Raw genomic sequence first — 70,855 nt, forward strand, 5'->3', positions numbered from 1 at the left:
GCCCTGTGGGAAAGCTTCGTGTGAAAGCCTCGAGGGAAAGACTCGAGGGAAAACCATAGATCCTTTGATCCACGCGGCGGACTGCGTGACACTGCTGCTACCGCTCTGGAGGAAAGCGCAAGTGCATGCCCGCATTCGAGACGAGGACGACTCCCCTTGGGAGACTCCAGAAGTACCCCAAGATCCATGTCAGCACTGGAGAGGAATCCTCAGGTTCCAGCCCCGACTCCACACAAGGTCTTAGGCCCCGGCATCGACGGGAGAGGAATCCCGAGAGGCCCCCGAGGAACTCGCATGGGGACTGGCCTTTCCTGAGGCCACAAGAGCGGGTCCCTGAGGTCCCCGTCGTAAGTCGAGAGCACCTGCCGCAACTCGAGAAAATCCAGGAGGTTTTGCCCTCCAGGCGAGATGAGGCCCATTTCCGCTGAGGCTTCTCGAGGCTAATCACGTCTAACCACTGGAACTTCCAAAGGGTCATTCACACCCTTGCTGCAACTCAAGAAGTTCCCCGACATACCCGTCTCCCCTGGAGAGGAAACACGTGGGTCCCGCACACATCCAGGGGAGCCCCGTTTCCGCCTCCTAGCTCGAGATGAGGGATCCTTTCCCTGTTTCGTAGGGAAAGAATTCCCGGCGATCCCGTCGCATCTCAAGAGGAGGCGCTCTCCACAGGAATGGCGAGAGGAACTCCAGGGTCGTGCCACCATTCCAAGAGTCCCCCAGATGTGTCAGTCCATTCCAGAGGAACCTGTTTTCCCTGCACTGCCTTGACGTTGAAGCCGAGGATCGACTCCCACCACGTGTGCACGTGGGACAGCCCTGTGGGAAAGCCTCGTGGAAAGCCTCGTGGGAAAGACTCGAGGGAAAAACATAGATCCTTTGATCCACGCGGCGGACTGCGTGACACTGCTGCTACCGCTCTGGAGGAAAGCGCAAGTGCATGCCCGCATTCGAGACGAGGACTGACTCCCCTGGGGAGACTCCAGAAGTACCCCAAGATCCATGTCAACACTGGAGAGGAATCCTCAGGTTCCGGCCCCGACTCCACACAAGGTCTTAGGCCCCGGCATCGAAGGGAGAGGAATCCCGAGAGGCCCCCGTGGAACTCGCATGGGGACTGGCCTTTCCTGAGGCCACCAGAGCGGGTCCCTGAGGTCCCCGTCGTAAGTCGAGAGCACCTGCCGCAACTCGAGAAAATCCAGGAGCTTTTGCCCTCCAGGCGAGATGAGGCCCATTTCCGCTGAGGCTTCTCGAGGCCAATCACATCTAACCACTGGAACTTCCAAATGGTCCTTCACACCCTTGCTGCAACTCAAGAAGTTCCCCGACATACCGTCTCCACTCGAGACGAAGCACGTGGGTCCCCACACATCCAGGGGAGCCCCGTTTCCGCCTCCTAGCTCGAGATGAGTGATCCTTTCCCTGTTTCGTAGGGAACGAATTCCCGGCGTTCCCGTCGCATCTCAAGAGGAGGCGCTCTCCACAGGAAATTCGAGAGGAACTCCAGGGTCGTGCCACCATTCCAAGAGTCCCCCAGATGTGTCAGTCCATTCCAGAGGAACCTGTTTTCCCTGCACTGCCTTGACGTTCAAGCCGAGGATCGACTCCCACCACGTGTGCACGTGGGACAGCCCTGTGGGAAAGCCTCGTGGGAAACCCTCGTGGGAAAGACTCGAGGGAAAACCATAGATCCTTTGATCCACGCGGCGGACTGCGTGACACTGCTGCTACCGCTCTGGAGGAAAGCACAAGTGCATGCCCGCATTCGAGACGAGGACTGACTCCCCTGGGGAGACTCCAGAAGTACCCCAAGATCCATGTCAGCACTGGAGAGGAATCCTCAGGTTCCGGCCCCGACTCCACACATGGTCTTAGGCCCCGGCATCGACGGGAGAGGAATGCCGACAGGCCCCGGAGGAACTAGCATGGGGACTGGCCTTTCCTGAGGCCACCAGAGCGGGTCCCTGAGGTCCCCGTCGTAAGTCGAGAGCACCTGCCGCAACTCGAGAAAATCCAGGAGGTTTTGCCCTCCAGGCGAGATGAGGACCATTTCCGCTGAGGCTTCTCGAGGCTAATCACATCTAACCATTGGAACTTCCAAAGGGTCCTTCACACCCTTGCTGCAACTCAAGAAGTTCCCCGACATACCCGTCTCCACTCGAGAGGAAGCACGTGGTGTCCCGCACACATCCAGGGGAGACCCGTTTCCGCCTCCTAGCTCGAGATGAGGGATCCTTTCCCTGTTTCGTAGGGAAAGAATTCCCGGCGTTCCCGTCGCATCTCAAGAGGAGGCACTCTCCACAGGAAAGGCGAGAGGAACTCCAGGGTCGTGCCACCATTCCAAGAGTCCCCCAGATGTGTCAGTCCATTCCAGAGGAACCTGTTTTCCCTGCACTGCCTAGACGTTCAAGCCGAGGATCGACTCCCACCACGTGTGCACGTGGGACAGCCCTGTGGGAAAGCCTCGTGGGAAAGCCTCGTGGGAAAGACTCGAGGGAAAACCATAGATCCTTTGATCCACGCGGAGGACTGCGTGACTCTGCTGCTACCGCTCTGGAGGAAAGCGCAAGTGCATGCCCGCATTCGAGACGAGGACTGACTCCCCTGGGGAGACTCCAGAAGTACCCCAAGATCCATGTCAGCACTGGAGAGGAATCCTCAGGTTCCGGCCCCGACTCCACACAAGGTCTTAGGCCCCGGCAACGACGGGAGTGGAATCCTGAGAGGCCCCCGAGGAACTCGCATGGGGACTGGCCTTTCCTGAGGCCACCAGAGCGGGTCCCTGAGGTCCCCGTCGTAAGTCGAGAGCACCTGCCGCAACTCGAGAAAATCCAGGAGGTTTTGCCCTCCAGGCGAGATGAGGCCCATTTCCGCTGAGGCTTCTCGAGGCCAATCACATCTAACCACTGGAACTTCCAAAGGGTCCTTCACACCCTTGCTGCAACTCAAGAAGTTCCCCGACATACCGTCTCCACTCGAGAGGAAGCACGTGGGGTCCCGCACACATCCAGGGGAGCTCCGTTTCCGCCCCCTGGCTCGAGTGAGGGATCCTTTCCCTGTTTCGTAGGGAAAGAATTCCCGGCGTTCCCGTCGCATATCAAGAGGAGACGCTCTCCACAGGAAAGGCGAGAGGAACTCCAGGGTCGTGCCACCATTCCAAGAGTCCCCCAGATGTGTCAGTCCATTCCAGAGGAACCTGTTTTCCCTGCACTGCCTTGACGTTCAAGCCGAGGATCGACTCCCACCACGTGTGCACGTGGGACAGCCCTGTGGGAAAGCCTCGTGGGAAAGCCTCGTGGGAAAGACTCGAGGGAAAACCATAGATCCTTTGATCCACGGGGAGGACTGCGTGACACTGCTGCTACCGCTCTGGAGGAAAGCGCAAGTGCATGCCCGCATTCGAGACGAGGACTGACTTCCCTGGGGAGACTCCAGAAGTACCCCAAGATCCATGTCAGCACTGGAGAGGAATCCTCAGGTTCCAGCCCCGACTCCACACAAGGTCTTAGGCCCCGGCATGGACGGGAGAGGAATCCCGAGAGGCCCCCGAGGAACTCGCATGGGGACTGGCCTTTCCTGAGGCCACCAGAGCGGGTCCCTGAGGTCCCCATCGTAAGCCGAGAGCACCTGCCGCAACTCGAGAAAATCCAGGAGGTTTTGCCCTCCAGGCGAGATGAGGCCCATTTCCGCTGAGGCTTCTCGAGGCCAATCACATCTAACCACTGGAACTTCCAAAGGGTCCTTCACACCCTTGCTGCAACTCAAGAAGTTCCCCGACATACCGTCTCCACTCGAGAGGAAGCACGTGGGGTCCCGCACACATCCAGGGGAGCTCCGTTTCCGCCCCCTGGCTCGAGTGAGGGATCCTTTCCCTGTTTCGTAGGGAAAGAATTCCCGGCGTTCCCGTCGCATCTCAAGAGGAGACGCTCTCCACAGGAAAGGCGAGAGGAACTCCAGGGTCGTGCCACCATTCCAAGAGTCCCCCAGATGTGTCAGTCCATTCCAGAGGAACCTGTTTTCCCTGCACTGCCTTGACGTTCAAGCCGAGGATCGACTCCCACCACGTGTGCACGTGGGACAGCCCTGTGGGAAAGCCTCGTGGGAAAGCCTCGTGGGAAAGACTCGAGGGAAAACCATAGATCCTTTGATCCACGGGGAGGACTGCGTGACACTGCTGCTACCGCTCTGGAGGAAAGCGCAAGTGCATGCCCGCATTCGAGACGAGGACTGACTCCCCTGGGGAGACTCCAGAAGTACCCCAAGATCCATGTCAGCACTGGAGAGGAATCCTCAGGTTCCGGCCCCGACTCCACACAAGGTCTTAGGCACCGGCATCGACGGGAGAGGAATCCCGAGAGGCCCCCGAGGGACTCGCATGGGTACTGGCCTTTCCTGAGGCCACCAGAGCGGGTCCCTGAGGTCCCCGTCGTAAGTCGAGAGCACCTGCCGCAACTCGAGAAAATCCAGGAGGTTTTGCCCTCCAGGCGAGATGAGGCCCATTTCCGCTGAGGCTTCTCGAGGCCAATCACATCTAACCACTGGAACTTCCAAAGGGTCCTTCACACCCTTGCTGCAACTCAAGAAGTTCCCCGACAAACCCGTCTGCACTCGAGAGGAAGCACGTGGGGTCCCGCACACATCCAGGGGAGCCCCGTTTCCGCCTCCTAGCTCGAGATGAGGGATCCTTTCCCTGTTTGGTAGGGAAAGAATTCCCGGCGTTCCCGTCGCATCTCAAGAGGAGGCGCTCTCCACAGGAAAGGCGAGAGGAACTCCAGGGACATGCCACCATTTCAAGAATCCCCCAGATGTGTCAGTCCATTCCAGAGGAACCTGTTTTCCCTGCACTGCCTTGACGTTCAAGCCGAGGATCGACTCCCACTACGTGTGCACGTGGGACAGCCCTGTGGGAAAGCCTCGTGGGAAAGCCTCGTGGGAAAGACTCGAGGGAAAACCATAGATCCTTTGATCCACGCGGCGGACTGCGTGACACTGCTGCTACCGCTCTGGAGGAAAGCGCAAGTGCATGACCGCATTCGAGACGAGGACTGACTCCCCTGGGGAGACTCCAGAAGTACCCCAAGATCCATGTCAGCACTGGAGAGGAATCCTCAGGTTCCGGCCCCGACTCCACACAAGGTCTTAGGCCCCGGCACCGACGGGAGAGGAATCCCGAGAGGCCCCCGAAGAACTCGCTTGGGGACTGGCCTTTCCTGAGGCCACCAGAGCGGGTCCCTGAGGTCCCCGTCGTAAGTCGAGAGCACCTGCCGCAACTCGAGAAAATCCAGGATGTTTTGCCCTCCAGGCGAGATGAGGCCCATTTCCACTGAGGTTTCTCGAGGCCAATCACGTCTAACCACTGGAACTTCCAAAGGGTCATTCACACCCTTGCTGCAACTCAAGAAGTTCCCCGACATACCCATCTCCACTCGAGAGGAAGCACGTGGTGTCCCGCACACATCCAGGGGAGCCCCGTTTCCGCCTCCTAGCTCGAGATGAGGGATCCTTTCCCTGTTTCATAGGGAAAGAATTCCCGGCGTTCCAGTCGCATCTCAAGAGGAGGCGCTCTCCACAGGAAAGGCGAGAGGAACTCCAGGGTCGTGCCACCATTCCAAGAGTCCCCCAGATGTGTCAGTCCATTCCAGAGGAACCTGTTTTCCCTGCACTGCCTTGACGTTTAAGCCGAGGATCGACTCCCACCACGTGTGCACGTGGGACAGCCCTGTGGGAAAGCCTCGTGGGAAAGACTCGTGGGAAAGACTCGAAGGAAAACCATAGATCCTTTGATCCACGCGGCGGACTGCGTGACACTGCTGCTACCGCTCTGGAGGAAAGCGCAAGTGCATGCCCGTATTCGAGAGGAGGACTGACTCCCCTGGGGAGACTCCAGAAGTACCCCAAGATCCATGTCAGCACTGGAGAGGAATCCTCAGGTTCCGGCTCCGACTCCCCACAAGGTCTTAGGCCCCGGCATCGACGGGAGAGGAATCCCGAGAGGCCCCCGAGGAACTCGCATGGGGACTGGCCTTTCCTGAGGCCACCAGAGCGGGTCCCTGAGGTCCCCGTCGTAAGTCGAGAGCACCTGCCGCAACTCGAGAAAATCCAGGAGGTTTTGCCCTCCAGACGAGATGAGGCCCATTTCCGATGAGGCTTCTCGAGGCTAATCACGTCTAACCACTGGAACTTCCAAAGGGTCATTCACACCCTTGCTGCAACTCAAGAAGTTCCCCGACATACACGTCTCCACTCGAGAGGAAGCACGTGGGGTCCCGCACACATCCAGGGGAGCCCCGTTCCCGCCTCCTAGCTCGAGATGAGGGATCCTTTCCCTGTTTCGTAGGGAAAGAATTCCCGGGGTTCCCGTCGCATCTCAAGAGGAGGCGCTCTCCACAGGAAAGGCGAGAGGAACTCCAGGGTCGTGCCACCATTCCAAGAGTCCCCCAGATGTGTCAGTCCATTCCAGAGGAATCTGTTTTCCCTGCACTGCGTTGACGTTCAAGCCGAGGATCGACTCCCACCACGTGTGCACGTGGGACAGCCCTGTGGGAAAGCCTCGTGGGAAAGCCTCGTGGGAAAGACTCGAGGGAAAACCATAGATCCTTTGATCCACGCGGCGGACTGCGTGACACTGCTGCTACCGCTCTGGAGGAAAGCGCAAGTGCATGCCCGCATTCGAGACGAGGACTGACTCCCCTGGGGAGACTCCAGAAGTACCCCAAGATCCATGTCAGCACTGGAGAGGAATCCTCAAGTTCCGGCCCCGACTCCACACAAGGTCTTAGGCCCCGGCATCAACGGGAGAGGAATCCCGAGAGGCCCCCGAGGAACTCGCATGGGGACTGGCCTTTCCTGAGGCCACCAGAGCGGGTCCCTGAGGTCCCCGTCGTAAGTCGAGAGCACCTGCCGCAACTCGAGAAAATCCAGGAGGTTTTCACCTCCAGGCGAGATGAGGCCCATTTCCGCTGAGGCTTCTCGAGGCCAATCACATCTAACCACTGGAACTTCCAAAGGGTCCTTCACACCCTTGCTGCAACTCAAGAAGTTCCCCGACATACCCGTCTGCACTCGAGAGGAAGCACGTGGTGTCCCGCACACATCCAGGGTAGCCCCGTTTCCGCCTCCTAGCTCGAGATGAGGGATCCTTTCCCTGTTTCGTAGGGAAAGAATTCCCGGCGTTCCCGTCGCATCTCAAGAGGAGGGGCTCTCCACAGGTAAGGCGAGAGGAACTCCAGGGTCATGCCACCATTCCAAGAGTCCCCCAGATGTGTCAGTCCATTCCAGAGGAACCTGTTTTCCCTGCACTGCCTTGACGTTCAAGCCGAGGATCGACTCCCACCACGTGTGCACGTGGGACAGCCCTGTGGGAAAGCCTCGTGGGAAAGCCTCTTGGGAAAGACTCGAGGGAAAACCATAGATCCTTTGATCCACGCGGCGGACTGCGTGACACTGCTGCTACCGCTCTGGAGGAAAGCTCAAGTGCATGCCCGCATTCGACACGAGGACTGACTCCCCTGGGGAGACTCCAGAAGTACCCCAAGATCCATGTCAGCACTGGAGAGGAATCCTCAGGTTCCGGCCCCGACTCCACACAAGGTCTTAGGCCCCGGCATCGACGGGAGAGGAATCCCGAGAGGCCCCCGAGGAACTCGCATGGGGACTGGCCTTTCCTGAGGCCACCAGAGCGGGCCCCTGAGGTCCCCGTCGTAAGTCGAGAGCACCTGCCGCAACTCGAGAAAATCCAGGAGGTTTTGCCCTCCAGACGAGATGAGGCCCATTTCCGCTGAGGCTTCTCGAGGCTAATCATGTCTAACCACTGGAACTTCCAAAGGGTCATTCACACCCTTGCTGCAACTCAAGAAGTTCCCCGACATACACGTCTCCATTCGAGAGGAAGCACGTGGGGTCCCGCACACATCCAGGGGAGCCCCGTTCCCGCCTCCTAGCTCGAGATGAGGGATCCTTTCCCTGTTTCGTAGGGAAAGAATTCCCGGCGTTCCCGTCGCATCTCAAGAGGAGGCGCTCTCCACAGGAAAGGCGAGAGGAACTCCAGGGTCGTGCCACCATTCCAAGAGTCCCCCAGATGTGTCAGTCCATTCCAGAGGAATCTGTTTTCCCTGCACTGCCTTGACGTTCAAGCCGAGGATCGACTCCCACCACGTGTGCACGTGGGACAGCCCTGTGGGAAAGCCTCGTGGGAAAGCCTCGTGGGAAAGACTCGAGGGAAAACCATAGATCCTTTGATCCACGCGGCGGACTGCGTGACACTGCTGCTACCGCTCTGGAGGAAAGCGCAAGTGCATGCCCGCATTCGAGACGAGGACTGACTCCCCTGGGGAGACTCCAGAAGTACCCCAAGATCCATGTCAGCACTGGAGAGGAATCCTCAAGTTCCGGCCCCGACTCCACACAAGGTCTTAGGCCCCGGCATCGACGGGAGAGGAATCCCGAGAGGCCCCCGAGGAACTCGCATGGGGACTGGCCTTTCCTGAGGCCACCAGAGCGGGTCCCTGAGGTCCCCGTCGTAAGTCGAGAGCACCTGCCGCAACTCGAGAAAATCCAGGAGGTTTTGCCCTCCAGGCGAGATGAGGCCCATTTCCGCTGAGGCTTCTCGAGGCCAATCACATCTAACCACTGGAACTTCCAAAGGGTCCTTCACACCCTTGCTGCAACTCAAGAAGTTCCCCGACATACCCGTCTGCACTCGAGAGGAAGCACGTGGTGTCCCGCACACATCCAGGGGAGCCCCGTTTCCGCCTCCTAGCTCGAGATGAGGGATCCTTTCCCTGTTTCGTAGGGAAAGAATTCCCGGCGTTCCCGTCGCATCTCAAGAGGAGGGGCTCTCCACAGGTAAGGCGAGAGGAACTCCAGGGTCATGCCACCATTCCAAGAGTCCCCCAGATGTGTCAGTCCATTCCAGAGGAACCTGTTTTCCCTGCACTGCCTTGACGTTCAAGCCGAGGATCGACTCCCACCACCTGTGCACGTGGGACAGCCCTGTGGGAAAGCCTCGTGGGAAAGCCTCGTGAGAAAGACTCGAGGGAAAACCATAGATCCTTTGATCCACGCGGCGGACTGCGTGACACTGCTGCTACCGCTCTGGAGGAAAGCGCAAGTGCATGCCCACATTCGAGACGAGGACTGACTCCCCTGGGGAGACTCCAGAAGTACCCCAAGATCCATGTCAGCACTGGAGAGGAATCCTCAGGTTCCGGCCCCGACTCCACACAAGGTCTTAGGCCCCGGCATCGACGGGAGAGGAATCCCGAGAGGCTCCCGAAGAACTCGCTTGGGGACTGGCCTTTCCTGAGGCCACCAGAGCGGGTCCCTGAGGTCCCCGTCGTAAGTCGAGAGCACCTGCCGCAACTCGAGAATATCCAGGATGTTTTGCCCTCCAGGTGAGATGAGGCCCATTTCCGCTGAGGCTTCTCCAGGCTAATCACGTCTAACCACTGAACTTCCAAAGGGTCATTCACACCCTTGCTGCAACTCAAGAAGTTCCCCGACATACCGTCTCCACTCGAGACGAAGCACGTGGGTCCCGCACACATCCAGGGGAGCCCCGTTTCCGCCTCCTAGCTCGAGATGAGGGATCCTTTCCCTGTTTGGTAGGGAAAGAATTCCCGGCGTTCCCGTCGCATCTCAAGAGGAGGCGCTCTCCACAGGAAAGGCGAGAGGAACTCCAGGGTCGTGCCACCATTCCAAGAGTCCCCCAGATGTGTCAGTCCATTCCCGAGGAACCTGTTTTCCCTGCACTGCCTTGACGTTCAAGCCGAGGATCGACTCCCACCACGTGTGCACGTTGGACAGCCCTGTGGGAAAGCCTCGTGGGAAAGCCTCGTGGGAAAGACTCGAGGGAAAACCATAGATCCTTTGATCCACGCGGCGGACTGCGTGACACTGCTGCTACCGCTCTGGAGGAAAGCGCAAGTGCATGCCCGCATTCGAGACGAGGACTGACTCCCCTGGGGAGACTCCAGAAGTACCCCAAGATCCATGTCAGCACTGGAGAGGAATCCTCAGGTTCCGGCCCCGACTCCACACAAGGTCTTAGGCCCCGGCCTCGACGGGAGAGGAATTCCGAGAGGCCCCCGTGGAACTCGCATGGGGACTGGCCTTTCCTGAGGCCACCAGAGCGGGTCCCTGAGGTCCCCGTCGTAAGTCGAGAGCACCTGCCGCAACTCGAGAAAATCCAGGAGGTTTTGCCCTCCAGGCGAGATGAGGCCCATTTCCGCTGAGGCTTCTCGAGGCCAATCACGTCTAACCACTGGAACTTCCAAAGGGTCCTTCACACCCTTGCTGCAACTCAAGAAGTTCCCCGACATACCCGTCTCCACTCGAGAGGAAGCACGTGGTGTCCCGCACACATCCAGGGGAGCCCCGTTTCCGCCTCCTAGCTCGAGATGAGGGATCCTTTCCCTGTTTCGTAGGGAAAGAATTCCCGGCGTTCCCGTCGCATCTCAAGAGGAGGCGCTCTCCACAGGAAAGGCGAGAGGAACTCCAGGGTCGTGACACCATTCCAAGAGTCCCCCAGATGTGTCAGTCCATTCCAGAGGAACCTGTTTTCCCTGCACTGCCTTGACGTTCAAGCCGAGGATCGACTCCCACCACGTGTGCACGTGGGACAGCCCTGTGGGAAAGCCTCGTGGGAAAGCCTCGTGGGAAAGACTCGAGGGAAAACAATAGATCCTTTGATCCACGCGGCGGACTGCGTGACACTGCTGCTACCGCTCTGGAGGAAAGCGCAAGTGCATGCCCGCATTCGAGACGAGGACTGACTCCCCTGGGGAGACTCCAGAAGTACCCCAAGATCCATGTCAGCACTGGAGAGGAATCCTCAGGTTCCAGCCCCGACTCCACACAAGGTCTTAGGCCCCGGCATGGACGGGAGAGGAATCCCGAGAGGCCCCCGAGGAACTCGCATGGGGACTGGCCTTTCCTGAGGCCACCAGAGCGGGTCCCTGAGGTCCCCATCTTAAGTCGAGAGCACCTGCCGCAACTCGAGAAAATCCAGGAGGTTTTGCCCTCCAGGCGAGATGAGGCCCATTTCCGCTGAGGCTTCTCGAGGCCAATCACATCTAACCACTGGAACTTCCAAAGGGTCCTTCAAACCCTTGCTGCAACTCAAGAAGTTCCCCGACATACCCGTCTCCACTCGAGAGGAAGCACGTGGTGTCCCGCACACATCCAGGGGAGCCCCGTTTCCGCCTCCTAGCTCGAGATGAGGGATCCTTTCCCTGTTTCGTAGGGAAAGAATTCCCGGCGTTCCCGTCGCATCTCAAGAGGAGGCGCTCTCCACAGGAAAGGCGAGAGGAACTCCAGGGTCGTGCCACCATTCCAAGAGTCCCCCAGATGTGTCAGTCCATTCCAGAGGAACCTGTTTTCCCTGCACTGCCTTGACGTTCAAGCCGAGGATCGACTCCCACCACGTGTGCACGTGGGACAGCCCTGTGGGAAAGCCTCGTGGGAAAGCCTCGTGGGAAAGACTCGAGGGAAAACCATAGATCCTTTGATCCACGCGGCGGACTGCGTGACACTGCTGCTACCGCTCTGGAGGAAAGCGCAAGTGCATGCCCGCATTCGAGACGAGGACTGACTCCCCTGGGGAGACTCCAGAAGTACCCCAAGATCCATGTCAGCACTGGAGAGGAATCCTCAGGTTCCGGCCCCGACTCCACACAAGGTCTTAGGCCCCGGCATCGACGGGAGAGGAATTCCCAGAGGAACTCGCATGGGGACTGGCCTTTCCTGAGGCCACCAAAGCGGGTCCCTGAGGTCCTCGTCGTAAGTCGAGAGCACATGCCGCAACTCGAGAAAATCTCGGAGGTTTTGCCCTCCAGGCGAGATGAGGCCCATTTCCGCTGACGCTTCTCGAGGCCAATCACATCTAACCACTGGAACTTCCAAAGGGTCCTTCACACCCTTGCTGCAACTCAAGAAGGTCACCGACATACCCGTCTCCACTCGAGAGGAAGCACGTGGGGTCCCGCACACATCCAGGGGAGCCCCGTTTCCGCCTCCTAGCTCGAGATGAGGGATCCTTTCCCTGTTTCGTAGGGAAAGAATTCCCGGCGTTCCCGTCGCATCTCAAGAGGAGGCGCTCTCCACAGGAAAGGCGAGAGGAACTCCAGGGTCGTGCCACCATTCCAAGAGTCCCCCAGATGTGTCAGTCCATTCCAGAGGAACCTGTTTTCCCTGCACTGCCTTGACGTTCAAGCCGAGGATCGACTCCCACCACGTGTGCACGTGGGACAGCCCTGTGGGAAAGCCTCGTGGGAAAGCCTCGTGGGAAAGACTCGAGGGAAAACCACAGATCCTTTGATCCACGCGGCGGACTGCGTGACACTGCTGCTACCGCTCTGGAGGAAAGCGCAAGTGCATGCCCGCATTCGAGACGAGGACTGACTCCCCTGGAGAGACTCCAGAAGTACCCCAAGATCCATGTCAGCACTGGAGAGGAATCCTCAGGTTCCGGCCCCGACTCCACACAAGGTCTTAGGCCCCGGCATCGACGGGAGTGGAATCCTGAGAGGCCCCCGAGGAACTCGCATGGGGACTGGCCTTTCCTGACGCCACCAGAGCGGGTCCCTGAGGTCCCCGTCGTAAGTCGAGAGCACCTGCCGCAACTCGAGAAAATCCAGGAGGTTTTGCCCTCCAGGCGAGATGAGGCCCATTTCCGCTGAGGCTTCTCGAGGCCAATCACATCTAACCACTGGAACTTCCAAAGGGTCCTTCACACCCTTGCTGCAACTCAAGAAGTTCCCCGACATACCCGTCTCCACTCGAGAGGAAGCACGTGGTGTCCCGCACACATCCAGGGGAGCCCCGTTTCCGCCTCCTAGCTCGAGATGAGGGATCCTTTCCCTGTTTGGTAGGGAAAGAATTCCCGGCGTTCCCGTCGCATCTCAAGAGGAGGCGCTCTCCACAGGAAAGGCGAGAGGAACTCCAGGGTCGTGCCACCATTCCAAGAGTCCCCCAGATGTGTCAGTCCATTCCAGAGGAACCTGTTTTCCCTGCACTGCCTTGACGTTCAGGCCGAGGATTGACTCCCACCACGTGTGCACGTGGGACAGCCCTGTGGGAAAGCCTCGTGGGAAAGCCTCGTGGGAAAGGCTCTAGGGAAAACCATAGATCCTTTGATCCACGCGGAGGACTGCGTGACACTGCTGCTACCGCTCTGGAGGAAAGCGCAAGTGCATGCCCGCATTCGAGACGAGGACTGACTCCCCTGGGGAGACTCCAGAAGTACCCCAAGATCCATGTCAGCACTGGAGAGGAATCCTCAGGTTCCGGCCCCGACTCCACACAAGGTCTTAGGCCCCGGCATCGACGGGAGTGGAATCCTGAGAGGCCCCCGAAGAACTCGCATCGGGACTGGCCTTTCCTGATGCCACCAGAGCGGGTCCCTGAGGTCCCCGTCGTAAGTCGAGAGCACCTGCCGCAACTCGAGAAAATCCAGGAGGTTTTGCCCTCCAGGCGAGATGAGGCCCATTTCCGCTGAGGCTTCTCGTGGCTAACCATGTCTAACCACTGGAACTTCCAAAGGGTCCTTGACACCCTTGCTGCAACTCAAGAAGTTCCCCGACATACCCGTCTCCACTCGTGAGGAAGCACGTGGGTCCCGCACACATCCAGGGGAGCCCCGTTTCCGCCTCCTAGCTCGAGATGAGGGATCCTTTCCCTGTTTCGTAGGGAAAGAATTCCCGGCGTTCCCGTCGCATCTCAAGAGGAGGCGCTCTCCACAGGAAAGGGAGAGGAACTCCAGGGTCGTGACACCATTCCAAGAATCCCCCAGATTTGTCAGTCCATTCCAGAGGAACCTGTTTTCCCTGCACTGCCTTGAGTTTCAAGCCGAGGATCGACTCCCACCCCGTGTGCACGTGGGACAGCCCTGTGGGAAAGCCTCGTGGGAAAGCCTCGTGGAAAAGACTCGAGGGAAAACCATAGATCCTTTGATCCACGCGGCGGACTGCGTGACACTGCTGCTACCGCTCTGGAGGAAAGCGCAAGTGCATGCCAGCATTCGAGACGAGGACTGACTCCCCTGGGGAGACTCCAGAAGTACCCCAAGATCCATTTCAGCACTGGAGAGGAATCCTCAGGTTCCGGCCCCGACTCCACACAAGGTCTTAGGCCCCGACATCGACGGGAGAGGAATCCCGAGAGGCCCCCGAGGAACTCGCATGGGGACTGGCCTTTCCTGAGGCCACCAGAGCGGTTTCCTGAGGTCCCCGTCGTAAGTCGAGAGCACCTGCCGCAACTCGAGAATATCCAGGAGGTTTTGCCCTCCAGGCGAGATGAGGCCCATTTCCGCTGAGGCTTCTCGAGGCCAATCACATCTAACCACTGGAACTTCCAAAGGGTCCTTCACACCCTTGCTGCAACTCAAGAAGTTCCCCGACATACCCGTCTCCACTCGAGAGGAAGCACGTGGGGTCCCGCACACATCCAGGGGAGCCCCGTTTCCGTCTCCTAGCTCGAGATGAGGGATCCTTTCCCTGTTTTGTAGGTAAAGAATTCCCGGCGTTCCCGTCGCATCTCAAGAGGAGGCGCTCTCCACAGGAAAGGCGAGAGGAACTCCAGGGTCGTGACACCATTCCAAGAGTCCCCCAGATGTGTCAGTCCATTCCAGAGGAACCTGTTTTCCCTGCACTGCCTTGACGTTCAAGCCGAGGATCGATTCCCACCACGTGTGCACGTGGGACAGCCCTGTCGGAAAGCCTCGTGGGAAATCCTCGTGGGAAAGACTCGAGGGAAAACCATAGATCCTTTGATCCACGCGGCAGACTGCGTGACACTGCTGCTACCGCTCTGGAGGAACGCGCAAGTGCATGCCCGCATTCCAGACGAGGACTGACTCCCCTGGGGAGACTCCAGAAGTACCCCAAGATCCATGTCAGCACTGGAGAGGAATCCTCAGGTTCCGGGCTCGACTCCACACAAGGTCTTAGGCCCCGGCATCGACGGGAGAGGAATCCCGAGAGGCCCCCGAGGAACTCGCATGGGGACTGGCCTTTCCTGAGGCCACCAGAGCGTGTCCCTGAGGTCCCCGTCGTAAGTCGAGAGCACCTGCCGCAACTCGAGAAAATCCAGGAGGTTTTGCCCTCCAGGCGAGATGAGGCCCATTTCCACTGAGGCTTCTCGAGGCTAATCACGTCTAACCACTGGAACTTCCAAAGGGTCCTTCACACCATTGCTGCAACTCAAGAAGTTCCCCGACATACCCGTCTGCACTCGAGAGGAAGCACGTGGGGTCCCGCACACATTCAGGGGAGCCCCGTTTCCACCTCCTAGCTCGAGATGAGGGATCCTTTCCCTGTTTCGTAGGGAAAGAATTCCCGGCGTTCCCGTCGCATCTCAAGAGGAGGCGCTCTCCACAGGAAAGGCGAGAGGAACTCCAGGGTCGAGACACCATTCCAAGAGTCCCCCAGATGTGTCAGTCCATTCCAGAGGAACCTGTTTTCCCTGCACTGCCTTGACGTTCAAGCCGAGGATCGACTCCCACCACGTGTGCACGTGGGACAGCCCTGTGGGAAAGCCTCGTGGGAAAGACTCGTGGAAAAGACTCGAGGGAAAACCATAGATCCTTTGATCCACGCGGCGGACTGCGTGACACTGCTGCTACCGCTCTGGAGGAAAGCGCAAGTGCATGCCCGCATTCGAGACGAGGACTGACTCCCCTGGGGAGACTCCAGAAGTACCCCAAGATCCATGTCAGCACTGGAGAGGAATCCTCAGGTTCCGGGCTCGACTCCACACAAGGTCTTAGGCCCCGGCATCGACGGGAGAGGAATCCCGAGAGGCCCCCGAGGAACTCGCATAGGGACTGGCCTTTCCTGAGGCCACCAGAGCGTGTCCCTGAGGTCCCCGTCGTAAGTCGAGAGCACCTGCCGCAACTCGAGAAAATCCAGGAGGTTTTGCCCTCCAGGCGAGATGAGGCCCATTTCCACTGAGGCTTCTCGAGGCTAATCACGTCTAACCACTGGAACTTCCAAAGGGTCCTTCACACCATTGCTGCAACTCAAGAAGTTCCCCGACATACCCGTCTGCACTCGAGAGGAAGCACGTGGGGTCCCGCACACATCCAGGGGAGCCCCGTTTCCGCCTCCTAGCTCGAGATGAGGGATCCTTTCCCTGTTTCGTAGGGAAAGAATTCCCGGCGTTCCCGTCGCATCTCAAGAGGAGGCGCTCTCCACAGGAAAGGCGAGAGGAACTCCAGGGTCGAGACACCATTCCAAGAGTCCCCCAGATGTGTCAGTCCATTCCAGAGGAACCTGTTTCCCTGCACTGCCTTGACGTTCAAGCCGAGGATCGACTCCCACCACGTGTGCACGTGGGACAGCCCTGTGGAAAGCCTCGTGGAAAGCCTCGTGGGAAAGACTCGAGGGAAAACCATAGATCCTTTGATCCACGCGGCAGACTGCGTGACACTGCTGCTACCGCTCTGGAGGAAAGCGCAAGTGCATGCCCGCATTCGAGACGAGGACTGACTCCCCTGGGGAGACTCCAGAAGTACCCCAAGATCCATGTCAACACTGGAGAGGAATCCTCAGGTTCCGGCCCCGACTCCACACAAGGTCTTAGGCCCCGGCCTCGACGGGAGAGGAATGCCGAGAGGCCCCCGTGGAACTCGCATGGGGACTGGCCTTTCCTGAGGCCACCAGAGCGGGTCCCTGAGGTCCCCGTCGTAAGTCGAGAACACCTGCCGCAACTCGAGAAAATCCAGGAGGTTTTGCCCTCCAGGCGAGATGAGGCCCATTTCCGCTGAGGCTTCTCGAGGCCAATCACATCTAACCACTGGAACTTCCAAAGGGTCCTTCACACCCTTGCTTCAACTCAAGAAGTTCCCCGACATACCCGTCTCCACTCGAGAGGAAGCACGTGGTGTCCCGCACACCACCAGGGGAGCCCCGTTTCCGCCTCCTAGCTCGAGATGAGGGATCCTTTCCCTGTTTCGTAGGGAAAGAATTCCCGGCGTTCCCGTCGCATCTCAAGAGGAGGCGCTCTCCACAGGAAAGGCGAGAGGAACTCCAGGGTCGTGCCACCATTCCAAGAGTCCCCCAGATGTGTCAGTCCATTCCAGAGGAACCTGTTTTCCCTGCACGGCCTTGACGTTCAAGCCGAGGATCGACTCCCACCACCTGTGCACGTGGGAGAGTCCTGTGGGAAAGCCTCGTAGGAAAGCCTCGTGGGAAAGACTCGAGGGAAAACCATAGATCCTTTGATCCACGCGGCGGACTGCGTGTCACTGCTGCTACCGCTCTGGAGGAAAGCGCAAGTGCATGTCCGCATTCGAGAGGAGGACTGACTCCCCTGGGGAGACTCCAGAAGTACCCCAAGATCCATGTCAGCACTGGAGAGGAATCCTCAGGTTCCGGGCTCGACTCCACACAAGGTCTTAGGCCCCGGCATCGACGGGAGAGGAATCCCGAGAGGCCCCCGAGGAACTCGCATGGGGACTGGCCTTTCCTGAGGCCACCAGAGCGGGTCCCTGAGGTCCCCGTCGTAAGTCGAGAGCACCTGCCGCAACTCGAGAAAATCTAGGAGGTTTTGCCCTCGAGGCGAGATGAGGCCCATTTCCATTGAGGCTTCTCGAGGCTAATCACGTCTAACCACTGGAACTTCCAAAGGGTCCTTCACACCATTGCTGCAACTCAAGAAGTTCCCCGACATACCCGTCTGCACTCGAGAGGAAGCACGTGGGGTCCCGCACACATCCAGGGGAGCCCCGTTTCCGCCTCCTAGCTCGAGATGAGGGATCCTTTCCCTGTTTCGTAGGGAAAGAATTCCCGGCGTTCCCGTCGCATCTCAAGAGGAGGCGCTCTCCACAGGAAAGGCGAGAGGAACTCCAGGGTCGAGACACCATTCCAAGAGTCCCCCAGATGTGTCAGTCCATTCCAGAGGAACCTGTTTTCCCTGCACTGCCTTGACGTTCAAGCCGAGGATCGACTCCCACCACGTGTGCACGTGGGACAGCCCTGTGGGAAAGCCTCGTGGGAAAGCCTCGTGGGAAAGACTCGAGGGAAAACCATAGATCCTTTGATCCACGCGGCAGACTGCGTGACACTGCTGCTACCGCTCTGGAGGAAAGCGCAAGTGCATGCCCGCATTCGAGACGAGGACTGACTCCCCTGGGGAGACTCCAGAAGTACCCCAAGATCCATGTCAACACTGGAGAGGAATCCTCAGGTTCCGGCCCCGACTCCACACAAGGTCTTAGGCCCCGGCCTCGACGGGAGAGGAATGCCGAGAGGCCCCCGTGGAACTCGCATGGGGACTGGCCTTTCCTGAGGCCACCAGAGCGGGTCCCTGAGGTCCCCGTCGTAAGTCGAGAACACCTGCCGCAACTCGAGAAAATCCAGGAGGTTTTGCCCTCCAGGCGAGATGAGGCCCATTTCCGCTGAGGCTTCTCGAGGCCAATCACATCTAACCACTGGAACTTCCAAAGGGTCCTTCACACCCTTGCTTCAACTCAAGAAGTTCCCCGACATACCCGTCTCCACTCGAGAGGAAGCACGTGGTGTCCCGCACACCACCAGGGGAGCCCCGTTTCCGCCTCCTAGCTCGAGATGAGTGATCCTTTCCCTGTTTCGTAGGGAAAGAATTCCCGGCGTTCCCGTCGCATCTCAAGAGGAGGCGCTCTCCACAGGAAAGGCGAGAGGAACTCCAGGGTCGTGCCACCATTCCAAGAGTCCCCGAGATGTGTCAGTCCATTCCAGAGGAACCTGTTTTCCCTGCACGGCCTTGACGTTCAAGCCGAGGATCGACTCCCACCACCTGTGCACGTGGGAGAGTCCTGTGGGAAAGCCTCGTAGGAAAGCCTCGTGGGAAAGACTCGAGGGAAAACCATAGATCCTTTGATCCACGCGGCGGACTGCGTGTCACTGCTGCTACCGCTCTGGAGGAAAGCGCAAGTGCATGTCCGCATTCGAGAGGAGGACTGACTCCCCTGGGGAGACTCCAGAAGTACCCCAAGATCCATGTCAGCACTGGAGAGGAATCCTCAGGTTCCGGGCTCGACTCCACACAAGGTCTTAGGCCCCGGCATCGACGGGAGAGGAATCCCGAGAGGCCCCCGAGGAACTCGCATGGGGACTGGCCTTTCCTGAGGCCACCAGAGCGGGTCCCTGAGGTCCCCGTCGTAAGTCGAGAGCACCTGCCGGAACTCGAGAAAATCTAGGAGGTTTTGCCCTCCAGGCGAGATGAGGCCCATTTCCACTGAGGCTTCTCGAGGCTAATCACGTCTAACCACTGGAACTTCCAAAGGGTCCTTCACACCCTTGCTGCAACTCAAGAAGTTCCCCGACATACCCATCTGCACTCGAGAGGAAGCACGTGGTGTCCCGCACACATCCAGGGGAGCCCCGTTTCCGCCTCCTAGCTCGAGATGAGGGATCCTTTCCCTGTTTCGTAGGGAAAGAATTCCCGGCGTTCCCGTCGCATCTCAAGAGGAGGCGCTCTCCACAGGAAAGGCGAGAGGAACTCCAGGGTCGTGCCACCATTCCAAGAGTCCCCCAGATGTGTCAGTCCATTCCAGAGGAACCTGTTTTCCCTGCACTGCCTTGACGTTCAAGCCGAGGATCGATTCCCACCACGTGTGCACGTGGGACAGCCCTGTGGGAAAGCCTCGTGGGAAAGCCTCGTGGGAAAGACTCGAGGGAAAACCATAGATCCTTTGATCCACGCGGCGGACTGCGTGACACTGCTGCTACCGCTCTGGAGGAAAGCGCAAGTGCATGCCCGCATTCGAGACGAGGACTGACTCCCCTGGGGAGACTCCAGAAGTACCCCAAGGTCCATGTCAGCACTGAAGAAGAATCCTCAGGTTCCGGCCCCGACTCCACACAAGGTCTTAGGCCCTGGCATCGACGGGAGAGGAATCCCGAGAGGCCCCCGAGGAACTCGCATGGGGACTGGCCTTTCCTGAGGCCACCAGAGCGGGTCCCTGAGGTCCCCGTCGTAAGTCGAGAGCACCTGCCGCAACTCGAGAAAATCCAGGAGGTTTTGCCCTCCAGGCGAGATGAGGCCCATTTCCGCTGAGGCTTCTCGAGGCCAATCACATCTAACCACTGGAACTTCCAAAGGGTCCTTCACCCCATTGCTGCAACTCAAGAAGTTCCCCGACATACCCGTCTCCACTCGAGAGGAAGCACGTGGTTTCCCGCACACATCCAGGGGAGCCCCGTTTCCGCCTCCTAGCTCGAGATGAGGGATCCTTTCCCTGTTTCGAAGGGAAAGAAATTCCGGCCATCCGGTCGCATCTCAAGAGGAGGCGCTCTCCACAGGAAAGGCGAGAGGAACTGAAGGGTCGTGCCACCATTCCAAGAGTCCCCCAGATGTGTCAGTCCATTCCAGAGTAACCTGTTTTCCCTGCACTGCCTTGACGTTCAAGCCGAGGATTGACTCCCACCACGTATGCACGTGGGACAGCCCTGTGGGAAAGCCTCGTGGGAAAGCCTCGTTTGAAAGACTCGAGGGAAAACCATAGATCCTTTGATCCACGCGGCGGACTGCGTGACACTGCTGCTACCGCTCTGGAGGAAATGGCAAGTGCATGCCCGCATTCGAGACGAGGACTGACTCTCCTGGGAAGACAACAGAAATACCCCAAGATCCATGTCAGCACTGGAGAGGAATCCTCAGGTTCCGGCCCCGACTCCACACAAGGTCTTAGGCACCGGCATCGATGGGAGAGGAATCCCCAGAGGCCCCCGAGGAACTCGCATCGGGACTGGCCTTTCCTGAGGCCACCAGAGCGGGTCCCTGAGGTCCCCGTCGTAATCGAGAGCACCTGCCGCAACTCGAGAAAATCCAGGAGGTTTTGCCCTCCAGGCGAGATGAGGCCCATTTCCGCTGAGGCTTCACGAAGCCAATCACATCTAACCACTGGAACTTCCAAAGGGTGCTTCACACCCTTGCTGCAACTCAAGAAGTTCCCCGACATACACGTCTCCACTCGAGAGGAAGCACGTGGGGTCCGGCACACATCCAGGGGAGCCACGTTTCCGCCTCCTAGCTCGAGATGAGGGATCCTTTCCCTGTTTCGTAGGGAAAGAATTCCCGGCGTTCCCGTCGCATCTCAAGAGGAGGCGCTCTCCACAGGAAAGGCGAGAGGAACTCCAGGGTCGTGCCACCATTCCAAGAGTCCCCCAGATGTGTCAGTCCATTCCAGAGGAACCTGTTTTCCCTTCACTGCCTTGACATTCAAGCCGAGGATCGACTCCCACCACGTGTGCACGTGGGACAGCCCTATGGGAAAGCCTCGTGGGAAAGCCTCGTGGGAAAGCCTCGTGGGAAAGACTCGAGGGAAAACCATAGATCCTTTGATCCACGCGGCGGACTGCGTGACACTGCTGCTACCGCTCTGGAGGAAAGCGCAAGTGCATGCCCGCATTCGAGACGAGGACTGACTCCCCTGGGGAGACTCCAGAAGTACCCCAAGATCCATGTCAGCACTGGAGAGGAATCCTCAGGTTCCGGCCCCGACTCCACACAAGGTCTTAGGCCCCGGCATCGACGGGAGAGGAATGCCGAGAGGCCCCCGAGGAACTCGCATGGGGACTGGCCTTTCCTGAGGCCACGAGAGCGGGTCCCTGAGGTCCCCATCGTAAGTCGAGAGAACCTGCCGCAACTCGAGAAAATCCAGGAGGTTTTGCCCTCCAGGCGAGATGAGGCCCATTTCCGCTGAGGCTTCTCGAGGCTAATCACGTCTAACCACTGGAACTTCCAAAGGGTCCTTCACACCCTTGTTGCAACTCAAGAATTTCCCCGACATACCCGTCTCCACTCGAGAGGAAGCACGTGGGGTCCCGCACACATCCAGGGGAGCCCCGTTTCCGCCTCCTAGCTCGAGATGAGGGATCCTTTCCCTGTTTCGTAGGGAAAGAATTCCCGGCGTTCCCGTCGCATCTCAAGAGGAGGCGCTCTCCACAGGAAAGGCGAGAGGAACTCCAGGGTCGTGCCACCATTCCAAGAGTCCCCCAGATGTGTCAGTCCATTCCAGAGGAACCTGTTTTCCCTTCACTGCCTTGACGTTCAAGCCGAGGATCGACTCCCACCACGTGTGCACGTGGGACAGCCCTATGGGAAAGCCTCGTGGGAAAGCCTCGTGGGAAAGCCTCGTGGGAAAGACTCGAGGGAAAACCATAGATCCTTTGATCCACGCGGCGGACTGCGTGACACTGCTGCTACCGCTCTGGAGGAAAGCGCAAGTGCATGCCCGCATTCGAGACGAGGACTGACTCCCCTGGGGAGACTCCAGAAGTACCCCAAGATCCATGTCAGCACTGGAGAGGAATCCTCAGGTTCCGGCCCCGACTCCACACAAGGTCTTAGGCCCCGGCATCGACGGGAGAGGAATCCCGAGAGGCCCCCGAGGAACCCGCATGGGGACTAGCCTTTCCTGAGGCCACCAGAGCGGGTCCCTGAGGTCCCCGTCGTAAGTCGAGAGCACCTGCCGCAACTCGAGAAAATCCAGGAGGTTTTGCCCTCCAGGCGAGATGAGGCCCATTTCTGATGAGGCTTCTCGAGGCTAATCACGTCTAACCACTGGAACTTCCAAAGGGTCCTTCACATCCTTGCTGCATCTCAAGAAGTTCCCCGACATACCCGTCTCCACTCGAGAGGAAGCACGTGGGGTCCCGCACACATCCAGGGGAGCCCCGTTTCCGCCTCCTAGCTCGAGATGAGGGATCCTTTCCCTGTTTCGTAGGGAAAGAATTCCCGGCGTTCCCGTCGCATCTCAAGAGGAGGCGCTCTCCACAGGAAAGGCGAGGGGAACTCCAGGGTCGTGCCACCATTCCAAGAGTCCCCCAGATGTGTCAGTCCATTCCAGAGGAACCTGTTTTCCCTGCACTGCCTTGACGTTCAAGCCGAGGATCGACTCCCACCACGTGTGCACGTGGGACAGCCCTGTGGGAAAGCCTCGTGGGAAAGCCTCGTGGGAAAGACTCGAGGGAAAACCATAGATCCTTTGATCCACGCGGCGGACTGCGTGACACTGCTGCTACCGCTCTGGAGGAAAGCGCATGTGCATGCCCGCATTCGAGACGAGGACTGACTCCCCAGTGGAGGCTCCAGAAGTACCCCAAGATCCATGTCAGCACTGGAGAGGAATCCTCAGGTTCCGGCCCCGACTCCACACAAGGTCTTAGGCCCCGGCATCCACGGGAGAGGAATCCCGAGAGGCCCCCGAGGAACTCGCATGGGGACTGGCCTTTCCTGAGGCCACCAGAGCGGGTCCCTGAGGTCCCCTTCGTAAGTCGAGAGCACCTGCCGCAACTCGAGAAAATCCAGGAGGTTTTGCCCTCCAGGCGAGATGAGGCCCATTTCCGCTGAGGCTTCTCGAGGCTAATCACGTCTAACCACTGGAACTTCCATAGGGTCCTTCACACCCTTGCTGCATCTCAAGAAGTTTCCCGACATACCCGTCTCCACTCGAGAGGAAGCACGTGGTGTCCCGCACACATCCAGGGGAGCCCCGTTTCCGCCTCCTAGCTCGAGATGAGGGATCCTTTCCCTGTTTCGTAGGGAAAGAATTCCCGGCGTTCTCGTCGCATCTCAAGAGGAGGCGCTCTCCACAGGAAAGGCGAGAGGAACTCCAGGGTCGTGCCACCATTCCAAGAGTCGCCCAGATGTGTCAATCCATTCCAGAGGAACCTGTTTTCCCTGCAGTGTCTTGAAGTTCAAGCCGAGGATCGACTCCCACCACGTGTGCACGTGGGACAGCCCTGTGGGAAAGCCTCGTGGGAAAGCCTCGTGGGAAAGACTCCATGGAAAACCATAGATCCTTTGATCCACGCGGCCGACTGCGTGACACTGCTGCTACCGCTCTGGAGGAAAGCGCAAGTGCATGCCCGCATTCGAGACGAGGACTGACTCCCCTGGGGAGACTCCAGAAGTACCCCAAGATCCATGTCAGCACTGGAGAGGAATCCTCAGGTTCCGGCCCCGACTCCACACAAGGTCTTAGGCCCCGGCATCGACGGGAGAGGAATCCCGAGAGGCTCCCGAAGAACTCGCTTGGGGACTGGCCTTTCCTGAGGCCACCAGAGCGGGTCCCTGAGGTCCCCGTCGTAAGTCGAGAGCACCTGCCGCAACTCGAGAATATCCAGGATGTTTTGCCCTCCAGGTGAGATGAGGCCCATTTCCGCTGAGGCTTCTCCAGGCTAATCACATCTAACCACTGGAACTTCCAAAGGGTCCTTCAAACCCTTGCTGCAACTCAAGAAGTTCCCCGACATACCCGTCTCCACTCGAGAGGAAGCACGTGGTGTCCCGCACACATCCAGGGGAGCCCCGTTTCCGCCTCCTAGCTCGAGATGAGGGATCCTTTCCCTGTTTCGTAGGGAAAGAATTCCCGGCGTTCCCGTCGCATCTCAAGAGGAGGCGCTCTCCACAGGAAAGGCGAGAGGAACTCCAGGGTCGTGCCACCATTCCAAGAGTCCCCCAGATGTGTCAGTCCATTCCAGAGGAACCTGTTTTCCCTGCACTGCCTTGACGTTCAAGCCGAGGATCGACTCCCACCACGTGTGCACGTGGGACAGCCCTGTGGGAAAGCCTCGTGGGAAAGCCTCGTGGGAAAGACTCGAGGGAAAACCATAGATCCTTTGATCCACGCGGCGGACTGCGTGACACTGCTGCTACCGCTCTGGAGGAAAGCGCAAGTGCATGCCCGCATTCGAGACGAGGACTGACTCCCCTGGGGAGACTCCAGAAGTACCCCAAGATCCATGTCAGCACTGGAGAGGAATCCTCAGGTTCCGGCCCCGACTCCACACAAGGTCTTAGGCCCCGGCATCGACGGGAGAGGAATCCCGAGAGGCCCCCGAGGAACCCGCATGGGGACTAGCCTTTCCTGAGGCCACCAGAGCGGGTCCCTGAGGTCCCCGTCGTAAGTCGAGAGCACCTGCCGCAACTCGAGAAAATCCAGGAGGTTTTGCCCTCCAGGCGAGATGAGGCCCATTTCTGATGAGGCTTCTCGAGGCTAATCACGTCTAACCACTGGAACTTCCAAAGGGTCCTTCACATCCTTGCTGCATCTCAAGAAGTTCCCCGACATACCCGTCTCCACTCGAGAGGAAGCACGTGGGGTCCCGCACACATCCAGGGGAGCCCCGTTTCCGCCTCCTAGCTCGAGATGAGGGATCCTTTCCCTGTTTCGTAGGGAAAGAATTCCCGGCGTTCCCGTCGCATCTCAAGAGGAGGCGCTCTCCACAGGAAAGGCGAGGGGAACTCCAGGGTCGTGCCACCATTCCAAGAGTCCCCCAGATGTGTCAGTCCATTCCAGAGGAACCTGTTTTCCCTGCACTGCCTTGACGTTCAAGCCGAGGATCGACTCCCACCACGTGTGCACGTGGGACAGCCCTGTGGGAAAGCCTCGTGGGAAAGCCTCGTGGGAAAGACTCGAGGGAAAACCATAGATCCTTTGATCCACGCGGCGGACTGCGTGACACTGCTGCTACCGCTCTGGAGGAAAGCGCATGTGCATGCCCGCATTCGAGACGAGGACTGACTCCCCAGTGGAGGCTCCAGAAGTACCCCAAGATCCATGTCAGCACTGGAGAGGAATCCTCAGGTTCCGGCCCCGACTCCACACAAGGTCTTAGGCCCCGGCATCCACGGGAGAGGAATCCCGAGAGGCCCCCGAGGAACTCGCATGGGGACTGGCCTTTCCTGAGGCCACCAGAGCGGGTCCCTGAGGTCCCCTTCGTAAGTCGAGAGCACCTGCCGCAACTCGAGAAAATCCAGGAGGTTTTGCCCTCCAGGCGAGATGAGGCCCATTTCCGCTGAGGCTTCTCGAGGCTAATCACGTCTAACCACTGGAACTTCCATAGGGTCCTTCACACCCTTGCTGCATCTCAAGAAGTTTCCCGACATACCCGTCTCCACTCGAGAGGAAGCACGTGGGGTCCCGCACACATCCAGGGGAGCCCCGTTTCCGCCTCCTAGCTCGAGATGAGGGATCCTTTCCCTGTTTCGTAGGGAAAGAATTCCCGGCGTTCTCGTCGCATCTCAAGAGGAGGCGCTCTCCACAGGAAAGGCGAGAGGAACTCCAGGGTCGTGCCACCATTCCAAGAGTCGCCCAGATGTGTCAATCCATTCCAGAGGAACCTGTTTTCCCTGCAGTGTCTTGAAGTTCAAGCCGAGGATCGACTCCCACCACGTGTGCACGTGGGACAGCCCTGTGGGAAAGCCTCGTGGGAAAGCCTCGTGGGAAAGACTCCATGGAAAACCATAGATCCTTTGATCCACGCGGCCGACTGCGTGACACTGCTGCTACCGCTCTGGAGGAAAGCGCAAGTGCATGCCCGCATTCGAGACGAGGACTGACTCCCCTGGGGAGACTCCAGAAGTACCCCAAGATCCATGTCAGCACTGGAGAGGAATCCTCAGGTTCCGGCCCCGACTCCACACAAGGTCTTAGGCCCCGGCATCGACGGGAGAGGAATCCCGAGAGGCCCCCGAGGAACTCGCATGGGGACTGGCCTTTCCTGAGGCCACCAGAGCGGGTCCCTGAGGTCCCCGTCGTAAGTCGAGAGCACCTGCCGCAACTCGAGAAAATCCAGGAGGTTTTGCCCTCCAGGCGAGATGAGGCCCATTTCTGCTGAGGCTTCTCGAGGCTAATCACGTCTAACCACTGGAACTTCCAAAGGGTCCTTCACACCCTTGCTGCAACTCAAGAAGTTCCCCGACATACCCGTCTCCACTCGAGAGGAAGCACGTGGGGTCCCGCACACATCCAGGGGAGCCCCGTTTCCGCCTCGTAGCTCGAGATGAGGGATCCTTTCCCTGTTTCGTAGGGAAAGAATTCCCGGCGTTCCCGTCGCATCTCAAGAGGAGGCGCTCTCCACAGGAAAGGCGAGAGGAACTCCAGGGTCGTGCCACCATTCCAAGAGTCCCCCAGATGTGTCAGTCCATTCCAGAGGAACCTGTTTTCCCTGCACTGCCTTGACGTTCAAGCCGAGGATCCACTCCCACCACGTGTGCACTTGGACAGCCCTGTGGGAAAGCCTCGTGGGAAAGCCTCGTGGGAAAGACTCGAGGGAAAACCATAGATCCTTTGATCCACGCGGCGGACTGCGTGACACTGCTGCTACCGCTCTGGAGGAAAGCGCAAGTGCATGCCCGCATTCGAGACGAGGACTGACTCCCCTGGGGAGACTCCAGAAGTACCCCAAGATCCATGTCAGCACTGGAGAGGAATCCTCAGGTTCCGGCCCCGACTCCACACAAGGTCTTAGGCCCCGGCATCGACGGGAGAGGAATCCCGAGAGGCCCCCGAGGAACTCGCATGGGGACTAGCCTTTCCTGAGGCCACCAGAGCGGGTCCCTGAGGTCCCCGTCGTAAGTCGAGAGCACCTGCCGCAACTCGAGAAAATCCAGGAGGTTTTGCCCTCCAGGCGAGATGAGGCCCATTTCCGCTGAGGCTTCTCGAGGCTAATCACGTCTAACCAATGGAACTTCCAAAGGGTCCTTCACACCCTTGCTGCAACTCAAGAAGTTCCCCGACATACCCGTCTCCACTTGAGAGGAAGCACGTGGGGTCCCGCACACATCCAGGGGAGCCCCGTTTCCGCCTCGTAGCTCGAGATGAGGGATCCTTTCCCTGTTTCGTAGGGAAAGAATTCCCGGCGTTCCCGTCGCATCTCAAGAGGAGGCGCTCTCCACAGGAAAGGCGAGAGGAACTCCAGGGTCGTGCCACCATTCCAAGAGTCCCCCAGATGTGTCAGTCCATCCCAGAGGAACCTGTTTTCCCTGCACTGCCTTGACGTTCAAGCCGAGGATCCACTCCCACCACGTGTGCACGTGGGACAGCCCTGTGGGAAAGCCTCGTGGGAAAGCCTCGTGGGAAAGACTCCAGGGAAAACCATAGATCCTTTGATCCACGCGGTGGACTGCGTGACACTGCTGCTACCGCTCTGGAGGAAAGCGCAAGTGCATGCCCGCATTCGAGACGAGGACTGACTCCCCTGGGGAGACTCCAGAAGTACCCCAAGATCCATGTCAGCACTGGAGAGGAATCCTCAGGTTCCGGCCCCGACTCCACACAAGGTCTAAGGCCCCTGCATCGACGGGAGAGGAATGCCGAGAGGCCCCCGAGGAACTCGCATGGGGACTGGCCTTTCCTGAGGCCACCAGAGCGGGTCCCTGAGGTCCCCATCGTAAGTCGAGAGCACCTGCCGCAACTCGAGAAAATCCAGGAGGTTTTGCCCTCCAGGCGAGATGAGGCCCATTTCCGCTGAGGCTTCTCGAGGCTAATCACATCTAACCGCTGGAACTTCCAAAGGGTCCTTCACACCATTGCTGCAACTCAAGAAGTTCCCCGACATACCCGTCTCCACTCGAGAGGAAGCACGTGGGGTCCCGCACCCATCCAGGGGAGCCCCGTTTCCGCCTTCTAGCTCGAGATGAGGGATCCTTTCCCTGTTTCTTAGGGAAAGAATTCCCGGCGTTCCCGTCGCATCTCAAGAGGTGGCGCTCTCCACAGGAAAGGCGAGAGGAACTCCAGGGTCGTGGCACCATTCCAAGAGTCCCCCAGATGTGTCAGTCCATTCCAGAGGAACCTGTTTTCCCTGCACTGCCTGACGTTCAAGCCGAGGATCGACTCCCACCACGTGTGCACGTGGGACAGCCCTGTGGGAAAGCCTCGTGGGAAAGCCTCGTGGGAAAGACTCGAGGGAAAACCATAGATCCTTTGATCCACGCGGCGGACCGCGTGACACTGCTGCTACCGCTCTGGAGGAAAGCGCAAGTGCATGCCCGCATTCGAGACGAGGACTGACTCCCCTGGGGAGACTCCAGAAGTACCCCAAGATCCATGTCAGCACTGGAGAGGAAACCTCAGGTTCCGGCCCCGACTCCACACAAGGTCTTAGGCCCCGGCATCGACGGGAGAGGAATCCCGAGAGGCCCCCGAGGAACTCGCATGTGGACTGGCCTTTCCTGAGGCCACCAGAGCGGTTCCCTGAGGTCCCCGTCGTAAGTCGAGAGCACCTGCCGCAACTCGAGAAAATCCAGGAGGTTTTGCCCTCCAGGCGAGATGAGGCCCATTTCCGCTGAGGCTTCTCGATGCCAATCACATCTAAACACTGGAACTTCCAAAGGGTCCTTCACACCCTTGCTGCTACTCAAGAAGTTCCCCGACATACCCGTCTCCACTCGATAGGAAGCACGTGGTGTCCCGCACACATCCAGGGGAGCCCCGTTTCCGCCTCCTAGCTCGAGATGAGGGATCCTTTCCCTGTTTCGTAGGGAAAGAATTCCCGGCGTTCCCGTCGCATCTCAAGAAGAGGCGCTCTTCACAGGAAAGGCGAGAGGAACTCCAGGGTCGTGCCACCATTCCAAGAGTCCCCCAGATGTGTCAGTCCATTCCAGAGGAACCTGTTTTCCCTGCACTGCCTTGACGTTCAAGCCGAGGATCGACTCCCACCACGTGTGCACGTGGGACAGCCCTGTGGGAAAGCCTCGTGGGAAAGCCTCGTGGGAAAGACTCGAGGGAAAACCATAGATCTTTTGATCCACGCGGCGGACTGCGTGACACTGCTGCTACCGCTCTAGAGGAAAGCGCAAGTGCATGCCCGCATTCGAGACGAGGACTGACTCCCCTGGGGAGACTCCAGAAGTACCCCAAGATCCATGTCAGCACTGGAGAGGAATCCTCAGGTTCCGGCCCCGACTCCACACAAGGTCTTAGGCCCCGGCATCGACGGGAGAGTAATCCCGAGAGGCCCCCGAGGAATTCGCATGGGGACTGGCCTTTCCTGAGGCCACCAGAGCGGGTCCCTGAGGTCCCCGTCGTAAGTCGAGAGCACCTGCCGCAACTCGAGAAAATCCAGCAGGTTTTGCCCTCCAGGCGAGATGAGGCCCATTTCCGCTGAGGCTTCTCGCGGCGAATCACGTCTAACCACTGGAACTTCCAAAGGGTCCTTCACACCCTTGCTGCAACTCAAGAATTCCCCGACATACCCGTCTCCACTCGAGAGGAAGCACGTGGGGTCCCGCACACATCCAGGGGAGCCCCGTTTCCGCCTCCTAACTCGAGATGAGGGATCCTTTCCCTGTTTCGTAGGGAAAGAATTCCCGGCGTTCCCGTCGCATCTCAAGAGGAGGCGCTCTCCACAGGAAAGGCGAGAGGAACTCCAGGGTCGTACCACCATTCCAAGAGTCCCCCAGATGTGTCAGTCCATTCCAGAGGAACCTGTTTTCCCTGCACTGCCTTGACGTTCAAGCCGAGGATCCACTCCCACCACGTGTGCACGTGGAACAGCCCTGTGGGAAAGCCTCGTGGGAAAGCCTCGTGGGAAAGACTCGAGGGAAAACCATAGATCCTTTGATCCACGCGGCGGACTGCGTGACACTGCTGCTACCGCTCTGGAGGAAAGCGCAAGTGCATGCCCGCATTCGAGACGAGGACTGACTCCCCTGGGGAGACTCCAGAAGTACCCCAAGATCCATGTCAGCACTGGAGAGGAATCCTCAGGTTCCGGCCCCGACTCCACACATGGTCTTAGGCCCCGGCATCGACGGGAGAGGAATCCCGAGAGGCCCCCGAGGAACTCGCATGGGGACTGGCCTTTCCTGAGGCCACCAGAGCGGGTCCCTGACGTCCCCGTCGTAAGTCGAGAGCACCTGCCGCAACTCGAGAAAATCCAGGAGGTTTTGCCCTCCAGGCGAGATGAGGCCCATTTCCGCTGAGGCTTCTCGAGGCGAATCACGTCTAACCACTGGAACTTCCAAAGGGTCCTTCACACCCTTGCTGCAACTCAAGAAGTTCCCCGACATACCCGTCTCCACTCGAGAGGAAGCACGTGGGGTCCCGCACACATCCAGGCGAGCCCCGTTTCCGCCTCGTAGCTCGAGATGAGGGATCCTTTCCCTGTTTCGTAGGGAAAGAATTCCCGGCGTTCCCGTCGCATCTCAAGAGGAGGCGCTCTCCACAGGAAAGGCGAGAGGAATTCCAGGGTCGTGCCACCATTCCAAGAGTCCCCCAGATGTGTCAGTCCATCCCAGAGGAACCTGTTTTCCCTGCACTGCCTTGACGTTCAAGCCGAGGATGCACTCCCACCACGTGTGCACGTGGGACAGCCCTGTGGGAAAGCCTCGTGGGAAAGCCTCGTGGGAAAGACTCCAGGGAAAACCATAGATCCTTTATCCACGCGGCGGACTGCGTGACACTGCTGCTACCGCTCTGGAGGAAAGCGCAAGTGCATGCCCGCATTCGAGACGAGGACTGACTCCCCTGGGGAGACTCCAGAAGTACCCCAAGATCCATGTCAGCACTGGAGAGGAATCCTCAGGTTCCGGCCCCGACTCCACACAAGGTCTTAGGCCCCGGCAACGACGGGAGAGGAATCCCGAGAGGCCCCCGAGGAACTCGCATGGGGACTGGCCTTTCCTGAGGCCACCAGAGCGGGTCCCTGAGGTCCCCGTCGTAAGTCGAGAGCACCTGCCGCAACTCGAGAAAATCCAGGAGGTTTTGCCCTCCAGGCGAGATGAGGCACATTTCCGCTGAGGCTTCTCGAGGCCAATCACATCTAACCACTGGAACTTCCAAAGGGTCCTTCACACCCTTGCTGCTACTCAAGAAGTTCCCCGACATACCCGTCTCCACTCGATAGGAAGCACGTGGTATCCCGCACACATCCAGGGGAGCCCCGTTTCCGCCTCCTAGCTCGAGATGAGGGATCCTTTCCCTGTTTCGTAGGGAAAGAATTCCCGGCGTTCCCGTCGCATCTCAAGAGGAGGCGCTCTCCACAGGAAAGGCGAGAGGAACTCCAGGGTCGTTCCACCATTCCAAGAGTCCCCCAGATGTGTCAGTCCATTCCAGAGGAACCTGTTTTCCCTGCACTGCCTTGACGTTCAAGCCGAGGATCCACTCCCACCACGTGTGCACGTGGGACAGCCCTGTGGGAAAGCCTCGTGGGAAAGCCTCGTGGGAAAGACTCGAGGGAAAACCATAGATCCTTTGATCCACGCGGCGGACTGCGTGACACTGCTGCTACCGCTCTGGAGGAAAGCGCAAGTACATGCCCGCATTCGAGACGAGGACTGACTCCCCTGGGGAGACTCCAGAAGTACCCCATGATCCATGTCAGCACTGGAGAGGAATACTCAGGTTCCGGCCCCGACTCCACACAAGGTCTTAGGCCCCGGCATCAATGGGAGAGGAATCCCGAGAGGCCCCCGAGGAACTCGCATGGGGACTGGCCTTTCCTGAGGTCACCAGAGCGGGTCACTGATGTCCCCGTCGTAAGTCGAGAGCACATGCCGCAACTCGAGAAAATCCAGGAGCTTTTGCCCTCCAGGCGAGATGAGGCCCATTTCCGCTGAGGCTTCTCGAGGCTAATCACATCTAACCACTGGAACTTCCAAAGGGTCCTTCACACCCTTGCTGCAACTCAAGAAGTTCCCCTACATACCCGTCTCCACTCGAGAGGAAGCACGTGGGGTCCCGCACACATCCAGGGGAGCCCCGTTTCCGCCTCCTAGCTCGAGATGAGGGATCCTTTCCCTGTTTCGTAGGAAAGAATTCCCGGCGTTCCCGTCGCATCTCAAGAGGAGGCGCTCTCCACAGGAAAGGCGAGAGGAACTCCAGGGTCGTGCCACCATTCCAAGAGTCCCCCAGATGTGTCAGTCCATTCCAGAGGAACCTGTTTTCCCTGCACTGCCTTGACGTTCAAGCCGAGGATCGACTCCCACCACGTGTGCACGTGGGACAGCCCTGTGGGAAAGCCTCGTGGGAAAGCCTCTTGGGAAAGACTCAAGGGAAAACCATAGATCCTTTGATCCACGCGGCGGACTGCGTGACACTGCTGCTACCGCTCTGGAGGAAAGCGCAAGTGCATGCCCGCATTCGAGACGAGGACTGACTCCCCTGCGGAGACTCCAGAAGTACCCCAAGATCCATGTCAGCACTGGAGAGGAATCCTCAGGTTCCGGCCCCGACTCCACACAAGGTCTTAGGCCCCGGCAACGACGGGAGAGGAATCCCGAGAGGCCCCCAAGGAACTCGCATGGGGACTGGCCTTTCCTGAGGCCACCAGAGCGGGTCCCTGAGGTCCCCGTCGTAAGTCGAGAGCACCTGCCGCAACTCGAGAAAATCCAGGAGGTTTTGCCCTCCAGGCGAGATGAGGCCCATTTCCGCTGAGGCTTCTCGAGGCTAATCACATCTAACCACTGGAACTTCCAAAGGGTCCTTCACACCCTTGCTGCAACTCAAGAAGTTCCCCGACATACCCGTCTCCACTCGAGAGGAAGCACGTGGGGTCCCGCACACATCCAGGGGAGCCCCGTTTCCGCCTCCTAGCTCGAGATGAGGGATCCTTTCCCTGTTTCTTAGGGAAAGAATTCCCGGCGTTCCCGTCGCATCTCAAGAGGAGGCGCTCTCCACAGGAGAGGCGAGAGGAACTCCAGGGTCGTGCCACCACTCCAAGAGACGCCCAGATGGGTCAGTCCATTCCAGAGGAACCTGTTTTCCCTGCACTGCCTTGACGTTCAAGCCGAGGATCGACTCCCACCACCTGTGCACGTGGGACAGCCCTGTGGGAAAGCCTCGTGGGAAAGCCTCGTGGGAAAGACTCGAGGGAAAACCATAGATCCTTTGATCCACGCGGCGGACTGCGTGACACTGCTGCTACCCCTCTCGAGGAAAGCGCAAGTGCATGCCCGCATTCGAGACGAGGACTGACTCCCCTGGGGAGACTCCAGAAGTACCCCAAGATCCATGTCAGCACTGGAGAGGAATCCTCAGGTTCCGGCCCCGACTCCACACAAGGTCTTAGGCCCCGGCATCGACGGGAGAGGAATCCCGAGAGGCCCCCGAGGAACTCGCATGGGGACTGGCCTTTCCTGAGGCCACCAGAGCGGGTCCCTGAGGTCCCCGTCGTAAGTCGAGAGCACCTGCCGCAACTCGAGAAAATCCAGGAGGTTTTGCCCTCCAGGCGAGATGAGGCCCATTTCCGCTGAGGCTTCTCGAGGCTAATCACGTGTAACCACTGGAACTTCCAAAGGGTCCTTCACACCCTTGCTGCAACTCAAGAAGTTCCCCGACATACCCGTCTCCACTCGAGAGGAAGCACGTGGGGTCCCGCACACATCCAGGGGAGCCACGTTTCCGCCTCCTAGCTCGAGATGAGGGATCCTTTCCCTGTTTCGTAGGGAAAGAATTCCCGGCGTTCCCGTCGCAACTCAAGAGGAGGCGCTCTCCACAGGAAAGGCGAGAGGAACTCCAGGGTCGTGCCACCATTCCAAGAGACCCCCAGATGTGTCAGTCCATTCCAGAGGAACCTGTTTTCCCTGCACTGCCTTGACGTTCAAGCCGAGGATCGACTCCCACCACGTGTGCACGTGGGACAGCCCTGTGGGAAAGCCTCGTGGGAAAGCCTCGTGGGAAAGACTCGAGGGAAAACCATAGATCCTTTGATCCACGCGGCGGACTGCGTGACACTGCTGCTACCGCTCTGGAGGAAAGCGCAAGTGCATGCCCGCATTCGAGACGAGGACTGACTCCCTGGGGAGACTCCAGAAGTACCCCAAGATCCATGTCAGCACTGGAGAGGAATCCTCAGGTTACGGCCCCGACTCCACACAAGGTCTTAGGCCCCGGCATCGACGGGAGAGGAATCCCGAGAGGCCCCCGAGGAACTCGCATGGGGACTGGCCTTTCCTGAGGCCACCAGAGCGGTTCCCTGAGGTCCCCGTCGTAAGTCGAGAGCACCTGCCGCAACTCGAGAAAATCCAGGAGGTTTTGCCCTCCAGGCGAGATGAGGCCCATTTCCGCTGAGGCTTCTCGAGGCTAATCACGTGTAACCACTGGAACTTCCAAAGGGTCCTTCACACCCTTGCTGAAACTCAAGAAGTTCCCCGACATACCCGTCTCCACTCGAGAGGAAGCACGTGGGGTCCCGCACACATCCAGGGGAGCCACGTTTCCGCCTCCTAGCTCGAGATGAGGGATCCTTTCCCTGTTTCGTAGGGAAAGAATTCCCGGCGTTCCCGTCGCAACTCAAGAGGAGGCGCTCTCCACAGGAAAGGCGAGAGGAACTCCAGGGTCGTGCCACCATTCCAAGAGACCCCCAGATGTGTCAGTCCATTCCAGAGGAACCTGTTTTCCCTGCACTGCCTTGACGTTCAAGCCGAGGATCGACTCCCACCACGTGTGCACGTGGGACAGCCCTGTGGGAAAGCCTCGTGGGAAAGCCTCGTGGGAAAGACTCGAGGGAAAACCATAGATCCTTTGATCCACGCGGCGGACCGCGTGACACTGCTGCTACCGCTCTGGAGGAAAGCGCAAGTGCATGCCCGCATTCGAGACGAGGACTGACTCCCCTGGGGAGACTCCAGAAGTACCCCAAGATCCATGTCAGCACTGGAGAGGAATCCTCAGGTTCCGGCCCCGACTCCACACAAGGTCTTAGGCCCCGGCATCGACGGGAGAGTAATCCCGAGAGGCCCCCGAGGAACTCGCATGGGGACTGGCCTTTCCTGAGGCCACCAGAGCGGGTCCCTGAGGTCCCCGTCGTAAGTCGAGAGCACCTGCCGCAACTCGAGAAAATCCAGGAGGTTTTGCCCTCCAGGCGAGATGAGGCCCATTTCCGCTGAGGCTTCTCGAGGCTAATCACGTCTAACCACTGGAACTTCCAAAGGGTCCTTCACACCCTTGCTGCAACTCAAGAAGTTCCCCGACATACCCGTCTCCACTCGAGAGGAAGCACGTGGGGTCCCGCACACATCCAGGGGAGCCCCGTTTCCGCCTCCTAGCTCGAGATGAGGGATCCTTTCCCTGTTTCGTAGGGAAAGAATTCCCGGCGTTCCCGTCGCATCTCAAGAGGAGGCGCTCTCCACAGGAAAGGCGAGAGGAACTCCAGGGTCGTGCCACCATTCCTAGAGTCCCCCAGATGTGTCAGTTCATTCCAGAGGAACCTGTTTTCCCTGCACTGCCTTGACGTTCAAGCCGAGGATCCACTCCCACCACCTGTGCACGTGGGACAGCCCTGTGGGAAAGCCTCGTGGGAAAGCCTCGTGGGAAAGACTCGAGGGAAAACCATAGATCCTTTGATCCACGCGGCGGACTGCGTGACACTGCTGCTACCGCTCTGGAGGAAAGCGCAAGTGCATGCCCGCATTCGATACGAGGACTGACTCCCCTGGGGAGACTCCAGAAGTACCCCAAGATCCATGTCAGCACTGGAGAGGAATCCTCAGGTTCCGGCCCCGACTCCACACAAGGTCTTAGGCCCCGGCATCGACGGGAGAGGAATGCCGAGAGGCCCCCGAGGAACTCGCATGGGGACTGGCCTTTCCTGAGGCCACCAGAGAGGGTCCCTGAGGTCCCGGTCGTAAGTCGAGAGCACCTGCCGTAACTCGAGAAAATCCAGGAGGTTTTGCCCTCCAGGCGTGATGAGGCCCATATCCGCTGAGGCTTCTCGAGGCCAATCACATCTAACCACTGGAACTTCCAAAGGGTCCTTCACACCCTTGCTGCAACTCAAGAAGTTCCCCGACATACCCATTTCCACTCGAGAGGAAGCACGTGGGGTCCCGCACACATCCAGGGGAGCCCCGTTTCCGCCTCCTAGCTCGAGATGAGGGATCCTTTCCCTGTTTCGTAGGGAAAGAATTCCCGGGGTTCCCGTCGCATCTCAAGAGGAGGCGCTCTCCACAGGAAAGGCGAGAGGAACTCCAGGGTCGTGCCACCATTCCAAGAGTCCCCCAGATGTGTCAGTCCATTCCAGAGGAACCTGTTTTCCCTGCACTGCCTTGACGTTCAAGCCGAGGATCCACTCCCACCACGTGTGCACGTGGGACAGCCCTGTGGGAAAGCCTCGTGGGAAAGCCTCGTGGGAAAGACTCGAGGGAAAACCATAGATCCTTTGATCCACGCGGCGGACTGCGTGACACTGCTGCTACCGCTCTGGAGGAAAGCGCAAGTGCATGCCCGCATTCGAGACGAGGACTGACTCCCCTGGGGAGACTCCAGAAGTACCCCAAGATCCATGTCAGCACTGGAGAGGAATCCTCAGGTTCCGGCCCCGACTCCACACAAGGTCTTAGGCCCCTGCATCGAAGGGAGAGGAATCCCGAGAGGCTCCCGAGGAACTCGCATGGGGACTGGCCTTTCCTGAGGCCACCAGAGAGGGTCCCTGAGGTCCCCGTCGTAAGTCGAGAGCACCTGCAGCAACTCGAGAAAATCCAGGAGATTTTGCCCTCCAGGCGAGATGAGGCCCATTTCCGCTGAGGCTTCTCGAGGCTAATCACGTCTAACCACTGGAACTTCCAAAGGGTCCTTCACACCCTTGCTGCAATTCAAGATGTTCCCTGACATACCCGTCTCCACTCGAGAGGAAGCACGTGGGGTCCCGCACACATCCAGGGGAGCCCCGTTTCCGCCTCCTAGCTCGAGATGAGGGATCCTTTCCCTGTTTCGTAGGTAAAGAATTCCCGGCGTTCCCGTCGCATCTCAAGAGGAGGCGCTCTCCACAGGAAAGGCGAGAGGAACTCCAGGGTCGTGCCACCATTCCAAGAGTCCCCCAGATGTGTCAGTCCATTCCAGAGGAACCTGTTTTCCCTGCACTGCCTTGACGTTCAAGCCGAGGATCGACTCCCACCACGTGTGCACGTGGGACAGCCCTGTGGGAAAGCCTCGTGGGAAAGCCTCGTGGGAAAGACTCGAGGGAAAACCATAGATCCTTTGATCCACGCGGCGGACTGCGTGACACTGCTGCTACCGCTCTGGAGGAAAGCGCAAGTGCATGCCCGCATTCGAGACGAGGACTGACTCCCCTGGGGAGACTCCAGAAGTACCCCAAGATCCATGTCAGCACTGGAGAGGAATCCTCAGGTTCCGGCCCCGACTCCACACAAGGTCTTAGGCCCCGGCATCGACGGGAGAGGAATCACGAGAGGCCCCCGAGGAACTCGCATGGGGACTGGCCTTTCCTGAGGCCACCAGAGCGGGTCACTGAGGTCCCCGTCGTAAGTCGAGAGCACCTGCCGCAACTCGAGAAAATCCAGGAGGTTTTGCCCTCCAGGCGAGATGAGGCCCATTTCCGCTGAGGCTTCTCGAGGCTAATCACGTGTAACCACTGGAACTTCCAAAGGGTCCTTCACACCCTTGCTGCAACTCAAGAAGTTCCCCGACATACCCGTCTCCACTCGAGAGGAAGCACGTGGGGTCCCGCACATCCAGGGGAGCCACGTTTCCGCCTCCTAGCTCGAGATGAGGGATCCTTTCCCTGTTTCGTAGGGAAAGAATTCCCGGCGTTCCCGTCGCAACTCAAGAGGAGGCGCTCTCCACAGGAAAGGCGAGAGGAACTCCAGGGTCGTGCCACCATTCCAAGAGACCCCCAGATGTGTCAGTCCATTCCAGAGGAACCTGTTTTCCCTGCACTGCCTTGACGTTCAAGCCGAGGATCGACTCCCACCACGTGTGCACGTGGGACAGCCCTGTGGGAAAGCCTCGTGGGAAAGCCTCGTGGGAAAGACTCGAGGGAAAACCATAGATCCTTTGATCCACGCGGCGGACTGCGTGACACTGCTGCTACCGCTCTGGAGGAAAGCGCAAGTGCATGCCCGCATTCGAGACGAGGACTGACTCCCTGGGGAGACTCCAGAAGTACCCCAAGATCCATGTCAGCACTGGAGAGGAATCCTCAGGTTCCGGCCCCGACTCCACACAAGGTCTTAGGCCCCGGCATCGATGGGAGAGGAATCCCGAGAGGCTCCCGAGGAACTCGCATGGGGACTGGCCTTTCCTGAGGCCACCAGAGCGGGTCCCTGAGGTCCCCGTCGTAAGTCGAGAGCACCTGCCGCAACTCGAGAAAATCCAGGAGGTTTTGCCCTCCAGGCGAGATGAGGCCCATTTCCGCTGAGGCTTCTCGAGGCTAATCACGTCTAACCACTGGAACTTCCAAAGGGTCCTTCACACCCTTGCTGCAATTCAAGATGTTCCCTGACATACCCGTCTCCACTCGAGAGGAAGCACGTGGGGTCCCGCACACATCCAGGGGAGCCCCGTTTCCGCCTCCTAGCTCGAGATGAGGGATCCTTTCCCTGTTTCGTAGGTAAAGAATTCCCGGCGTTCCCGTCGCATCTCAAGAGGAGGCGCTCTCCACAGGAAAGGCGAGAGGAACTCCAGGGTCGTGCCACCATTCCAAGAGTCCCCCAGATGTGTCAGTCCATTCCAGAGGAACCTGTTTTCCCTGCACTGCCTTGACGTTCAAGCCGAGGATCGACTCCCACCACGTGTGCACGTGGGACAGCCCTGTGGGAAAGCCTCGTGGGAAAGCCTCGTGGGAAAGACTCGAGGGAAAACCATAGATCCTTTGATCCACGCGGCGGACTGCGTGACACTGCTGCTACCGCTCTGGAGGAAAGCGCAAGTGCATGCCCGCATTCGAGACGAGGACTGACTCCCCTGGGGAGACTCCAGAAGTACCCCAAGATCCATGTCAGCACTGGAGAGGAATCCTCAGGTTCCGGCCCCGACTCCACACAAGGTCTTAGGCCCCGGCAACGACGGGAGAGGAATCCCGAGAGGCCCCCGAGGAACTCGCATGGGGACTGGCCTTTCCTGAGGCCACCAGAGCGGGTCCCTGAGGTCCCCGTCGTAAGTCGAGAGCACCTGCCGCAACTCGAGAAAATCCAGGAGGTTTTGCCCTCCAGGCGAGATGAGGCCCATTTCCGCTGAGGCTTCTCGAGGCTAATCACGTCTAACCACTGGAACTTCCAAAGGGTCCTTCACACCCTTGCTGCAACTCAAGAAGTTCCCCGACATACCCGTCTCCACTCGAGAGGAAGCACGTGGGGTCCCGCACACATCCAGGGGAGCCCCGTTTCCGCCTCCTAGCTCGAGATGAGGGATCCTTTCCCTGTTTCGTAGGGAAAGAATTCCCGGCGTTCCCGTCGCATCTCAAGAGGAGGCGCTCTCCACAGGAAAGGCGAGAGGAACTCCAGGGTCGTGCCACCATTCCAAGAGTCCCCCAGATGTGTCAGTCCATTCCAGAGGAACCTGTTTTCCCTGCACTGCCTTGAAGTTCAAGCCGAGGATCGACTCCCACCACGTGTGCACGTGGGACAGCCCTGTGGGAAAGCCTCGTGGGAAAGCCTCGTGGGAAAGACTCGAGGGAAAACCATAGATCCTTTGATCCACGCGGCGGACTGCGTGACACTGCTGCTACCGCTCTGGAGGAAAGCGCAAGTGCATGCCCGCATTCGAGACGAGGACTGACTCCCCTGGGGAGACTCCAGAAGTACCCCAAGAACCATGTCAGCACTGGAGAGGAATCCTCAGGTTCCGGCCCCGACTCCACACAAGGTCTTAGGCCCCGGCATCGACGGGAGAGGAATCCCGAGAGGCCCCCGAGGAACTCGCATGGGGACTGGCCTTTCCTGAGGCCACCAGAGCGGGTCACTGAGGTCCCCGTCGTAAGTCGAGAGCACCTGCCGCAACTCGAGAAAATCCAGGAGGTTTTGCCCTCCAGGCGAGATGAGGCCCATTTCCGCTGAGGCTTCTCGAGGCTAATCACGTCTAACCACTGGAACTTCCAAAGGGTCCTTCACACCCTTGCTGCAACTCAAGAAGTTCCCCGACATACCCGTCTCCACTCGAGAGGAAGCACGTGGGGTCCCGCACACATCCAGGGGAGCCACGTTTCCGCCTCCTAGCTCGAGATGAGGGATCCTTTCCCTGTTTCGTAGGGAAAGAATTCCCGGCGTTCCCGTCGCAACTCAAGAGGAGGCGCTCTCCACAGGAAAGGCGAGAGGAACTCCAGGGTCGTGCCACCATTCCAAGAGACCCCCAGATGTGTCAGTCCATTCCAGAGGAACCTGTTTTCCCTGCACTGCCTTGACGTTCAAGCCGAGGATCGACTCCCACCACGTGTGCACGTGGGACAGCCCTGTGGGAAAGCCTCGTGGGAAAGCCTCGTGGGAAAGACTCGAGGGAAAACCATAGATCCTTTGATCCACACGGCGGACCGCGTGACACTGCTGCTACCGCTCTGGAGGAAAGCGCAAGTGCATGCCCGCATTCGAGACGAGGACTGACTCCCCTGGGGAGACTCCAGAAGTACCCCAAGATCCATGTCAGCACTGGAGAGGAATCCTCAGGTTCCGGCCCCGACTCCACACAAGGTCTTAGGCCCCGGCATCGACGGGAGAGTAATCCCGAGAGGCCCCCGAGGAACTCGCATGGGGACTGGCCTTTCCTGAGGCCACCAGAGCGGGTCCCTGAGGTCCCCGTCGTAAGTCGAGAGCACCTGCCGCAACTCGAGAAAATCCAGGAGGTTTTGCCCTCCAGGCGAGATGAGGCCCATTTCCGCTGAGGCTTCTCGAGGCTAATCACGTCTAACCACTGGAACTTCCAAAGGGTCCTTCACACCCTTGCTGCAACTCAAGAAGTTCCCCGACATACCCGTCTCCACTCGAGAGGAAGCACGTGGGGTCCCGCACACATCCAGGGGAGCCCCGTTTCCGCCTCCTAGCTCGAGATGAGGGATCCTTTCCCTGTTTCGTAGGGAAAGAATTCCCGGCGTTCCCGTCGCATCTCAAGAGGAGGCGCTCTCCACAGGAAAGGCGAGAGGAACTCCAGGGTCGTGCCACCATTCCTAGAGTCCCCCAGATGTGTCAGTTCATTCCAGAGGAACCTGTTTTCCCTGCACTGCCTTGACGTTCAAGCCGAGGATCCACTCCCACCACCTGTGCACGTGGGACAGCCCTGTGGGAAAGCCTCGTGGGAAAGCCTCGTGGGAAAGACTCGAGGGAAAACCATAGATCCTTTGATCCACGCGGCGGACTGCGTGACACTGCTGCTACCGCTCTGGAGGAAAGCGCAAGTGCATGCCCGCATTCGATACGAGGACTGACTCCCCTGGGGAGACTCCAGAAGTACCCCAAGATCCATGTCAGCACTGGAGAGGAATCCTCAGGTTCCGGCCCCGACTCCACACAAGGTCTTAGGCCCCGGCATCGACGGGAGAGGAATGCCGAGAGGCCCCCGAGGAACTCGCATGGGGACTGGCCTTTCCTGAGGCCACCAGAGAGGGTCCCTGAGGTCCCGGTCGTAAGTCGAGAGCACCTGCCGTAACTCGAGAAAATCCAGGAGGTTTTGCCCTCCAGGCGAGATGAGGCCCATATCCGCTGAGGCTTCTCGAGGCCAATCACATCTAACCACTGGAACTTCCAAAGGGTCCTTCACACCCTTGCTGCAACTCAAGAAGTTCCCCGACATACCCATTTCCACTCGAGAGGAAGCACGTGGGGTCCCGCACACATCCAGGGGAGCCCCGTTTCCGCCTCCTAGCTCGAGATGAGGGATCCTTTCCCTGTTTCGTAGGGAAAGAATTCCCGGTGTTCCCGTCGCATCTCAAGAGGAGGCGCTCTCCACAGGAAAGGCGAGAGGAACTCCAGGGTCGTGCCACCATTCCAAGAGTCCCCCAGATGTGTCAGTCCATTCCAGAGGAACCTGTTTTCCCTGCACTGCCTTGACGTTCAAGCCGAGGATCCACTCCCACCACGTGTGCACGTGGGACAGCCCTGTGGGAAAGCCTCGTGGGAAAGCCTCGTGGGAAAGACTCGAGGGAAAACCATAGATCCTTTGATCCACGCGGCGGACTGCGTGACACTGCTGCTACCGCTCTGGAGGAAAGCGCAAGTGCATGCCCGCATTCGAGACGAGGACTGACTCCCCTGGGGAGACTCCAGAAGTACCCCAAGATCCATGTCAGCACTGGAGAGGAATCCTCAGGTTCCGGCCCCGACTCCACACAAGGTCTTAGGCCCCTGCATCGAAGGGAGAGGAATCCCGAGAGGCTCCCGAGGAACTCGCATGGGGACTGGCCTTTCCTGAGGCCACCAGAGCGGGTCCCTGAGGTCCCCGTCGTAAGTCGAGAGCACCTGCCGCAACTCGAGAAAATCCAGGAGATTTTGCCCTCCAGGCGAGATGAGGCCCATTTCCGCTGAGGCTTCTCGAGGCTAATCACGTCTAACCACTGGAACTTCCAAAGGGTCCTTCACACCCTTGCTGCAATTCAAGATGTTCCCTGACATACCCGTCTCCACTCGAGAGGAAGCACGTGGGGTCCCGCACACATCCAGGGGAGCCCCGTTTCCGCCTCCTAGCTCGAGATGAGGAATCCTTTCCCTGTTTCGTAGGTAAAGAATTCCCGGCGTTCCCGTCGCATCTCAAGAGGAGGCGCTCTCCACAGGAAAGGCGAGAGGAACTCCAGGGTCGTGCCACCATTCCAAGAGTCCCCCAGATGTGTCAGTCCATTCCAGAGGAACCTGTTTTCCCTGCACTGCCTTGACGTTCAAGCCGAGGATCGACTCCCACCACGTGTGCACGTGGGACAGCCCTGTGGGAAAGCCTCGTGGGAAAGCCTCGTGGGAAAGACTCGAGGGAAAACCATAGATCCTTTGATCCACGCGGCGGACTGCGTGACACTGCTGCTACCGCTCTGGAGGAAAGCGCAAGTGCATGCCCGCATTCGAGACGAGGACTGACTCCCCTGGGGAGACTCCAGAAGTACCCCAAGATCCATGTCAGCACTGGAGAGGAATCCTCAGGTTCCGGCCCCGACTCCACACAAGGTCTTAGGCCCCGGCATCGACGGGAGAGGAATCACGAGAGGCCCCCGAGGAACTCGCATGGGGACTGGCCTTTCCTGAGGCCACCAGAGCGGGTCACTGAGGTCCCCGTCGTAAGTCGAGAGCACCTGCCGCAACTCGAGAAAATCCAGGAGGTTTTGCCCTCCAGGCGAGATGAGGCCCATTTCCGCTGAGGCTTCTCGAGGCTAATCACGTGTAACCACTGGAACTTCCAAAGGGTCCTTCACACCCTTGCTGCAACTCAAGAAGTTCCCCGACATACCCGTCTCCACTCGAGAGGAAGCACGTGGGGTCCCGCACATCCAGGGGAGCCACGTTTCCGCCTCCTAGCTCGAGATGAGGGATCCTTTCCCTGTTTCGTAGGGAAAGAATTCCCGGCGTTCCCGTCGCAACTCAAGAGGAGGCGCTCTCCACAGGAAAGGCGAGAGGAACTCCAGGGTCGTGCCACCATTCCAAGAGACCCCCAGATGTGTCAGTCCATTCCAGAGGAACCTGTTTTCCCTGCACTGCCTTGACGTTCAAGCCGAGGATCGACTCCCACCACGTGTGCACGTGGGACAGCCCTGTGGGAAAGCCTCGTGGGAAAGCCTCGTGGGAAAGACTCGAGGGAAAACCATAGATCCTTTGATCCACGCGGCGGACTGCGTGACACTGCTGCTACCGCTCTGGAGGAAAGCGCAAGTGCATGCCCGCATTCGAGACGAGGACTGACTCCCTGGGGAGACTCCAGAAGTACCCCAAGATCCATGTCAGCACTGGAGAGGAATCCTCAGGTTCCGGCCCCGACTCCACACAAGGTCTTAGGCCCCGGCATCGATGGGAGAGGAATCCCGAGAGGCTCCCGAGGAACTCGCATGGGGACTGGCCTTTCCTGAGGCCACCAGAGCGGGTCCCTGAGGTCCCCGTCGTAAGTCGAGAGCACCTGCCGCAACTCGAGAAAATCCAGGAGGTTTTGCCCTCCAGGCGAGATGAGGCCCATTTCCGCTGAGGCTTCTCGAGGCTAATCACGTCTAACCACTGGAACTTCCAAAGGGTCCTTCACACCCTTGCTGCAATTCAAGATGTTCCCTGACATACCCGTCTCCACTCGAGAGGAAGCACGTGGGGTCCCGCACACATCCAGGGGAGCCCCGTTTCCGCCTCCTAGCTCGAGATGAGGGATCCTTTCCCTGTTTCGTAGGTAAAGAATTCCCGGCGTTCCCGTCGCATCTCAAGAGGAGGCGCTCTCCACAGGAAAGGCGAGAGGAACTCCAGGGTCGTGCCACCATTCCAAGAGTCCCCCAGATGTGTCAGTCCATTCCAGAGGAACCTGTTTTCCCTGCACTGCCTTGACGTTCAAGCCGAGGATCGACTCCCACCACGTGTGCACGTGGGACAGCCCTGTGGGAAAGCCTCGTGGGAAAGCCTCGTGGGAAAGACTCGAGGGAAAACCATAGATCCTTTGATCCACGCGGCGGACTGCGTGACACTGCTGCTACCGCTCTGGAGGAAAGAGCAAGTGCATGCCCGCATTCGAGACGAGGACTGACTCCCCTGGGGAGACTCCAGAAGTACCCCAAGATCCATGTCAGCACTGGAGAGGAATCCTCAGGTTCCGGCCCCGACTCCACACAAGGTCTTAGGCCCCGGCAACGACGGGAGAGGAATCCCGAGAGGCCCCCGAGGAACTCGCATGGGGACTGGCCTTTCCTGAGGCCACCAGAGCGGGTCCCTGAGGTCCCCGTCGTAAGTCGAGAGCACCTGCCGCAACTCGAGAAAATCCAGGAGGTTTTGCCCTCCAGGCGAGATGAGGCCCATTTCCGCTGAGGCTTCTCGAGGCTAATCACGTCTAACCACTGGAACTTCCAAAGGGTCCTTCACACCCTTGCTGCAACTCAAGAAGTTCCCCGACATACCCGTCTCCACTCGAGAGGAAGCACGTGGGGTCCCGCACACATCCAGGGGAGCCCCGTTTCCGCCTCCTAGCTCGAGATGAGGGATCCTTTCCCTGTTTCGTAGGGAAAGAATTCCCGGCGTTCCCGTCGCATCTCAAGAGGAGGCGCTCTCCACAGGAAAGGCGAGAGGAACTCCAGGGTCGTGCCACCATTCCAAGAGTCCCCCAGATGTGTCAGTCCATTCCAGAGGAACCTGTTTTCCCTGCACTGCCTTGAAGTTCAAGCCGAGGATCGACTCCCACCACGTGTGCACGTGGGACAGCCCTGTGGGAAAGCCTCGTGGGAAAGCCTCGTGGGAAAGACTCGAGGGAAAACCATAGATCCTTTGATCCACGCGGCGGACTGCGTGACACTGCTGCTACCGCTCTGGAGGAAAGCGCAAGTGCATGCCCGCATTCGAGACGAGGACTGACTCCCCTGGGGAGACTCCAGAAGTACCCCAAGAACCATGTCAGCACTGGAGAGGAATCCTCAGGTTCCGGCCCCGACTCCACACAAGGTCTTAGGCCCCGGCATCGACGGGAGAGGAATCCCGAGAGGCCCCCGAGGAACTCGCATGGGGACTGGCCTTTCCTGAGGCCACCAGAGCGGGTCACTGAGGTCCCCGTCGTAAGTCGAGAGCACCTGCCGCAACTCGAGAAAATCCAGGAGGTTTTGCCCTCCAGGCGAGATGAGGCCCATTTCCGCTGAGGCTTCTCGAGGCTAATCACGTCTAACCACTGGAACTTCCAAAGGGTCCTTCACACCCTTGCTGCAACTCAAGAAGTTCCCCGACATACCCGTCTCCACTCGAGAGGAAGCACGTGGGGTCCCGCACACATCCAGGAGAGCCACGTTTCCGCCTCCTAGCTCGAGATGAGGGATCCTTTCCCTGTTTCGTAGGGAAAGAATTCCCGGCGTTCCCGTCGCAACTCAAGAGGAGGCGCTCTCCACAGGAAAGGCGAGAGGAACTCCAGGGTCGTGCCACCATTCCAAGAGACCCCCAGATGTGTCAGTCCATTCCAGAGGAACCTGTTTTCCCTGCACTGCCTTGACGTTCAAGCCGAGGATCGACTCCCACCACGTGTGCACGTGGGACAGCCCTGTGGGAAAGCCTCGTGGGAAAGCCTCGTGGGAAAGACTCGAGGGAAAACCATAGATCCTTTGATCCACGCGGCGGACCGAGTGACACTGCTGCTACCGCTCTGGAGGAAAGCGCAAGTGCATGCCCGCATTCGAGACGAGGACTGACTCCCCTGGGGAGACTCCAGAAGTACCCCAAGATCCATGTCAGCACTGGAGAGGAATCCTCAGGTTCCGGCCCCGACTCCACACAAGGTCTTAGGCCCCGGCATCGACGGGAGAGGAATCCCGAGAGGCCCCCGAGGAACTCGCATGGGGACTGGCATTTCCTGAGGTCACCAGAGCGGTACCCCGAGGTCCCCGTCGTAAGTCGAGAGCACATGCCGCAACTCGAGAAAATCCAGGAGGTTTTGCCCTCCAGGCGAGATGAGGCCCATTTCCGCTGAGGCTTCTCAAGGCTAATCACATCTAACCACTGGAACTTCCAAAGGGTCCTTCACACCCTTGCTGCAACTCAAGAAGTTCCGCGACATACCCATCTCCACTTGAGAGGAAGCACGTGGGGTCCCGCACACATCCAGGGGAGCCCCGTTTCCGCCACCTAGCTCGAGATGAGGGATCCTTTCCCTGTTTCTTAGGAAAGAATTCCCGGCGTTCCCGTCGCATCTCAAGAGGAGGGGCTCTCCACAGGAGAGGCGAGAGGAACTCCAGGGTCGTGCCACCATTCCAAGAGACGCCCAGATGTGTCAGTCCATTACAGAGGAACCTGTTTTCCCTGCACTGCCTTGACGTTCAAGCCGAGGATCGACTCCCACCACGTGTGCACGTGGGACAGCCATGTGGGAAAGCCTCGTGGGAAAGCCTCGTGGGAAAGACTCGAGGGAAAACCATAGATCCTTTGATCCACGCGGCGGACTGCGTGACACTGCTGCTACCGCTCTGGAGGAAAGCGCAAGTGCATGCCCGCATTCGAGACGAGGACTGACTCCCCTGGGGAGACTCCAGAAGTACCCCAAGATCCATGTCAGCACTGGAGAGGAATCCTCAGGTTCCGGCCCCGACTCCACACAAGGTCTTAGGCCCCGGCATCGACGGGAGAGGAATCCCGAGAGGCCCCCGAGGAACTCGCATGGGGACTGGCCTTTCCTGAGGCCACCAGAGCGGGTCCCTGAGGTCCCCGTCGTAAGTCGAGAGCACCTGCCGTAACTCGAGAAAATCCAGGAGGTTTTGCCCTCCAGGCGAGATGAGGCACATTTCCGCTGAGGCTTCTCGAGGCCAATCACATCTAACCCCTGGAACTTCCAAAGGGTCCTTCACACCCTTGCTGCTACTCAAGAAGTTCCCCGACATACCCGTCTCCACTCGATCGGAAGCACGTGGGGTCCCGCACACATCCAGGGGAGCCCCGTTTCCGCCTCCTAGCTCGAGATGAGGGATCCTTTCCCTGTTTCGTAGGGAAAGAATTCCCGGCGTTCCCGTCGCATCTCAAGAGGAGGCGCTCTCCACAGGAAAGGCGAGAGGAACTCCAGGGTCGTGCCACCATTCCAAGAGTCCCCCAGATGTGTCAGTCCATTCCAGAGGAACCTGTTTTCCCTGCACTGCCTTGACGTTCAAGCCGAGGATCGACTACCACCACGTGTGCACGTGGGACAGCCCTGTGGGAAAGCCTCGTGGGAAAGCCTCGTGGGAAAGACTCGAAGGAAAACCATAGATCCTTTGATCCACGTGGCGGACTGCGTGACACTGCTTCTACCGCTCTGGAGGAAAGCGCAAGTACATGCCCGCATTCGAGACGAGGACTGACTCCCCTGGGGAGACTCCAGAAGTACCCCATGATCCATGTCAGCACTGGAGAGGAATCCTCAGGTTCCGGCCCCGACTCCACACAAGGTCTTAGGCCCCGGCATCAATGGGAGAGGAATCCCGAGAGGCCCCCGAGGAACTCGCATGGGGACTGGCCTTTCCTGAGGTCACCAGAGCGGGTCACTGAGGTCCCCGTCGTAAGTCGAGAGCACCTGCCGCAACTCGAGAAAATCCAGGAGGTTTTGCCCTCCAGGCGAGATGAGGCCCATTTCCGCTGAGGCTTCTCGAGGCTAATCACATCTAACCACTGGAACTTCCAAAGGGTCCTTCACACCCTTGCTGCAACTCAAGAAGTTCCCCGACATACCCGTCTCCACTCGAGAGGAAGCACGTGGGGTCCCGCACACATTCAGGGGAGCCCCGTTTCCGCCTCCTAGCTCGAGATGAGGGATCCTTTCCCTGTTTCTTAGGGAAAGAATTCCCGGCGTTCCCGTCGCATCTCAAGAGGAGGCGCTCTCCACAGGAAAGGCGAGAGGAACTCCAGGGTCGTGCCACCATTCCAAGAGTCCCCCAGATGTGTCAGTCCATTCCAGAGGAACCTGTTTTCCCTGCACTGCCTTGACGTTCAAGCCGAGGATCGACTCCCACCACGTGTGCACGTGGGACAGCCCTGTGGGAAAGCCTCGTGGGAAAGCCTCGTGGGAAAGACTCGAGGGAAAACCATAGATCCTTTGATCCACGCGGCGGACTGCGTGACACTGCTGCTACCGCTCTGGAGGAAAGCGCAAGTGCATGCCCGCATTCGAGACGAGGACTGACTCCCCTGGGGAGACTCCAGAAGTACCCCAAGATCCATGTCAGCACTGGAGAGGAATCCTCAGGTTCCGGCCCCGACTCCACACAAGGTCTTAGGCCCCGGCAACGACGGGAGAGGAATCCCGAGAGGCCCCCGAGGAACTCGCATGGGGACTGGCCTTTCCTGAGGCCACCAGAGCGGGTCCCTGAGGTCCCCGTCGTAAGTCGAGAGCACCTGCCGCAACTCGAGAAAATCCAGGAGGTTTTGCCCTCCAGGCGAGATGAGGCCCATTTCCGCTGAGGCTTCTCGAGGCTAATCACGTCTAACCACTGGAACTTCCAAAGGGTCCTTCACACCCTTGCTGCAACTCAAGAAGTTCCCCGACATACCCGTCTCCACTCGAGAGGAAGCACGTGGGGTCCCGCACACATCCAGGGGAGCCCCGTTTCCGCCTCCTAGCTCGAGATGAGGGATCCTTTCCCTGTTTCGTAGGGAAAGAATTCCCGGCGTTCCCGTCGCATCTCAAGAGGAGGCGCTCTCCACAGGAAAGGCGAGAGGAACTCCAGGGTCGTGCCACCATTCCAAGAGTCCCCCAGATGTGTCAGTCCATTCCAGAGGAACCTGTTTTCCCTGCACTGCCTTGAAGTTCAAGCCGAGGATCGACTCCCACCACGTGTGCACGTGGGACAGCCCTGTGGGAAAGCCTCGTGGGAAAGCCTCGTGGGAAAGACTCGAGGGAAAACCATAGATCCTTTGATCCACGCGGCGGACTGCGTGACACTGCTGCTACCGCTCTGGAGGAAAGCGCAAGTGCATGCCCGCATTCGAGACGAGGACTGACTCCCCTGGGGAGACTCCAGAAGTACCCCAAGAACCATGTCAGCACTGGAGAGGAATCCTCAGGTTCCGGCCCCGACTCCACACAAGGTCTTAGGCCCCGGCATCGACGGGAGAGGAATCCCGAGAGGCCCCCGAGGAACTCGCATGGGGACTGGCCTTTCCTGAGGCCACCAGAGCGGGTCACTGAGGTCCCCGTCGTAAGTCGAGAGCACCTGCCGCAACTCGAGAAAATCCAGGAGGTTTTGCCCTCCAGGCGAGATGAGGCCCATTTCCGCTGAGGCTTCTCGAGGCTAATCACGTCTAACCACTGGAACTTCCAAAGGGTCCTTCACACCCTTGCTGCAACTCAAGAAGTTCCCCGACATACCCGTCTCCACTCGAGAGGAAGCACGTGGGGTCCCGCACACATCCAGGAGAGCCACGTTTCCGCCTCCTAGCTCGAGATGAGGGATCCTTTCCCTGTTTCGTAGGGAAAGAATTCCCGGCGTTCCCGTCGCAACTCAAGAGGAGGCGCTCTCCACAGGAAAGGCGAGAGGAACTCCAGGGTCGTGCCACCATTCCAAGAGACCCCCAGATGTGTCAGTCCATTCCAGAGGAACCTGTTTTCCCTGCACTGCCTTGACGTTCAAGCCGAGGATCGACTCCCACCACGTGTGCACGTGGGACAGCCCTGTGGGAAAGCCTCGTGGGAAAGCCTCGTGGGAAAGACTCGAGGGAAAACCATAGATCCTTTGATCCACACGGCGGACTGCGTGACACTGCTGCTACCGCTCTGGAGGAAAGCGCAAGTGCATGCCCGCATTCGAGACGAGGACTGACTCCCCTGGGGAGACTCCAGAAGTACCCCAAGATCCATGTCAGCACTGGAGAGGAATCCTCAGGTTCCGGCCCCGACTCCACACAAGGTCTTAGGCCCCGGCATCGATGGGAGAGGAATCCCGAGAGGCCCCCGAGGAACTCGCATGGGGACTGGCATTTCCTGAGGTCACCAGAGCGGTACCCCGAGGTCCCCGTCGTAAGTCGAGAGCACATGCCGCAACTCGAGAAAATCCAGGAGGTTTTGCCCTCCAGGCGAGATGAGGCCCATTTCCGCTGAGGCTTCTCAAGGCTAATCACATCTAACCACTGGAACTTCCAAAGGGTCCTTCACACCCTTGCTGCAACTCAAGAAGTTCCGCGACATACCCATCTCCACTTGAGAGGAAGCACGTGGGGTCCCGCACACATCCAGGGGAGCCCCGTTTCCGCCTCCTAGCTCGAGATGAGGGATCCTTTCCCTGTTTCTTAGGAAAGAATTCCCGGCGTTCCCGTCGCATCTCAAGAGGAGGGGCTCTCCACAGGAGAGGCGAGAGGAACTCCAGGGTCGTGCCACCATTCCAAGAGACGCCCAGATGTGTCAGTCCATTACAGAGGAACCTGTTTTCCCTGCACTGCCTTGACGTTCAAGCCGAGGATCGACTCCCACCACGTGTGCACGTGGGACAGCCATGTGGGAAAGCCTCGTGGGAAAGCCTCGTGGGAAAGACTCGAGGGAAAACCATAGATCCTTTGATCCACGCGGCGGACTGCGTGACACTGCTGCTACCGCTCTGGAGGAAAGCGCAAGTGCATGCCCGCATTCGAGACGAGGACTGACTCCCCTGGGGAGACTCCAGAAGTACCCCAAGATCCATGTCAGCACTGGAGAGGAATCCTCAGGTTCCGGCCCCGACTCCACACAAGGTCTTAGGCCCCGGCATCGACGGGAGAGGAATCCCGAGAGGCCCCCGAGGAACTCGCATGGGGACTGGCCTTTCCTGAGGCCACCAGAGCGGGTCCCTGAGGTCCCCGTCGTAAGTCGAGAGCACCTGCCGTAACTCGAGAAAATCCAGGAGGTTTTGCCCTCCAGGCGAGATGAGGCACATTTCCGCTGAGGCTTCTCGAGGCCAATCACATCTAACCACTGGAACTTCCAAAGGGTCCTTCACACCCTTCCTGCTACTCAAGAAGTTCCCCGACATACCCGTCTCCACTCGATCGGAAGCACGTGGGGTCCCGCACACATCCAGGGGAGCCCCGTTTCCGCCTCCTAGCTCGAGATGAGGGATCCTTTCCCTGTTTCGTAGGGAAAGAATTCCCGGCGTTCCCGTCGCATCTCAAGAGGAGGCGCTCTCCACAGGAAAGGCGAGAGGAACTCCAGGGTCGTGCCACCATTCCAAGAGTCCCCCAGATGTGTCAGTCCATTCCAGAGGAACCTGTTTTCCCTGCACTGCCTTGACGTTCAAGCCGAGGATCGACTACCACCACGTGTGCACGTGGGACAGCCCTGTGGGAAAGCCTCGTGGGAAAGCCTCGTGGGAAAGACTCGAAGGAAAACCATAGATCCTTTGATCCACGTGGCGGACTGCGTGACACTGCTTCTACCGCTCTGGAGGAAAGCGCAAGTACATGCCCGCATTCGAGACGAGGACTGACTCCCCTGGGGAGACTCCAGAAGTACCCCATGATCCATGTCAGCACTGGAGAGGAATCCTCAGGTTCCGGCCCCGACTCCACACAAGGTCTTAGGCCCCGGCATCAATGGGAGAGGAATCCCGAGAGGCCCCCGAGGAACTCGCATGGGGACTGGCCTTTCCTGAGGTCACCAGAGCGGGTCACTGAGGTCCCCGTCGTAAGTCGAGAGCACCTGCCGCAACTCGAGAAAATCCAGGAGGTTTTGCCCTCCAGGCGAGATGAGGCCCATTTCCGCTGAGGCTTCTCGAGGCTAATCACATCTAACCACTGGAACTTCCAAAGGGTCCTTCACACCCTTGCTGCAACTCAAGAAGTTCCCCGACATACCCGTCTCCACTCGAGAGGAAGCACGTGGGGTCCCGCACACATCCAGGGGAGCCCCGTTTCCGCCTCCTAGCTCGAGATGAGGGATCCTTTCCCTGTTTCGTAGGGAAAGAATTCCCGGCGTTCCCGTCGCATCTCAAGAGGAGGCGCTCTCCACAGGAAAGGCGAGAGGAACTCCAGGGTCGTGCCACCATTCCAAGAGTCCCCCAGATGTGTCAGTCCATTCCAGAGGAACCTGTTTTCCCTGCACTGCCTTGACGTTCAAGCCGAGGATCGACTACCACCACGTGTGCACGTGGGACAGCCCTGTGGGAAAGCCTCGTGGGAAAGCCTCGTGGGAAAGACTCGAAGGAAAACCATAGATCCTTTGATCCACGTGGCGGACTGCGTGACACTGCTTCTACCGCTCTGGAGGAAAGCGCAAGTACATGCCCGCATTCGAGACGAGGACTGACTCCCCTGGGGAGACTCCAGAAGTACCCCATGATCCATGTCAGCACTGGAGAGGAATCCTCAGGTTCCGGCCCCGACTCCACACAAGGTCTTAGGCCCCGGCATCAATGGGAGAGGAATCCCGAGAGGCCCCCGAGGAACTCGCATGGGGACTGGCCTTTCCTGAGGTCACCAGAGCGGGTCACTGAGGTCCCCGTCGTAAGTCGAGAGCACCTGCCGCAACTCGAGAAAATCCAGGAGGTTTTGCCCTCCAGGCGAGATGAGGCCCATTTCCGCTGAGGCTTCTCGAGGCTAATCACATCTAACCACTGGAACTTCCAAAAGGTCCTTCACACCCTTGCTGCAACTCAAGAAGTTCCCCGACATACCCGTCTCCACTCGAGAGGAAGCACGTGGGGTCCCGCACACATTCAGGGGAGCCCCGTTTCCGCCTCCTAGCTCGAGATGAGGGATCCTTTCCCTGTTTCTTAGGGAAAGAATTCCCGGCGTTCCCGTCGCATCTCAAGAGGAGGCGCTCTCCACAGGAAAGGCGAGAGGAACTCCAGGGTCGTGCCACCATTCCAAGAGTCCCCCAGATGTGTCAGTCCATTCCAGAGGAACCTGTTTTCCCTGCACTGCCTTGACGTTCAAGCCGAGGATCGACTCCCACCACGTGTGCACGTGGGACAGCCCTGTGGGAAAGCCTCGTGGGAAAGCCTCGTGGGAAAGACTCGAGGGAAAACCATAGATCCTTTGATCCACGCGGCGGACTGCGTGACACTGCTGCTACCGCTCTGGAGGAAAGCGCAAGTGCATGCCCGCATTCGAGACGAGGACTGACTCCCCTGGGGAGACTCCAGAAGTACCCCAAGATCCATGTCAGCACTGGAGAGGAATCCTCAGGTTCCGGCCCCGACTCCACACAAGGTCTTAGGCCCCGGCAACGACGGGAGAGGAATCCCGAGAGGCCCCCGAGGAACTCGCATGGGGACTGGCCTTTCCTGAGGCCACCAGAGCGGGTCCCTGAGGTCCCCGTCGTAAGTCGAGAGCACCTGCCGCAACTCGAGAAAATCCAGGAGGTTTTGCCCTCCAGGCGAGATGAGGCCCATTTCCGCTGAGGCTTCTCGAGGCTAATCACGTCTAACCACTGGAACTTCCAAAGGGTCCTTCACACCCTTGCTGCAACTCAAGAAGTTCCCCGACATACCCGTCTCCACTCGAGAGGAAGCACGTGGGGTCCCGCACACATCCAGGGGAGCCCCGTTTCCGCCTCCTAGCTCGAGATGAGGGATCCTTTCCCTGTTTCGTAGGGAAAGAATTCCCGGCGTTCCCGTCGCATCTCAAGAGGAGGCGCTCTCCACAGGAAAGGCGAGAGGAACTCCAGGGTCGTGCCACCATTCCAAGAGTCCCCCAGATGTGTCAGTCCATTCCAGAGGAACCTGTTTTCCCTGCACTGCCTTGAAGTTCAAGCCGAGGATCGACTCCCACCACGTGTGCACGTGGGACAGCCCTGTGGGAAAGCCTCGTGGGAAAGCCTCGTGGGAAAGACTCGAGGGAAAACCATAGATCCTTTGATCCACGCGGCGGACTGCGTGACACTGCTGCTACCGCTCTGGAGGAAAGCGCAAGTGCATGCCCGCATTCGAGACGAGGACTGACTCCCCTGGGGAGACTCCAGAAGTACCCCAAGAACCATGTCAGCACTGGAGAGGAATCCTCAGGTTCCGGCCCCGACTCCACACAAGGTCTTAGGCCCCGGCATCGACGGGAGAGGAATCCCGAGAGGCCCCCGAGGAACTCGCATGGGGACTGGCCTTTCCTGAGGCCACCAGAGCGGGTCACTGAGGTCCCCGTCGTAAGTCGAGAGCACCTGCCGCAACTCGAGAAAATCCAGGAGGTTTTGCCCTCCAGGCGAGATGAGGCCCATTTCCGCTGAGGCTTCTCGAGGCTAATCACGTCTAACCACTGGAACTTCCAAAGGGTCCTTCACACCCTTGCTGCAACTCAAGAAGTTCCCCGACATACCCGTCTCCACTCGAGAGGAAGCACGTGGGGTCCCGCACACATCCAGGAGAGCCACGTTTCCGCCTCCTAGCTCGAGATGAGGGATCCTTTCCCTGTTTCGTAGGGAAAGAATTCCCGGCGTTCCCGTCGCAACTCAAGAGGAGGCGCTCTCCACAGGAAAGGCGAGAGGAACTCCAGGGTCGTGCCACCATTCCAAGAGACCCCCAGATGTGTCAGTCCATTCCAGAGGAACCTGTTTTCCCTGCACTGCCTTGACGTTCAAGCCGAGGATCGACTCCCACCACGTGTGCACGTGGGACAGCCCTGTGGGAAAGCCTCGTGGGAAAGCCTCGTGGGAAAGACTCGAGGGAAAACCATAGATCCTTTGATCCACACGGCGGACTGCGTGACACTGCTGCTACCGCTCTGGAGGAAAGCGCAAGTGCATGCCCGCATTCGAGACGAGGACTGACTCCCCTGGGGAGACTCCAGAAGTACCCCAAGATCCATGTCAGCACTGGAGAGGAATCCTCAGGTTCCGGCCCCGACTCCACACAAGGTCTTAGGCCCCGGCATCGATGGGAGAGGAATCCCGAGAGGCCCCCGAGGAACTCGCATGGGGACTGGCATTTCCTGAGGTCACCAGAGCGGTACCCCGAGGTCCCCGTCGTAAGTCGAGAGCACATGCCGCAACTCGAGAAAATCCAGGAGGTTTTGCCCTCCAGGCGAGATGAGGCCCATTTCCGCTGAGGCTTCTCAAGGCTAATCACATCTAACCACTGGAACTTCCAAAGGGTCCTTCACACCCTTGCTGCAACTCAAGAAGTTCCGCGACATACCCATCTCCACTTGAGAGGAAGCACGTGGGGTCCCGCACACATCCAGGGGAGCCCCGTTTCCGCCTCCTAGCTCGAGATGAGGGATCCTTTCCCTGTTTCTTAGGAAAGAATTCCCGGCGTTCCCGTCGCATCTCAAGAGGAGGGGCTCTCCACAGGAGAGGCGAGAGGAACTCCAGGGTCGTGCCACCATTCCAAGAGACGCCCAGATGTGTCAGTCCATTACAGAGGAACCTGTTTTCCCTGCACTGCCTTGACGTTCAAGCCGAGGATCGACTCCCACCACGTGTGCACGTGGGACAGCCATGTGGGAAAGCCTCGTGGGAAAGCCTCGTGGGAAAGACTCGAGGGAAAACCATAGATCCTTTGATCCACGCGGCGGACTGCGTGACACTGCTGCTACCGCTCTGGAGGAAAGCGCAAGTGCATGCCCGCATTCGAGACGAGGACTGACTCCCCTGGGGAGACTCCAGAAGTACCCCAAGATCCATGTCAGCACTGGAGAGGAATCCTCAGGTTCCGGCCCCGACTCCACACAAGGTCTTAGGCCCCGGCATCGACGGGAGAGGAATCCCGAGAGGCCCCCGAGGAACTCGCATGGGGACTGGCCTTTCCTGAGGCCACCAGAGCGGGTCCCTGAGGTCCCCGTCGTAAGTCGAGAGCACCTGCCGTAACTCGAGAAAATCCAGGAGGTTTTGCCCTCCAGGCGAGATGAGGCACATTTCCGCTGAGGCTTCTCGAGGCCAATCACATCTAACCACTGGAACTTCCAAAGGGTCCTTCACACCCTTGCTGCTACTCAAGAAGTTCCCCGACATACCCGTCTCCACTCGATCGGAAGCACGTGGGGTCCCGCACACATCCAGGGGAGCCCCGTTTCCGCCTCCTAGCTCGAGATGAGGGATCCTTTCCCTGTTTCGTAGGGCCAGAATTCCCGGCGTTCCCGTCGCATCTCAAGAGGAGGCGCTCTCCACAGGAAAGGCGAGAGGAACTCCAGGGTCGTGCCACCATTCCAAGAGTCCCCCAGATGTGTCAGTCCATTCCAGAGGAACCTGTTTTCCCTGCACTGCCTTGACGTTCAAGCCGAGGATCGACTACCACCACGTGTGCACGTGGGACAGCCCTGTGGGAAAGCCTCGTGGGAAAGCCTCGTGGGAAAGACTCGAAGGAAAACCATAGATCCTTTGATCCACGTGGCGGACTGCGTGACACTGCTTCTACCGCTCTGGAGGAAAGCGCAAGTACATGCCCGCATTCGAGACGAGGACTGACTCCCCTGGGGAGACTCCAGAAGTACCCCATGATCCATGTCAGCACTGGAGAGGAATCCTCAGGTTCCGGCCCCGACTCCACACAAGGTCTTAGGCCCCGGCATCAATGGGAGAGGAATCCCGAGAGGCCCCCGAGGAACTCGCATGGGGACTGGCCTTTCCTGAGGTCACCAGAGCGGGTCACTGAGGTCCCCGTCGTAAGTCGAGAGCACCTGCCGCAACTCGAGAAAATCCAGGAGGTTTTGCCCTCCAGGCGAGATGAGGCCCATTTCCGCTGAGGCTTCTCGAGGCTAATCACATCTAACCACTGGAACTTCCAAAGGGTCCTTCACACCCTTGCTGCAACTCAAGAAGTTCCCCGACATACCCGTCTCCACTCGAGAGGAAGCACGTGGGGTCCCGCACACATCCAGGGGAGCCCCGTTTCCGCCTCCTAGCTCGAGATGAGGGATCCTTTCCCTGTTTCGTAGGGAAAGAATTCCCGGCGTTCCCGTCGCATCTCAAGAGGAGGCGCTCTCCACAGGAAAGGCGAGAGGAACTCCAGGGTCGTGCCACCATTCCTAGAGTCCCCCAGATGTGTCAGTTCATTCCAGAGGAACCTGTTTTCCCTGCACTGCCTTGACGTTCAAGCCGAGGATCCACTCCCACCACCTGTGCACGTGGGACAGCCCTGTGGGAAAGCCTCGTGGGAAAGCCTCGTGGGAAAGACTCGAGGGAAAACCATAGATCCTTTGATCCACGCGGCGGACTGCGTGACACTGCTGCTACCGCTCTGGAGGAAAGCGCAAGTGCATGCCCGCATTCGATACGAGGACTGACTCCCCTGGGGAGACTCCAGAAGTACCCCAAGATCCATGTCAGCACTGGAGAGGAATCCTCAGGTTCCGGCCCCGACTCCACACAAGGTCTTAGGCCCCGGCATCGACGGGAGAGGAATGCCGAGAGGCCCCCGAGGAACTCGCATGGGGACTGGCCTTTCCTGAGGCCACCAGAGAGGGTCCCTGAGGTCCCGGTCGTAAGTCGAGAGCACCTGCCGTAACTCGAGAAAATCCAGGAGGTTTTGCCCTCCAGGCGAGATGAGGCCCATATCCGCTGAGGCTTCTCGAGGCCAATCACATCTAACCACTGGAACTTCCAAAGGGTCCTTCACACCCTTGCTGCAACTCAAGAAGTTCCCCGACATACCCATTTCCACTCGAGAGGAAGCACGTGGGGTCCCGCACACATCCAGGGGAGCCCCGTTTCCGCCTCCTAGCTCGAGATGAGGGATCCTTTCCCTGTTTCGTAGGGAAAGAATTCCCGGTGTTCCCGTCGCATCTCAAGAGGAGGCGCTCTCCACAGGAAAGGCGAGAGGAACTCCAGGGTCGTGCCACCATTCCAAGAGTCCCCCAGATGTGTCAGTCCATTCCAGAGGAACCTGTTTTCCCTGCACTGCCTTGACGTTCAAGCCGAGGATCCACTCCCACCACGTGTGCACGTGGGACAGCCCTGTGGGAAAGCCTCGTGGGAAAGCCTCGTGGGAAAGACTCGAGGGAAAACCATAGATCCTTTGATCCACGCGGCGGACTGCGTGACACTGCTGCTACCGCTCTGGAGGAAAGCGCAAGTGCATGCCCGCATTCGAGACGAGGACTGACTCCCCTGGGGAGACTCCAGAAGTACCCCAAGATCCATGTCAGCACTGGAGAGGAATCCTCAGGTTCCGGCCCCGACTCCACACAAGGTCTTAGGCCCCTGCATCGAAGGGAGAGGAATCCCGAGAGGCTCCCGAGGAACTCGCATGGGGACTGGCCTTTCCTGAGGCCACCAGAGCGGGTCCCTGAGGTCCCCGTCGTAAGTCGAGAGCACCTGCCGCAACTCGAGAAAATCCAGGAGATTTTGCCCTCCAGGCGAGATGAGGCCCATTTCCGCTGAGGCTTCTCGAGGCTAATCACGTCTAACCACTGGAACTTCCAAAGGGTCCTTCACACCCTTGCTGCAATTCAAGATGTTCCCTGACATACCCGTCTCCACTCGAGAGGAAGCACGTGGGGTCCCGCACACATCCAGGGGAGCCCCGTTTCCGCCTCCTAGCTCGAGATGAGGAATCCTTTCCCTGTTTCGTAGGTAAAGAATTCCCGGCGTTCCCGTCGCATCTCAAGAGGAGGCGCTCTCCACAGGAAAGGCGAGAGGAACTCCAGGGTCGTGCCACCATTCCAAGAGTCCCCCAGATGTGTCAGTCCATTCCAGAGGAACCTGTTTTCCCTGCACTGCCTTGACGTTCAAGCCGAGGATCGACTCCCACCACGTGTGCACGTGGGACAGCCCTGTGGGAAAGCCTCGTGGGAAAGCCTCGTGGGAAAGACTCGAGGGAAAACCATAGATCCTTTGATCCACGCGGCGGACTGCGTGACACTGCTGCTACCGCTCTGGAGGAAAGCGCAAGTGCATGCCCGCATTCGAGACGAGGACTGACTCCCCTGGGGAGACTCCAGAAGTACCCCAAGATCCATGTCAGCACTGGAGAGGAATCCTCAGGTTCCGGCCCCGACTCCACACAAGGTCTTAGGCCCCGGCATCGACGGGAGAGGAATCACGAGAGGCCCCCGAGGAACTCGCATGGGGACTGGCCTTTCCTGAGGCCACCAGAGCGGGTCACTGAGGTCCCCGTCGTAAGTCGAGAGCACCTGCCGCAACTCGAGAAAATCCAGGAGGTTTTGCCCTCCAGGCGAGATGAGGCCCATTTCCGCTGAGGCTTCTCGAGGCTAATCACGTGTAACCACTGGAACTTCCAAAGGGTCCTTCACACCCTTGCTGCAACTCAAGAAGTTCCCCGACATACCCGTCTCCACTCGAGAGGAAGCACGTGGGGTCCCGCACATCCAGGGGAGCCACGTTTCCGCCTCCTAGCTCGAGATGAGGGATCCTTTCCCTGTTTCGTAGGGAAAGAATTCCCGGCGTTCCCGTCGCAACTCAAGAGGAGGCGCTCTCCACAGGAAAGGCGAGAGGAACTCCAGGGTCGTGCCACCATTCCAAGAGACCCCCAGATGTGTCAGTCCATTCCAGAGGAACCTGTTTTCCCTGCACTGCCTTGACGTTCAAGCCGAGGATCGACTCCCACCACGTGTGCACGTGGGACAGCCCTGTGGGAAAGCCTCGTGGGAAAGCCTCGTGGGAAAGACTCGAGGGAAAACCATAGATCCTTTGATCCACGCGGCGGACTGCGTGACACTGCTGCTACCGCTCTGGAGGAAAGCGCAAGTGCATGCCCGCATTCGAGACGAGGACTGACTCCCTGGGGAGACTCCAGAAGTACCCCAAGATCCATGTCAGCACTGGAGAGGAATCCTCAGGTTCCGGCCCCGACTCCACACAAGGTCTTAGGCCCCGGCATCGATGGGAGAGGAATCCCGAGAGGCTCCCGAGGAACTCGCATGGGGACTGGCCTTTCCTGAGGCCACCAGAGCGGGTCCCTGAGGTCCCCGTCGTAAGTCGAGAGCACCTGCCGCAACTCGAGAAAATCCAGGAGGTTTTGCCCTCCAGGCGAGATGAGGCCCATTTCCGCTGAGGCTTCTCGAGGCTAATCACGTCTAACCACTGGAACTTCCAAAGGGTCCTTCACACCCTTGCTGCAATTCAAGATGTTCCCTGACATACCCGTCTCCACTCGAGAGGAAGCACGTGGGGTCCCGCACACATCCAGGGGAGCCCCGTTTCCGCCTCCTAGCTCGAGATGAGGGATCCTTTCCCTGTTTCGTAGGTAAAGAATTCCCGGCGTTCCCGTCGCATCTCAAGAGGAGGCGCTCTCCACAGGAAAGGCGAGAGGAACTCCAGGGTCGTGCCACCATTCCAAGAGTCCCCCAGATGTGTCAGTCCATTCCAGAGGAACCTGTTTTCCCTGCACTGCCTTGACGTTCAAGCCGAGGATCGACTCCCACCACGTGTGCACGTGGGACAGCCCTGTGGGAAAGCCTCGTGGGAAAGCCTCGTGGGAAAGACTCGAGGGAAAACCATAGATCCTTTGATCCACGCGGCGGACTGCGTGACACTGCTGCTACCGCTCTGGAGGAAAGAGCAAGTGCATGCCCGCATTCGAGACGAGGACTGACTCCCCTGGGGAGACTCCAGAAGTACCCCAAGATCCATGTCAGCACTGGAGAGGAATCCTCAGGTTCCGGCCCCGACTCCACACAAGGTCTTAGGCCCCGGCAACGACGGGAGAGGAATCCCGAGAGGCCCCCGAGGAACTCGCATGGGGACTGGCCTTTCCTGAGGCCACCAGAGCGGGTCCCTGAGGTCCCCGTCGTAAGTCGAGAGCACCTGCCGCAACTCGAGAAAATCCAGGAGGTTTTGCCCTCCAGGCGAGATGAGGCCCATTTCCGCTGAGGCTTCTCGAGGCTAATCACGTCTAACCACTGGAACTTCCAAAGGGTCCTTCACACCCTTGCTGCAACTCAAGAAGTTCCCCGACATACCCGTCTCCACTCGAGAGGAAGCACGTGGGGTCCCGCACACATCCAGGGGAGCCCCGTTTCCGCCTCCTAGCTCGAGATGAGGGATCCTTTCCCTGTTTCGTAGGGAAAGAATTCCCGGCGTTCCCGTCGCATCTCAAGAGGAGGCGCTCTCCACAGGAAAGGCGAGAGGAACTCCAGGGTCGTGCCACCATTCCAAGAGTCCCCCAGATGTGTCAGTCCATTCCAGAGGAACCTGTTTTCCCTGCACTGCCTTGAAGTTCAAGCCGAGGATCGACTCCCACCACGTGTGCACGTGGGACAGCCCTGTGGGAAAGCCTCGTGGGAAAGCCTCGTGGGAAAGACTCGAGGGAAAACCATAGATCCTTTGATCCACGCGGCGGACTGCGTGACACTGCTGCTACCGCTCTGGAGGAAAGCGCAAGTGCATGCCCGCATTCGAGACGAGGACTGACTCCCCTGGGGAGACTCCAGAAGTACCCCAAGAACCATGTCAGCACTGGAGAGGAATCCTCAGGTTCCGGCCCCGACTCCACACAAGGTCTTAGGCCCCGGCATCGACGGGAGAGGAATCCCGAGAGGCCCCCGAGGAACTCGCATGGGGACTGGCCTTTCCTGAGGCCACCAGAGCGGGTCACTGAGGTCCCCGTCGTAAGTCGAGAGCACCTGCCGCAACTCGAGAAAATCCAGGAGGTTTTGCCCTCCAGGCGAGATGAGGCCCATTTCCGCTGAGGCTTCTCGAGGCTAATCACGTCTAACCACTGGAACTTCCAAAGGGTCCTTCACACCCTTGCTGCAACTCAAGAAGTTCCCCGACATACCCGTCTCCACTCGAGAGGAAGCACGTGGGGTCCCGCACACATCCAGGAGAGCCACGTTTCCGCCTCCTAGCTCGAGATGAGGGATCCTTTCCCTGTTTCGTAGGGAAAGAATTCCCGGCGTTCCCGTCGCAACTCAAGAGGAGGCGCTCTCCACAGGAAAGGCGAGAGGAACTCCAGGGTCGTGCCACCATTCCAAGAGACCCCCAGATGTGTCAGTCCATTCCAGAGGAACCTGTTTTCCCTGCACTGCCTTGACGTTCAAGCCGAGGATCGACTCCCACCACGTGTGCACGTGGGACAGCCCTGTGGGAAAGCCTCGTGGGAAAGCCTCGTGGGAAAGACTCGAGGGAAAACCATAGATCCTTTGATCCACGCGGCGGACCGCGTGACACTGCTGCTACCGCTCTGGAGGAAAGCGCAAGTGCATGCCCGCATTCGAGACGAGGACTGACTCCCCTGGGGAGACTCCAGAAGTACCCCAAGATCCATGTCAGCACTGGAGAGGAATCCTCAGGTTCCGGCCCCGACTCCACACAAGGTCTTAGGCCCCGGCATCGACGGGAGAGGAATCCCGAGAGGCCCCCGAGGAACTCGCATGGGGACTGGCATTTCCTGAGGTCACCAGAGCGGTACCCCGAGGTCCCCGTCGTAAGTCGAGAGCACATGCCGCAACTCGAGAAAATCCAGGAGGTTTTGCCCTCCAGGCGAGATGAGGCCCATTTCCGCTGAGGCTTCTCAAGGCTAATCACATCTAACCACTGGAACTTCCAAAGGGTCCTTCACACCCTTGCTGCAACTCAAGAAGTTCCGCGACATACCCATCTCCACTTGAGAGGAAGCACGTGGGGTCCCGCACACATCCAGGGGAGCCCCGTTTCCGCCTCCTAGCTCGAGATGAGGGATCCTTTCCCTGTTTCTTAGGAAAGAATTCCCGGCGTTCCCGTCGCATCTCAAGAGGAGGGGCTCTCCACAGGAGAGGCGAGAGGAACTCCAGGGTCGTGCCACCATTCCAAGAGACGCCCAGATGTGTCAGTCCATTACAGAGGAACCTGTTTTCCCTGCACTGCATTGACGTTCAAGCCGAGGATCGACTCCCGCCACGTGTGCACGTGGGACAGCCATGTGGGAAAGCCTCGTGGGAAAGCCTCGTGGGAAAGACTCGAGGGAAAACCATAGATCCTTTGATCCACGCGGCGGACTGCGTGACACTGCTGCTACCGCTCTGGAGGAAAGCGCAAGTGCATGCCCGCATTCGAGACGAGGACTGACTCCCCTGGGGAGACTCCAGAAGTACCCCAAGATCCATGTCAGCACTGGAGAGGAATCCTCAGGTTCCGGCCCCGACTCCACACAAGGTCTTAGGCCCCGGCATCGACGGGAGAGGAATCCCGAGAGGCCCCCGAGGAACTCGCATGGGGACTGGCCTTTCCTGAGGCCACCAGAGCGGGTCCCTGAGGTCCCCGTCGTAAGTCGAGAGCACCTGCCGTAACTCGAGAAAATCCAGGAGGTTTTGCCCTCCAGGCGAGATGAGGCACATTTCCGCTGAGGCTTCTCGAGGCCAATCACATCTAACCCCTGGAACTTCCAAAGGGTCCTTCACACCCTTGCTGCTACTCAAGAAGTTCCCCGACATACCCGTCTCCACTCGATCGGAAGCACGTGGGGTCCCGCACACATCCAGGGGAGCCCCGTTTCCGCCTCCTAGCTCGAGATGAGGGATCCTTTCCCTGTTTCGTAGGGAAAGAATTCCCGGCGTTCCCGTCGCATCTCAAGAGGAGGCGCTCTCCACAGGAAAGGCGAGAGGAACTCCAGGGTCGTGCCACCATTCCAAGAGTCCCCCAGATGTGTCAGTCCATTCCAGAGGAACCTGTTTTCCCTGCACTGCCTTGACGTTCAAGCCGAGGATCGACTACCACCACGTGTGCACGTGGGACAGCCCTGTGGGAAAGCCTCGTGGGAAAGCCTCGTGGGAAAGACTCGAAGGAAAACCATAGATCCTTTGATCCACGTGGCGGACTGCGTGACACTGCTTCTACCGCTCTGGAGGAAAGCGCAAGTACATGCCCGCATTCGAGACGAGGACTGACTCCCCTGGGGAGACTCCAGAAGTACCCCATGATCCATGTCAGCACTGGAGAGGAATCCTCAGGTTCCGGCCCCGACTCCACACAAGGTCTTAGGCCCCGGCATCAATGGGAGAGGAATCCCGAGAGGCCCCCGAGGAACTCGCATGGGGACTGGCCTTTCCTGAGGTCACCAGAGCGGGTCACTGAGGTCCCCGTCGTAAGTCGAGAGCACCTGCCGCAACTCGAGAAAATCCAGGAGGTTTTGCCCTCCAGGCGAGATGAGGCCCATTTCCGCTGAGGCTTCTCGAGGCTAATCACATCTAACCACTGGAACTTCCAAAGGGTCCTTCACACCCTTGCTGCAACTCAAGAAGTTCCCCGACATACCCGTCTCCACTCGAGAGGAAGCACGTGGGGTCCCGCACACATTCAGGGGAGCCCCGTTTCCGCCTCCTAGCTCGAGATGAGGGATCCTTTCCCTGTTTCTTAGGGAAAGAATTCCCGGCGTTCCCGTCGCATCTCAAGAGGAGGCGCTCTCCACAGGAAAGGCGAGAGGAACTCCAGGGTCGTGCCACCATTCCAAGAGTCCCCCAGATGTGTCAGTCCATTCCAGAGGAACCTGTTTTCCCTGCACTGCCTTGACGTTCAAGCCGAGGATCGACTCCCACCACGTGTGCACGTGGGACAGCCCTGTGGGAAAGCCTCGTGGGAAAGCCTCGTGGGAAAGACTCGAGGGAAAACCATAGATCCTTTGATCCACGCGGCGGACTGCGTGACACTGCTGCTACCGCTCTGGAGGAAAGCGCAAGTGCATGCCCGCATTCGAGACGAGGACTGACTCCCCTGGGGAGACTCCAGAAGTACCCCAAGATCCATGTCAGCACTGGAGAGGAATCCTCAGGTTCCGGCCCCGACTCCACACAAGGTCTTAGGCCCCGGCAACGACGGGAGAGGAATCCCGAGAGGCCCCCGAGGAACTCGCATGGGGACTGGCCTTTCCTGAGGCCACCAGAGCGGGTCCCTGAGGTCCCCGTCGTAAGTCGAGAGCACCTGCCGCAACTCGAGAAAATCCAGGAGGTTTTGCCCTCCAGGCGAGATGAGGCCCATTTCCGCTGAGGCTTCTCGAGGCTAATCACGTCTAACCACTGGAACTTCCAAAGGGTCCTTCACACCCTTGCTGCAACTCAAGAAGTTCCCCGACATACCCGTCTCCACTCGAGAGGAAGCACGTGGGGTCCCGCACACATCCAGGGGAGCCCCGTTTCCGCCTCCTAGCTCGAGATGAGGGATCCTTTCCCTGTTTCGTAGGGAAAGAATTCCCGGCGTTCCCGTCGCATCTCAAGAGGAGGCGCTCTCCACAGGAAAGGCGAGAGGAACTCCAGGGTCGTGCCACCATTCCAAGAGTCCCCCAGATGTGTCAGTCCATTCCAGAGGAACCTGTTTTCCCTGCACTGCCTTGAAGTTCAAGCCGAGGATCGACTCCCACCACGTGTGCACGTGGGACAGCCCTGTGGGAAAGCCTCGTGGGAAAGCCTCGTGGGAAAGACTCGAGGGAAAACCATAGATCCTTTGATCCACGCGGCGGACTGCGTGACACTGCTGCTACCGCTCTGGAGGAAAGCGCAAGTGCATGCCCGCATTCGAGACGAGGACTGACTCCCCTGGGGAGACTCCAGAAGTACCCCAAGAACCATGTCAGCACTGGAGAGGAATCCTCAGGTTCCGGCCCCGACTCCACACAAGGTCTTAGGCCCCGGCATCGACGGGAGAGGAATCCCGAGAGGCCCCCGAGGAACTCGCATGGGGACTGGCCTTTCCTGAGGCCACCAGAGCGGGTCACTGAGGTCCCCGTCGTAAGTCGAGAGCACCTGCCGCAACTCGAGAAAATCCAGGAGGTTTTGCCCTCCAGGCGAGATGAGGCCCATTTCCGCTGAGGCTTCTCGAGGCTAATCACGTCTAACCACTGGAACTTCCAAAGGGTCCTTCACACCCTTGCTGCAACTCAAGAAGTTCCCCGACATACCCGTCTCCACTCGAGAGGAAGCACGTGGGGTCCCGCACACATCCAGGAGAGCCACGTTTCCGCCTCCTAGCTCGAGATGAGGGATCCTTTCCCTGTTTCGTAGGGAAAGAATTCCCGGCGTTCCCGTCGCAACTCAAGAGGAGGCGCTCTCCACAGGAAAGGCGAGAGGAACTCCAGGGTCGTGCCACCATTCCAAGAGACCCCCAGATGTGTCAGTCCATTCCAGAGGAACCTGTTTTCCCTGCACTGCCTTGACGTTCAAGCCGAGGATCGACTCCCACCACGTGTGCACGTGGGACAGCCCTGTGGGAAAGCCTCGTGGGAAAGCCTCGTGGGAAAGACTCGAGGGAAAACCATAGATCCTTTGATCCACACGGCGGACTGCGTGACACTGCTGCTACCGCTCTGGAGGAAAGCGCAAGTGCATGCCCGCATTCGAGACGAGGACTGACTCCCCTGGGGAGACTCCAGAAGTACCCCAAGATCCATGTCAGCACTGGAGAGGAATCCTCAGGTTCCGGCCCCGACTCCACACAAGGTCTTAGGCCCCGGCATCGATGGGAGAGGAATCCCGAGAGGCCCCCGAGGAACTCGCATGGGGACTGGCATTTCCTGAGGTCACCAGAGCGGTACCCCGAGGTCCCCGTCGTAAGTCGAGAGCACATGCCGCAACTCGAGAAAATCCAGGAGGTTTTGCCCTCCAGGCGAGATGAGGCCCATTTCCGCTGAGGCTTCTCAAGGCTAATCACATCTAACCACTGGAACTTCCAAAGGGTCCTTCACACCCTTGCTGCAACTCAAGAAGTTCCGCGACATACCCATCTCCACTTGAGAGGAAGCACGTGGGGTCCCGCACACATCCAGGGGAGCCCCGTTTCCGCCTCCTAGCTCGAGATGAGGGATCCTTTCCCTGTTTCTTAGGAAAGAATTCCCGGCGTTCCCGTCGCATCTCAAGAGGAGGGGCTCTCCACAGGAGAGGCGAGAGGAACTCCAGGGTCGTGCCACCATTCCAAGAGACGCCCAGATGTGTCAGTCCATTACAGAGGAACCTGTTTTCCCTGCACTGCCTTGACGTTCAAGCCGAGGATCGACTCCCACCACGTGTGCACGTGGGACAGCCATGTGGGAAAGCCTCGTGGGAAAGCCTCGTGGGAAAGACTCGAGGGAAAACCATAGATCCTTTGATCCACGCGGCGGACTGCGTGACACTGCTGCTACCGCTCTGGAGGAAAGCGCAAGTGCATGCCCGCATTCGAGACGAGGACTGACTCCCCTGGGGAGACTCCAGAAGTACCCCAAGATCCATGTCAGCACTGGAGAGGAATCCTCAGGTTCCGGCCCCGACTCCACACAAGGTCTTAGGCCCCGGCATCGACGGGAGAGGAATCCCGAGAGGCCCCCGAGGAACTCGCATGGGGACTGGCCTTTCCTGAGGCCACCAGAGCGGGTCCCTGAGGTCCCCGTCGTAAGTCGAGAGCACCTGCCGTAACTCGAGAAAATCCAGGAGGTTTTGCCCTCCAGGCGAGATGAGGCACATTTCCGCTGAGGCTTCTCGAGGCCAATCACATCTAACCACTGGAACTTCCAAAGGGTCCTTCACACCCTTCCTGCTACTCAAGAAGTTCCCCGACATACCCGTCTCCACTCGATCGGAAGCACGTGGGGTCCCGCACACATCCAGGGGAGCCCCGTTTCCGCCTCCTAGCTCGAGATGAGGGATCCTTTCCCTGTTTCGTAGGGAAAGAATTCCCGGCGTTCCCGTCGCATCTCAAGAGGAGGCGCTCTCCACAGGAAAGGCGAGAGGAACTCCAGGGTCGTGCCACCATTCCAAGAGTCCCCCAGATGTGTCAGTCCATTCCAGAGGAACCTGTTTTCCCTGCACTGCCTTGACGTTCAAGCCGAGGATCGACTACCACCACGTGTGCACGTGGGACAGCCCTGTGGGAAAGCCTCGTGGGAAAGCCTCGTGGGAAAGACTCGAAGGAAAACCATAGATCCTTTGATCCACGTGGCGGACTGCGTGACACTGCTTCTACCGCTCTGGAGGAAAGCGCAAGTACATGCCCGCATTCGAGACGAGGACTGACTCCCCTGGGGAGACTCCAGAAGTACCCCATGATCCATGTCAGCACTGGAGAGGAATCCTCAGGTTCCGGCCCCGACTCCACACAAGGTCTTAGGCCCCGGCATCAATGGGAGAGGAATCCCGAGAGGCCCCCGAGGAACTCGCATGGGGACTGGCCTTTCCTGAGGTCACCAGAGCGGGTCACTGAGGTCCCCGTCGTAAGTCGAGAGCACCTGCCGCAACTCGAGAAAATCCAGGAGGTTTTGCCCTCCAGGCGAGATGAGGCCCATTTCCGCTGAGGCTTCTCGAGGCTAATCACATCTAACCACTGGAACTTCCAAAGGGTCCTTCACACCCTTGCTGCAACTCAAGAAGTTCCCCGACATACCCGTCTCCACTCGAGAGGAAGCACGTGGGGTCCCGCACACATCCAGGGGAGCCCCGTTTCCGCCTCCTAGCTCGAGATGAGGGATCCTTTCCCTGTTTCGTAGGGAAAGAATTCCCGGCGTTCCCGTCGCATCTCAAGAGGAGGCGCTCTCCACAGGAAAGGCGAGAGGAACTCCAGGGTCGTGCCACCATTCCAAGAGTCCCCCAGATGTGTCAGTCCATTCCAGAGGAACCTGTTTTCCCTGCACTGCCTTGACGTTCAAGCCGAGGATCGACTACCACCACGTGTGCACGTGGGACAGCCCTGTGGGAAAGCCTCGTGGGAAAGCCTCGTGGGAAAGACTCGAAGGAAAACCATAGATCCTTTGATCCACGTGGCGGACTGCGTGACACTGCTTCTACCGCTCTGGAGGAAAGCGCAAGTACATGCCCGCATTCGAGACGAGGACTGACTCCCCTGGGGAGACTCCAGAAGTACCCCATGATCCATGTCAGCACTGGAGAGGAATCCTCAGGTTCCGGCCCCGACTCCACACAAGGTCTTAGGCCCCGGCATCAATGGGAGAGGAATCCCGAGAGGCCCCCGAGGAACTCGCATGGGGACTGGCCTTTCCTGAGGTCACCAGAGCGGGTCACTGAGGTCCCCGTCGTAAGTCGAGAGCACCTGCCGCAACTCGAGAAAATCCAGGAGGTTTTGCCCTCCAGGCGAGATGAGGCCCATTTCCGCTGAGGCTTCTCGAGGCTAATCACATCTAACCACTGGAACTTCCAAAAGGTCCTTCACACCCTTGCTGCAACTCAAGAAGTTCCCCGACATACCCGTCTCCACTCGAGAGGAAGCACGTGGGGTCCCGCACACATTCAGGGGAGCCCCGTTTCCGCCTCCTAGCTCGAGATGAGGGATCCTTTCCCTGTTTCTTAGGGAAAGAATTCCCGGCGTTCCCGTCGCATCTCAAGAGGAGGCGCTCTCCACAGGAAAGGCGAGAGGAACTCCAGGGTCGTGCCACCATTCCAAGAGTCCCCCAGATGTGTCAGTCCATTCCAGAGGAACCTGTTTTCCCTGCACTGCCTTGACGTTCAAGCCGAGGATCGACTCCCACCACGTGTGCACGTGGGACAGCCCTGTGGGAAAGCCTCGTGGGAAAGCCTCGTGGGAAAGACTCGAGGGAAAACCATAGATCCTTTGATCCACGCGGCGGACTGCGTGACACTGCTGCTACCGCTCTGGAGGAAAGCGCAAGTGCATGCCCGCATTCGAGACGAGGACTGACTCCCCTGGGGAGACTCCAGAAGTACCCCAAGATCCATGTCAGCACTGGAGAGGAATCCTCAGGTTCCGGCCCCGACTCCACACAAGGTCTTAGGCCCCGGCAACGACGGGAGAGGAATCCCGAGAGGCCCCCGAGGAACTCGCATGGGGACTGGCCTTTCCTGAGGCCACCAGAGCGGGTCCCTGAGGTCCCCGTCGTAAGTCGAGAGCACCTGCCGCAACTCGAGAAAATCCAGGAGGTTTTGCCCTCCAGGCGAGATGAGGCCCATTTCCGCTGAGGCTTCTCGAGGCTAATCACGTCTAACCACTGGAACTTCCAAAGGGTCCTTCACACCCTTGCTGCAACTCAAGAAGTTCCCCGACATACCCGTCTCCACT

Source organism: Ovis canadensis, chromosome 17 (genome assembly GCF_042477335.2).
Source record: "Ovis canadensis isolate MfBH-ARS-UI-01 breed Bighorn chromosome 17, ARS-UI_OviCan_v2, whole genome shotgun sequence".
NCBI classification, from domain to species: Eukaryota; Metazoa; Chordata; class Mammalia; order Artiodactyla; family Bovidae; genus Ovis; species Ovis canadensis.